The sequence below is a fragment of the Bufo bufo genome, chromosome 1, assembly GCF_905171765.1.
Source record: "Bufo bufo chromosome 1, aBufBuf1.1, whole genome shotgun sequence".
NCBI lineage: Eukaryota > Metazoa > Chordata > Amphibia > Anura > Bufonidae > Bufo > Bufo bufo.
The window spans coordinates 526,492,402-526,564,490 of record NC_053389.1 but is presented as its reverse complement, the minus strand read 5'-3'; the positions used below and the strand labels follow the sequence as shown (position 1 = coordinate 526,564,490).

The following is a 72,089-nucleotide window of genomic DNA, read 5'->3' as shown; positions in this document are numbered from 1 at the left end:
AACCTTCTTTCCTCCAGACGCAGAGGATGTCCCCTCATCACAGTCACAGTCCTGGGGATAAATAGATGATGGGAGAGATCTCTGTACTGACCCCTGATATATTTATACATAGTAATTAAATCTCCCCTCAGTCTTTTTTCTAAAGTGAATAACCCTAATTTTGATAATCTTTCAGGGTACTGTAGTTGCCCCATTCCAGTTATTACTTTAGTTGCCCTCCTCTGGACCCTCTCCAGCTCTGCTATGTCTGCCTTGTTTACAGGAGCCCAGAACTGTACACAGTACTCCATGTGTGGTCTGACTAGTGATTTGTAAAGTGGTAGGACTATGTTCTTATCACGGGCATCTATGCCCCTTTTGATGCAACCCATTATCTTATTGGCCTTGGCAGCAGCTGCCTGACATTGGTTTCTACAGCTTAGTTTGCTGTTCACTAAAATTCCTAGATCCTTTTCCATGTCAGTGTTACCGAGTGTTTTACCATTTAGTATGTACGGGTGACTTGCATTATTCCTTCTCATGTGCATAACTTTACATTTGTCAGTGTTAAACCTCATCTGCCACTTCTCTGCCCAAGCCTCCAATCTATCCAGATCCCTCTGTAGTAGTATACTGTCCTCTTCAGTGTTAATTACTTTACACAGTTTAGTGTCATCTGCAAAAATTGATATTTTACTGTGCAAGCCTTCTACAAGATTATTAATACATATATTGAAGAGAATAGGGCCCAATATTGACCCCTGAGGTACCCCACTAGTGACAGTGACCCAATCTGAGTGTGTACCGTTAATAACCACCCTCTGTTTCAAAGGAATATGTTTTTTAATCATAAATGCATAGCTTAATAAAAATGAGGTACTTGATAATAATATCTCGTTTGGTCCTTGCCACTAATATTTGTAAAATTTGCATTAAAAGGGTTTTCTGTGATTTTCTTACTGATTGCCTATCCTCAGGATCTGATTGGTGGGGGTCTGACACCTGGGACCGCGCTGATCAGCTATTAGGCTACTTTCACACTAGCGTTCGGAGCGGATTCGTCTGATGTTTCATCAGACGGATCCGCTCCGATAATGCAGACGTTTGCATCCGTTCAGAACGGATCCATCTGCATTATTACTTAGAAAATTTTCTAAGTCTGAAAGTAGCCTGAACGGATCCGTTCAGACTTTACATTGAAAGTCAATAGGGGACGGATCCGCTTGAAGATTGAGCCATATAGTGTCATCTTCAAGCGGATCCGCCCCCATTGACTTCCATTATAAGTCTGGACGGATCCGCTCGCCTCCGCACGGCCAGGCGGACACCCGATTGCTGCAAGCAGCGTTCAGGTGTCCGCTCACTGAGCGGAGCGGAGGCTGAGCGCTGGCAGGCGGATGCATTCTCAGTGGATCCGCCTCCACTGAGAATGCATTGGGGCCGGACGGCTGCGTTCAGGACCGCTCGTGAGCCCCTTCAAACGGAGCTCACGAGCGGACACCTGAACGCAGGTGTGAAAGTAGCCTTAGAGAGGCAGCTGCACTCCTGTGAGCACCGCAGTCTTCTCTTTGCTTTTCCTAGGCCAGTGACATAACTTTCATGTGTCATGTGGCCTAGGAGCAGCTCAGCCCCAGTCAAGTGAATGGGCTAAGTGCCATACCAAGCATACAATGTACGTCGCTGTGCTTGGTAAACTGCGCAAAGGCAGCCGCACTCACAGGAGCACCCGTGCCTTCTCAGAACAGCTGATTGGTGGGGGTTCCAGGTGTCGGATCCCCACCGATCAGATACTGATGACCTATGCAGAGGACAGGTCATCAGTAAAAAATAAATCCTGGAAAACCCTTTTAACTGGTGAATGCACAGTACACTTTACATTTGGTAGTCCTGGACACTCATTGCTGCCCTCTGATTGGTCAGCACTGCTCACGTGAAAAGTGCTGGCCAATCTGAAAGCAGGGCTGGACAAGTAGGAAGTGTCTTGGGCTACTGAAGCACAGTGTGCATCAGATAACCTGAGCAGTGTTGCATCCATCTTGGATGGCAGAAGAGGAGCCCGGGAATAAGTGGATCTGCAACTAAAATAGAGGGTCACCAGGTAAGTGTTCTGTTCGTTCCTCAGTTAGTGATTTTTTTTCTCTTGAACCTGAGAGTCGCTTTTAACAATGTGGTTGTAGATGACAATTTTTTTTAAATAATTTTTTTGCAGTGCGGATGGATCACGGGCCCTTTCAAGTTGACCCATCTGTCTGCGGAAACCGCACGGCAGTTGCTTGCGCATTTGGGACCGAAAATTGCTGGGCAACGGCCGTGTGCATGAACCCTTAGATGGAGATACAGCTTATAGCCGAACAGAAAAATAAATACATTAGGACGAGAAAAACAACTGATTTTTAAAAAATGTGCTTTATTGTGCAAAAGGAGTGAAATGTATTAAATAATAAAAAAAAAGCTATAAAAAGCATTTTACAAAATTATACCACATTTATACCACACAGTGAATGCTGCAAAAATGAAATCCAAAAAACAGTTCCTGAATTGCTTTTTCTTTATTTTATTATTTTACTTGTTTATATAGAGCTGACATATTCTGCAGTGTTGCTTGCTGTCTCCAGTGGGAGCTCACAATCTAAGGGCTCATGCACATGACTGTATGTATTTTGCAGTCTGCAAAAAATACGGATGACATCCGTGTGCATTCCGTATTTAGCTGAACGGAACAGCTGGCCCTTCATAGAACAGTACTATCCTTGTCCATAATGCAGACAATAATAGGACATGTTCTTTTTTTTGTGGAACGGAAACGGAATGCACACGGAGTAACTTCCGTTATTTTTTGCAGACCCATTGAAGTGAATAGTTCCGCATACGGTCCGCAAAAAAACGGAACGGCCACGGAAAGAAAATACGTTCATGTGCATGAGCCCTAAGTTCCCTATCAGTATGTCTTCTATACCCACTCAAAAAATAAAAAGCATACAACTCATTCCACATATGTCCGTGGAAAAAATGTGGATTTCAGAACACAGTGAAGAAAAAAAAAGTTGCTGTGACCTCAAAACCCCAAATTACTATGCCCTCAAGGGGTTAGTAGGAGCACACAATACTCAGAAACACAGCCCATTCTACAGTGGCTCCACAGTGCCGCTCACGATTAATGGTAAAATTGCAGTATTGCCTATGGGAACAAAAATTACAAAGGGGTATTTTGATTACAAAAAAAATTCCCACCATATAGTTTTGGTGATTTATGAAAGGTTACTCACAACTTTCTTTCCCATAGGGTAGGATTTCCCATAAACAGCAGAGAAGTCCGTGATACCCTGGGACCCTAGCAGAAATACTCTGTATATAGCTTGTGATGTACATTTAGGATATGTTCACACTGAGAATTTATTGGCGTAGATTTTTGTGTGGATTCCACGCCATGCAGATCTTCCCCATTTAATGTCAATTGGGAATCCCAATGTAAATTCAAACTGCACTATTACTTCCTGTTTGCAGTTTTAAAAACCACACCGCAGAAAAAAAGAAGTGACCTGTTAATTTTTTAGGTGTAATCTGACTCCAGAATTACCATTGAAATGGGCAAAAATGAAAATCCACATTGAAACCGTAAAAAAAAAAGTGTGAAAAGGTGACAGGAAAAAAAACACATAAAAAAAAATTTAAGATTACTTACCGGTAATGACTTTTCCATGAGATCATGACAGCACCCTTGAGAGACCACCTGGAGAGCACTTAAGGAGGGATACCTCCCCCATACCACCAGTTAATTGCGAGAACTAAAACACATCCACTCTTGTCCTCTTTTTTTTTTGTAAATTATATATATATATATATATATATAACATCAAAAGGATGAGGCAGCACTCCAAGCATAAAGTGAAAAAATGGTGGATCTTTTATTCCCCTCTGCAAGCTTGAGAAAGACCGCATTGAGCGGTTGAAACGTTGCGGAGGGGAATAAAAGATCCACCATTTTTTCACTTTATGCTTGGAGTGCTGCCTCATGCTTTTGATGTTATGCTTACCTATAGCCGTTTGAGCCTGCGGCTGTGAGGATTACTTGCACCCACATTATCGGTCTTGTGCTGCTGTGACTTTTTTTACTTTTTTTGTTTATATATATATATATATATATATATATATATATATATATAGGTCCATAGAAAAGGTCAGGCAGCACTCCTAAATAAACAGCTGTAGCTGTGCAGGTGCCCGCGGTGGTCCCCCGATACAGGACAGGATAAACAACACAGAAAATCCGCAGCACTCCTTGAAGTAAAAAATGTGCAGTTTATTCACACATGTCAGAAAAAGACAACGTTTCGGTTCTCTTACAGAACCTTTCTCAAGTCAAGTGAACATAAAGTGCATACGTGCATATATAAATACATCTTCACATCGTGACCAATTAGTTCATCAACCAATGCAGTCATAGTGCACTCCCCTGCCAGGGTAAGCTACAATTCATATAATTAACTCCACATGTTAACATACGCACCAGTTAATCTCAGTGCATATCAGTGATATTCTCAATAGTGATTAATCATCGTAGGTGTGCAAAGGTGCAGATAAAAATAAACAGTGCAATTAAAAACCTAGCTATAATACCTTGCCGGGAATTTATGAGGAGAAGTACACGGAGAAGGTGTCTTTTACTTGTGTGGAGCCGCACCACTCATCCGCGTCTGCTGCTCCTTAGTGCGCATGTGTCAGTCCCTCTTCCCTTGTGACGCAGTACATAACCATTTTACGTCACCCCTGGGCGGAGACCCAACGTGATCACGCCCGATCGACCGTACCAGCGTCCATCGCGCACATCAAACATGCGCCAGTGCGCTGCACTAGTCGTCCGCGCCCCATCGCTGGTCTAAATCCGCCATTTTTAGTTAGGGCAATCATTTGGGCAATGCTTTACACCTCTATTTCTCTTAGTAATTCCTCTTCATACTTACTACCTGGCATAGGCAAAAGTCTAGATAGCAATTTAAACAATATGTACCTATAGAAATATATTTCTGTTATATATTTAACATGAACATATCCCTGTAGCTTCTATTAAATCCACCATATACAATATACAGAATACGTCAGATCACACGCCCTATGGACAGGATATTAGCTAACCATTCCTCCTGTAACCCTAAATTCGACATTTAGCCCTTTGGGTTTCAGTGTATCTAACCGGAAAATCCACCTAAGCTCAATTTTCTTTAATATATTTAATCAATCTCCTCCTCTATCTAAAGGTTTAACATGATATATGATCATAAATCTCAGATCACTTTCCTTATGATTTTTTTCCACAAAGTGTTTCAACACGGGCAAATCCCTTCTTTTATTCCTAATAGATTGTCTATGGTTATTCAACCTAGTCTTTAGATCACACGTGGTTTCACCAACGTAGAGCTGTTTGCAGGGGCACCATAATACATATATCACCCATGACGAATCACAGGTGAGATAATGCCTTATATTAAAGATCTCTCCCGTGTCTGGATGTGCGAACACTGATCCCTTCACCATCAGTTTACAGTTTACACATCCCAGACACGGGAAAGAGCCCGTGCGCCTTGTCTTAAGAAACGTCTGTCTTAATTGACCCTTTTCAGGCACTCTGGAGTGTACAACCTTGTCCCTGATATTCCCTGCTCTTTTGTATGCCATCATAGGCGGTTTTTTAAACGCAGCGATATTGGGGTGACCACTGCTTAGTAGTCCCCAATGTCGCCTCACTATCCTTTTGATGCTTGGACTCAACTCACTATCTGATGATACAAAAGGCAATCTATCATTCGCCTGTCTTTGTTTAGAGGTCAGCAACTCCTCCCTGGGGGTTGCTTTTGCTCTATCAGCATGTTTTTTCACTAACCTTCTAGGATACCCCCTGTCTATGAAGGATTGTTCCATATTATTCATCGCTACATTCATATTCTCATCTTTATCAACTATTCTCCGTACTCAAAACATTAGACTTTGCAGCAGGAAGTTGCCAGGGCCCACTCCAAGGGCTTGCTGAACAGAATATCCCCTAAAGCAGAGACAGAACCCTCCATACGGAGGAACGAATATGAAATGGGGGAAGACAGGCACAATACAAGATAGGCAAGACAAATAAGGGCAGAGGCATAAAGACATAATAATACACACACAGGGGAACTCAAACATAACTGGAAACCCTGATAACAGAAACACAGGAGAAAGGACGACAACGAACAAGAAGGCGAACTCACAGAACACAGACAGACACGGATGCCATGGGTCAGCAGCATGGGAGACAAAATACAAACCAAGAGAAGGACAGGACAAACACATACTAGAAGAGCTGACCCAGAACTAAGGGAAAATCAGCCAAATATACAGATTCCGTGAGTGCAGCAGAGAGGCCACACCCATGGAGCAGACAGAGAGGATTAACTCCTAATAGGCACACTGTTGTGCATTTTCATAAGTGTAAAATGTATCTGATGATATTATATTCAATATGGATGATCATTGCCTTTAACAACATGTGATCAGCATGAACCTAAAGAAAACCAAGATGGGTTCATGGCAAGTTCAATGTGTTAAAAGTAAATATATAGGGAGCATTATACTTCGTATTATTGTTTAGAGACATAGATTTATCTACACTGGTTTCTCTAAACTTGTCTGTCTGAGGAACAATGGGTGTTTCATGGCTAAACCATGATCTGATAAGAGACGTCCATAAAACACATCTGGTGTGGAACAGATATCTATTCATATATTCACATACATATATATAATATATATTCCTATGTGCATTTATTTAGCGTTTGAACTTGTTAATGATTCATATATACTATGTGATATTGATGTATTATAACCAAATATTATTAATGTATCTTTATATATCTGTATCTCACTGAGAGGATATATTCTAGGGGATATAGAGAGTGTTTAAGTTGAATTTTCTTAAATAGGGTCTATTTTAGAGGAGCTGATGTTATTTCAAACATCATTACTCAATAGCTGAGACAGTTAAGATACACAAACCAGGAGAAAACTTTCTAAGAATCATTATACCCTTATCTGCCCCATAAATTCAGGGATTAGGGAAACTTCTGATACCGCCAGTCAGTCTGAGCAAAGTGTCAGAAAGAATCCCTCCTAATTGATTTAAGGTGGAAGAGATCAAAGATTAAGTGGTAATAAAGCAATATATATATATGTTAATTCTTAAAATATTTAAAATTGTTATATGATACAACAGTGCCATCAAGTGGTAGATGGGCAGAAGTTTCTAAGGAATGTCAATTAAATGATATCATCCCCATGTTTAACATACGTCACACCCACCTTATCTAATTGGAAATCCCTAATCCAAGAGGGGATGGGCATAGATAAGGATTGGAATATCTGATCCAGTTTTGGGAGATCAGGACACTTCACAAACACTTCACAAGAACTTCACAAAGGGGAACACTTCACAAAAAGAAAAACTTCACAAAGATTCACTCATCAGCATCACTTCACACGTCAGGAACGTACCACAGGACTGGACATATCTAAATCTTGGAAAGCTGGGTCCATTCTAAAAGCTCTTTATCCCAAAGCCAGGGGTAATGTATAATCTATTTCATTTGCAGTAATTACAAATCGCTCCAATTGGCATATAGTTGAGACCCCATTATTAGTGGGTCAATAGTGTTAAAACAATAATTTTATGGGAAATTTTAATGAACGTGCACATCATTAGAATTCCTGTAATATTGCTATCAGAGTGGGATCTCTGATCGGATTTTATTATCCGTAGTTAGGCCAACGGGCGTATTTATAAGGTGTCTCTTACTGCCATATTCTTTGATTGAGCATAAGGGATTTTCCACAGATTCATTTCTATTGTTTTACTGTTGTTGTTACATTATAATATTTTTATAACCAGTATACTAATCGGTAATAATTTGATAAAAGAAAAGAGTAGTATTGTATTGTATTTGGTGTACTAAATTAAGTGAGCCCGGCGTAAACGGTGGAGCATCATCTTGTGGTCAATTTTGATATTATCCTTGTATTTATTTGTATGGCATTTTTACTGCATGTATTTATTTGTAATAAATTATATTTTATATACAGGGAGTGCAGAATTATTAGGCAAGTTGTATTTTTGAGGATTAATTTTATTATTGAACAACAACCATGTTCTCAATGAACCCAAAAAACTCATTAATATCAAAGCTGAATATTTTTGGAAGTAGTTTTTAGTTTGTTTTTAGTTTTAGCTATTTTAGGGGGATATCTGTGTGTGCAGGTGACTATTACTGTGCATAATTATTAGGCAACTTAACAAAAAACAAATATATACCCATTTCAATTATTTATTTTTACCAGTGAAACCAATATAACATCTCAACATTCACAAATATCCATTTCTGACATTCAAAAACAAAACAAAAACAAATCAGTGACCAATATAGCCACCTTTCTTTGCAAGGACACTCAAAAGCCTGCCATCCATGGATTCTGTCAGTGTTTTGATCTGTTCACCATCAACATTGCGTGCAGCAGCAACCACAGCCTCCCAGACACTGTTCAGAGAGGTGTACTGTTTTCCCTCCTTGTAAATCTCACATTTGATGATGGACCACAGGTTCTCAATGGGGTTCAGATCAGGTGAACAAGGAGGCCATGTCATTGGATTTTCTTCTTTTATACCCTTTCTTGCCAGCCACGCTGTGGAGTACTTGGACGCGTGTGATGGAGCATTGTCCTGCATGAAAATCATGTTTTTCTTGAAGGATGCAGACTTCTTCCTGTACCACTGCTTGAAGAAGGTGTCTTCCAGAAACTGGCAGTAGGACTGGGAGTTGAGCTTGACTCCATCCTCAACCCGAAAAGGCCCCACAAGCTCATCTTTGATGATACCAGCCCAAACCAGTACTCCACCTCCACCTTGCTGGCGTCTGAGTCGGACTGGAGCTCTCTGCCCTTTACCAATCCAGCCACGGGCCCATCCATCTGGCCCATCAAGACTCACTCTCATTTCATCAGTCCATAAAACCTTAGAAAAATCAGTCTTGACGTTTCAGCTTGTGTGTCTTGTTCAGTGGTGGTCGTCTTTCAGCCTTTCTTACCTTGGCAATGTCTCTGAGTATTGCACACCTTGTGCTTTTGGGCACTCCAGTGATGTTGCAGCTCTGAAATATGGCCAAACTGGTGGCAAGTGGCATCTTGGCAGCTGCACGCTTGACTTTTCTCAGTTCATGGGCAGTTATTTTGCGCCTTGGTTTTTCCACACGCTTCTTGCGACCCTGTTGACTATTTTGAATGAAACGCTTGATTGTTCGATGATCACGCTTCAGAAGCTTTGCAATTTTAAGAGTGCTGCATCCCTCTGCAAGATATCTCACTATTTTTGACTTTTCTGAGCCTGTCAAGTCCTTCTTTTGACCCATTTTGCCAAAGGAAAGGAAGTTGCCTAATAATTATGCACACCTAATATAGGGTGTTGATGTCATTAGACCACACCCCTTCTCATTACAGAGATGCACATCACCTAATATGCTTAATTGGTAGTAGGCTTTCAAGCCTATACAGCTTGGAGTAAGACAACATGCATAAAGAGGATGATGTGGTCAAAATACTCATTTGCCTAATAATTCTGCACGCAGTGTAATTAATTGCACCCTGTTTCATTATCTGCACAAATTAACTTTAGATCTCATCAATAAAAGAACTGGCGTTTATATGTCAGCCAATTAAATAAAAAAAAAAAACATATTTCATAAAAATATGAAATCATAATTTTATGATTTCATATCTTATATGAAATAAATACCCTACAACACAGGGGAGTTAACCCATAAAGAACCACAAACAACACACAGGAACGGAGCTGCAGCGAGAGCATAGACAGAAGGTCACAGCCAGAGGTAACGACTGTGACAAGTATGTTCTATATTGTGCGTTTTTCACGCAACGGAGGCCCCATAGAAGTGAATGGGGCTGCGTGAAAATCGTAAGCATCCGCAAGCAAGTGCGGATGCGGTACGATTTTTACGCACGGTTTCTAGGTTACGATCGGGATGGGGACCCGATCATTATTATTTTCCCTTATAACATGGTTATAAGGGAAAATAATGGCATTTTTAATACAGAATGCTAAGTAAATTAGGGATGGAGTGGTTAAAAAAAAAATAATTATTAGACTCGCCTCATCCACTTGTTCGCGCTGCCCGGCTCGTCTTCTTTCTTCTTCTTTGATGACCTGGGAGGAAAAGGACCTTTGGTGATGTCACTGCGCTCATCACATAGTCCGTCACATGGTCCATCACCATGGTGATAGACCATGTGATGAGCGCAGTGACGTCACCAAAGGCCCTTTTCTCCCAGGTCCTCAAAGAAGAAGAAAGAAGACAAGCTGGGCTGCGCGAACAAGTGGATGAGGTGAGTTTAATTTTTTAACCCCTCCATCCCTAATTTACTTAGCATTCTGTATTAAGAATGCTATTATTTTCCCTTATAACCATGTTATAAGGGAAAATATTAAAATCTACAGAATACCTTACCCAAACCCGAACTTCAGTGAAGAAGTCCGGGTTCGGTTCTGGGTACCACATTAAAGAGGACCTTTCACCGATCCTGACATTGTGAACTAAGTATCATGACATATACAGCGGCGCTCAGAGATCTCACTGCACTTACTATTATGCCTGGGCGCCGCTCCGTTCTCCCATTAAGTCCTCCGGTATGTTCGGGGACTTGGTTATAGTAGGCGGAGTCTGCCCTTGTTCTGCGGGCGTCTCCTTCTCCTAGGCTGTAGCGCTGGCCAATCGCAGAGCTCACAGCCTGGGAGTTTTTTTTCTCCCAGGCTGTGAGCTCTGCACTGCGATTGGCCAGAGCTACAGCCTAGGAGAAGGAGACGCCCACAGAACAAGGGCAGACTCCGCCTACTATAACCAAGTCCCCGAACATACCGGAGGACATAACGGGAGAACGGAGCGGCGCCCAGGGATAATAGTAAGTGTAGTGAGATCCCTGGGCGCCGCTGTATATGTCATGATACTTAGTTCACAATGTCAGGATCGGTGAAAGGTGCTCTTTAAGTTTTTTTTCTCACGCGCGTGCAAAAGGCATTGGACTCGCGTGGAAAAAACTGAAGAACGCAACGCAATCGCATACAAAACTCGCCCCACTCGCAGGCAAAATCGCACGATTTTCCCACGTTGCAACCGCATCCTATCCGGCCCTCACATGCGACGCCTGTGTGAAAGAGGCCTTAAACTAATACTTTGTTGAAGCACCTTTTGATTTTATTACAGCACTCAGTCTTTTTGGGTATGAGTCTATCAGATGGCAAATTTTGACTTGGCAAGATTTGCCCACTTTTCTTTATAAAAACCCTCCAAATCTGTCAGATTGCGAGGGCATCTCCTGTGCACAGCCCTCTTCAGATCACCCCACAGATTTTCAATCGGATTCAGGTCTGGGCTCTGGCTGGGCCATTCCAAAACTTTAATCTTCTGGTGATTTGGATGTATGCTTTGGGTCGTCATGCTAAAAGATGAAGTTCCTCTTCATGTTCAGCTTTCTAGCAGAAGCCTGAAGGTTTTGTGCCAATACTGACTGGTATTTGAAACTGTTCATAATTCCCTCTAGCTTAACTAAGACCCCAGTTCCAGCTGAAGAAAAACAGCCCCAAAGCATGATGCTTCCACCACCATGCTTCACTTTGGGTATGGTGTTCTATTGGTGATGTGCAGTGTTGTTTTCGCACCAAACATATCTTTTGGAATTATGGCCAAAAAGTTCAACCTTGGTTCCATCAGACTATAACACCTTTTCCCACATGCTTTTGGGAGACTTCAGATGTGTTTTTGCAAAATGTAGCCTGGCTTGGATGTTTTTCTACATAACAAAAGGCTTTCGTCTTGCCACTCTACCCCATAGCCCAGACATATAAAGAATACGGGAGATTGTTTTTACATGTTTTTACATGTACCACACAGCCAGTACTTGCCAGATATTCCTGCAGCTCCTTTAATGTTGCTGTAGGCATCTTGGTAGCCTCCCAGACCAGTTTTCTTCTCGTCTTTCCATCAATTTTGGAGGGACGTCCAGTTCTTGGTAATGTCACTGTTGTGCCATATTTTCTCCACTTGATGATGACTGTCTTCATTGTGTTCCATGGTATATCTAATGCCTTTGGAAATTCTTTTGTACCCTTCTCCTGACTGATACCTTTTAACAATGAGATCCCTCTGATGCTTTGGAAGCTCTTTGTGGACCATGGCTTTTGTTGTGGGATGTGACTAAGAAAATTTCAGGAAAGATCAACTAGAGGTGTATGCTGACTCCTATTTAACGTGATTTTTAATGTGTTTACTTAATTCTGAACACAGCTACATCCCCAGTTACAAGAGGGTGTGCACACTTATGCAACCACATTATTTTAGTTTTTTTTGTTTTCTTCCCTCCACCTATAAGATTTCAGTTTATTTTCCAATTGAGTGGTACAGTTTATAGGTCACATTAAAGGTGGAAAAAGTTCTGAAATGATTTATCTTTGTCTCATTTTTTTAAATCACAGAAACCTGACATTTTAACAGGGGTGTGTAGAGTCTTTATATCCATTGTATATATATATATATATATATATATATATATATATAAAAATGTAATAAATGGCAGCACCAACCTTTGAGAATACAAAATAGGGTGCAAGCTCCAATGGGAAAAGCATCCCTGGATAATATGGAATAAAAAGTAGAGCAGCACTCCAGTGTGGTGAAAAAAAGAAAACGATTTATTCACCCAGTAGTGACGTAACGTTTCGGCTCCAACATGAAGCCTTTCTCAAGGCTTCATGTTGGAGCCGAAACGTCGCGTCACTACTAGGTGAATAAATTGTTTTCTTTTTTTCACCACACTTGAGTGCTGCTCTACTTTTTATTCCATATATATATATATTGGGGGGGTAATACCGGGTGCTGTCATGGGCTCATGGAAAAGTGATTACCGGTAAGTAATCTTAAATTTCCCACTGCCTGCAGAACTTTTCTGCCAAAGGATAACTGCTCCATAGATTCTAAGGCCTCTTTCACACGGGCGTCGCGTGTGAGGGCCGGATGTGATGCGGGTGCGTCACGGGAAAATTGTGCAATTTTGCCTGCGAGTTGTAAGGGAGTCTGCGGTTTTGGTTCCCTTGCAGGCAGATACGGTGGGGCGTCCGCATGGGCGACGGAGGGGAACTCTGAGGCAGAATTGCCGGGCTGATGGCAATGCGTCGCGGTCGGTCCTGCCTCCGGGGTCTCCTGCGGGTTCCGTTTCGGCGTCCGTGCTGGCACAATCCTGTGCCTGTGCCGAGTCTGTTGGGCGTCCGCGTGCACTCCCGAAGGGGGGTTCGCAAAGGAATGCGTGGCCGAGTGTGCATGCATCTTATGCGCTATGTCAGGCACTGGCAGGTAAAGCATCTGTGCACAAATTCAAAGTTGATTAGGGATTTGCTGCACAGGTGCTAATGAGTAGGATCATCGCATGACCTATGAGGTTCTGACAAGCAGCACTCTGTGATTGGCCAGCAGGTGTTTAAAAGGTGATCTCCCTGGCTCATCAGTGCTCACTGTTGTCTCTACAACCTGGGAGTATGCTGGTTCAGATTCACTAAGTTTGTTCCATGCATTAACTCTGTATGTCTCCATCTAGTGAATGCCTCTGGAAAAGTCGTCTCTACTCTACAGTTGCACCGTGTGTGGCCTCGGATGGGACCTTGGATACTTCACCGTCTCATCCTTAGGTATTTGGTTTCACGGACTCTTCTGTATGAACTTTAGCCTGGCCTGGCTTTTCTCTGACGTTTTCCCACAGAGGTTATTATTTGCACTACGTTATTTCTGTATGATTTCTGGCTTGGACTTTACTGCTGTGTTTTCAATAAATCCACGTTTGTTCAGATCTTTGCCTGGTTGCTTGGGGTTCTGCAGCATTACACGAGTGGGGTGAGTTTTGTATGCGATTGTGTTGCGTTCTTCAGTTTTTTCCGCGAGTGCAATGCATTTTGCACGCGCGTGAGAAAAAAAACGTGGTACCCGGACCCAAACCCGGACTTCTTCACTGAAGTTCGGGTTTGGGTTAGGTATTCTGTAGATTTAAATATTTTCCCTTATAACATGGGGCCTGCGTTGCATGAAAAATGCACAATATAGAGCATGCTGCGATTTTCACGCACCGCACAAGTGATGCGTGAAAATCACCCCTCATGTGCACAGCCCCATAGAAATGAATGGGTCCGGATTCAGTGCGGGTGCAATGCGTTCACCTCACGCATTGCACCCACGCGGAAAACTCGCCCGTGTGAAAGGGGCCTAAATCTAATCTGTAGTGGCAAAAGAAAGTATACGGAGACTTCCAGGTAGCAGCTCTACAAATTTGCTCTAGAAATGCATCAGCCCTCTCTGCCCAAGTAGTAGAAATGGATCTGGTAGAGTGAGCACCAAATCTGAAAGGAAGGGATTCCGCTGCTGAAGAATAGGCTAAGGCGATGGCCCCTACTATCCATCTAGACAGTGTTCTAGAAGAAATTTTATCACCCCTGTTTATATCACAAAACTGTATAAAAAGCCTAGAGGATTTTCTTCATTGACTAGTGACCCTCAAATATTCTGATAGGCATCTTTTGACATCTAGACAGTGGGGCCTCCTCTCTTTCTCATTCTTTGGGTCCTGTCACAAGGAGGGAAGAACAATGTCTTGGGTCCTATGAAACATAGAGACCACTTTAGGTAAAAAAGAGGGATCTGGCTTAACCCCTTAAGGACACAGCCTTTTTACACCTTAGGACCAGGCCATTTTTTGCAAATCTGACCAGAGTCCCTTTAAGTGCTGATAACTTTAAAACGCTTTGACTTATCCAGGCCGTTCTGAGATTGTTTTTTCGTCACATATTGTACTTCATGACACTGGTAAAATGAAGTCAAAAAATTATTTTTTTTTGCACCAAAAAATACCTAATTTAACAAAAATTTGGAAAAATTTAGCAAATTTCAAAGTTTCAGTTTCTCTACTTCTGTAATACATAGTAATACCCCCAAAAATTGTGATGACTTTACATTCCCCATATGTCTACTTCATGTGTGAATTGTTTTGGGAATGATATTTTATTTTTTGGGGATGTTATAAGGCTTAGAAGTTTAGAAGCAAATCTTGAAATTTTTCAGAAATTTACAAAAACTAAATTTTTAGGGACCAGTTCAGGTCTGAAGTCACTTTGCGAGGCTTACATAATAGAAACGACCCAAAAATGACCCCATCTAAGAAACTACACCCCTCAAGGTATTCAAAACTGATTTTACATACGTCGTTAACCCTTTAGGTGTTGCACAAGTTATTGGCAAATGGGCATGAAATTTGTGAATTTCATTTTTTTGTCTAATTTTGCATTTTAACCCATTTTTTCCACTAACAAAGCAAGGGTTAACAGCCAAACAAGACTGTATCTTTATTGCCCTGACTCTGCCGTTTACAGAAACACCCAATATGTGGCCGTAAACTACTGTACGGCCACACAGCGGGGCGTAGAGTGAAAGGTGCGCCGTTTGGTTTTTGGAGGGCTGATTTTTATGGACTGGTTTATTTACACCATGTCCCATTTGAAGCCCCCTGATGCACCCCTAGAGTAGAAACTCCCTAAAAGTGACCCCATCTAAGAAACTACACCCCTCAAGGTATTCAAAACTGATTTTACATATGTCGTTAACCCTTTAGGTGTTGCACAAGAGTTATTGGCAAATGGGGATGAAATTTGAGAATTTCATTTTTTTGTCTAATTTTCCATTTTAACCCATTTTTTCCACTAACAAAGCAAGGGTTAACAGCCAAACAAGACTGTATCTTTATTGCCCTGACTCTGCCGTTTACAGAAACACCCAATATGTGGCCGTAAACTACTGTACGGCCACACAGCGGGGCGTAGAGTGAAAGGTGCGCCGTTTGGTTTTTGGAGGGCTGATTTTTATGGACCGGTTTATTTACACCATGTCCCATTTGAAGCCCCCTGATGCACCCCTAGAGTAGAAACTCCCTAAAAGTGACCCCATCTAAGAAACTACACCCCTCAAGGTATTCAAAACTGATTTTACATACGTCGTTAACCCTTTAGGTGTTGCACAAGAGTTATTGGCAAATGGGGATGAAATTTGAGAATTTCATTTTTTTGTCTAATTTTCCATTTTAACCCATTTTTTCCACTAACAAAGCAAGGGTTAACAGCCAAACAAGACTGTATCTTTATTGCCCTGACTCTGCCGTTTACAGAAACACCCAATATGTGGCCGTAAACTACTGTACGGCCACACAGCGGGGCGTAGAGTGAAAGGTGCGCCGTTTGGTTTTTGGAGGGCTGATTTTTATGGACCGGTTTATTTACACCATGTCCCATTTGAAAGCCCCCTGATGCACCCCTAGAGTAGAAACTCCCTAAAAGTGACCCCATCTAAGAAACTACACCCCTCAAGGTATTCAAAACTGATTTTACATACGTCGTTAACCCTTTAGGTGTTGCACAAGAGTTATTGGCAAATGGGGATGAAATTTGAGAATTTCATTTTTTTGTCTAATTTTCCATTTTAACCCATTTTTTCCACTAACAAAGCAAGGGTTAACAGCCAAACAAGACTGTATCTTTATTGCCCTGACTCTGCCGTTTACAGAAACACCCAATATGTGGCCGTAAACTACTGTACGGCCACACAGCGGGGCGTAGAGTGAAAGGTGCGCCGTTTGGTTTTTGGAGGGCTGATTTTTATGGACCGGTTTATTTACACCGTGTCCTGTTTCAACCCCCCTGATGCCCCCCTGGAGTAGAAACTCCCTAAAAGTGACCCCATTTTGGAAACTAGGGGATAAGGTGGCATTTTTTGGGGGACTATTTTTAGGGTACATATGATTTTTGGTTGCTCTATATTACATTTTTGTGAGGCAAGGTTACCAAAAATTGAAATTCTGAAATTTCATCTCTATTTGCCATTAACTGTTGAGAAACACCTAAAGGGTTAATAAAGTTTGTATAATCAGTTTTGAATACCTTGAGGGGTGTAGTTTCTTAGATGGGGTCACTTTTAGGGAGTTTTTACTCTAGGGGGGCATCAGGGGGGCTTCAAAAGGGACATGGTGTCAATAAAAAAGGCCATCAAAATCGGCCTTCCAGAAACCATGTCGGTCCTTTCCTTTTGCGGCCTCCCTTTTACTGATACAGCAGTTTACGACCACAAATGTGGCATTTCTGTAAACTGCAGTATCAGGGTAATAAATTTTAACTTTTGTTTGGTTGTTAACCCTCGTTTTGTTACCGGAAAAAACGGATTGAAATGGAAAAGTGCCAAAAATTGCGTTTTTGGCACCGTTTTTTTTATTTTTTTTAACCGTGTTAATCTGGGGGGTTAGGTCATGGGATATTTTTATAGAGGAGATTCTTACGGACGCGGCGATACCTAATAAGTCTACTTTTTTTTTACAATTATTTAGGTTTTTGACTATATTATCCTTTTTGATACAAAAAGAAAATTTTTGGATCTCTAAAGTCTAGGTGTCATTTTTTTATTTATTTTTTATCCGATTATCTTATGTGGGGGCTCATTTTTTGCAGGACGAGCGGACGGTTTTATTGGCACTATTTTGGGGGCTATATGACTTTTTTATCGCTTGCTATTAAATTTTTTGTTATGTTTGGTGACAAAAAATAATCGTTTTTTGCACTTTTTTTTTTTGACCGTGTTAATCTGGGTGGTTGGATCATGGGGTATTTTTATCGAGGAGATTCTTACGAACGCGGCGATACCTAATAAGTCTACTTTTTTTACATTTATTTAGGTTTTAGACTATATTATCCTTATTGATACAAAAAAAAAAAATTTGTATCTCTAAAGTCTAGGTGTCATTTTTTTTAAGTTTTTTTATCTGATTATCTTATGTGGGGGCTCATTTTTTGCGGGACGAGCGGACGGTTTTATTGGCACTATTTTGGGGGCTATATGACTTTATGATCGCTTGCTATTAAACTTTTTGTTATGTAAGGTGACAAAAAAAAATCTTTTTTTGCACCTTTTTTTTTTTTTTTTCTTGACCGTGTTAATCTGGGGGGTTAGGTCATGCGGTATTTTTATAGAGGAGATTATTACCGACGCGGCAATACCTAACATGTCTACTTTTAATAAATTATTTTCATTTTTTTGGGTGTCTCAAGTCTGAGAACCAGTTTTTTTTTCCGATGTCAGTGCTAAATTGGGATATAAATTTAGTACTCCATGGAAGTGTGATACTCCCTGAAGCAACCAATAATGCAGAGGCCCGGATGATCGGGGCACGTGTCACATTGAGTAGTGGTGTCCTTCCGTATCCCCCTCCTGTGACACACTCTGCACCTTTTTTGGGTTCGTCCCTTCTTTCCAGTATGGGGGACCACACCTGGAAAGTGTTGGCCAGGGACGATCCGGGCACCTACAGTTCCCGAGGTACTCCGGCCTGCTCTTTCCCGGTCCGAAAAGATCAGGGCCATGAGGACTGCCTCATAGAACTGCAGGAATGTCCCTGTGCTGCCAGCGCTTCGGGATAGTACAAAAGAGTTGTACATGGCAACCTGCACCAAGTAGACCGCAACTTTTTTGTACCATGTCCGGGTTTTGCGCATGGCGTTATATGGCTTGAGGACTTGATCCGAGAGATCAACTCCTCCCATATACCGATTGTAGGCGACGATACAATCGGGCTTGAGGACCGTTGCCGCGGTACCTCGCACAGGGACAGGGGTGATGCCGTTACCATGAATTGTGGACAGCATAAGGACATCCCTCTTGTCCTTATACCTGACCAGCAACAGGTTTCCAGTGGTAAGGGCACGGGTCTCACCCCTGGGGATAGGTACCTGGAGGGGGAGGGCAGGGAGGCCGCGTTGATTTTTCCGCACGGTCCCACAAGCGAACGTGGATCTGGCGGCAAGGGACTGGAACAAGGGGATACTGGTATAAAAGTTATCCACGTACAGGTGGTAACCCTTATCCAGCAGTGGGTACATAAGGTCCCACACAAGTTTCCCGGTAACACCCAGAGTGGGGGGACATTCTGGTGGTTGAATCCGGGAATCTCGCCCCTCGTATATACGAAATTTGTAAGTGTACCCTGAGGTACTCTCACAAATTTTGTATAGCTTTACGCCATACCTCGCCCGCTTGGAGGGCACATACTGGCGGAAAATGAGTTGAACGCAATGAGAGACTCATCAACTGCGACCTCCCTTCCAGGTACATAGGCCTCCATGAATTTGGCCCCAAAGTGATCGATGACCGGCCGTATCTTATACAGACGGTCATGGGCAGGATCACCTCGGGGTGGACATGCTGCATTATCGGAATAATGCAGACATTTCCGGATGGCCTCAAACCGGGAGCGTGTCATGGCTGTACTGTAAAGTGGGGTCTGGTATAGGACGTCCCCACTCCAGTACAGCCTGACACTGGGTTTCTTGACCAGGCCCATATGCAGCACGAGGCCCCAAAATGTCCTCATTTCGGCTGCACTGACCGGCGTCCAGCCACCGGGCCTGGCCAAAAAGGAGCCCGGGTGTTGAGCGACGAACTGTTGGGCGTACAGATTCGTCTGCTCCACCATCAGATTTACCAGTGGGTCACTGAAAAAATGACAAAAAAAGTCATATTCAGTGTAGCCCACTGTGGAAATCTGGATTCCTGATTGGCCTACAAAATCAGGAATCACAGGCTCGTATCGCTCTGGGCTACACCAGACAAGTTCACCGGCAGGGGGCTCCGGTGGATTTAACTGGTGGGCCGGGAAACCAGTACGAGCCCCAGAGCTGCTCGTACCAGGCTGGGCCACAGGGTCCCTAACATGGCGGTCCCTTTGCTCCGCCTGGCGGCGTCTCCGCCGCCTTGGGGGCTCATCATCATCGCTAGATGATGAGGAGGACGCGGATGACAACAGGAATGTGGGGTCATCCTCATCCTCACTGGGACTCTCGGAGTCAGAGGCAAGCTGGGCGTATGCCTCCTCGGCCGAGAACGTCCGGCGGGCCATAGGGGAGTGTGTGTCTGCGTGTATATGTGCGTGTGTGTAACTCTTTATTTTGTGTGCGTGTGTGTGGGGGCACGGGTGTTCGCGGACTTAACCCTAAAACTAACAGAAAAAAGAAAAAAACAACTAACTAAAAAAAGGCCAAAAAATGTGAAAAAAAAAATTCAAAACCGCTGATCAACCGTCCGAAGTTGATCAGCGGTGAGGTGTGCGATGCGCTAACAGCGGCCGGACACTAAGTGCCGGCCACAGTCAGCGTACACCAAAAAAGAAAAAAAAAAAGAAAAAAATGCACCCCAAAAAAGGTGGGGGGGGGGGGCAGGGAGCGGGGGGGGGGGGGAAGTGGCAGCACCCCTGGGGGGGTCTAGGGTCACACAGCTGTGCTGTGGACCCCAGACACCCTAACTTAGGGTGATGCAATAAAAGTTCACAAACTAACTTTCCCTTTTTTTTCCCTGCCTAAACCAAACTTTCCCTGTGCTGTCCCTATGTACCTGATGGGGGGTGCTGGGGCACAGATCGGGTCCTGGGGGCACAGATCGGGTCCTGGGGTGCTGGCAGAGACACGTGCAGGCAGCTCCTCTCTCCTCCGGCTCCGGAACACAAAAGGAGGAGGAGAGGAGCGCCTGCCTCTTTTGAATTTGCCGCCGGACCGCCCACAGACCAATCAGAAAGCGATCCTGAGTGGTGATGTCACCATCACCACTCAGGATCGCTGGATGGTGATTGGTGGAGTGAAATCACACCACCATCACCATCCTGTTCCGGGTTATCGGGTCTTCAGAGACCCGAATATCCCGGAAACGCAGAAAACCGCAGGTCTGAATTGACCTGCGGTTTTCTGCGATCGCCGACATGGGGGGGTCACAGGACCCCCCGACGCATTTGCCCCAGGTGCCTGCTCGATGATTTGAGCAGGCACCGGGTTCCGATCACCGCCGGCCGAGCGGCAGTGATCGGAACCATTCATGACGTACCGGTACGTCATGTGTCCTTAAGTACCAGGACATCATGACGTACCGGTACGTCATGTGTCCTTAAGAGGTTAATGAGTACTCTGTCTTCCAGGATGTTGTCATAAGGAGGAATGGCAGAGAAGGCCGAAATCTCATCAACACGCCTGGCCGAGGTAATCGCTACCAAAAAGGCAGTTTTGAAAGATAACATTTTAATAGGTAAATCCTACAAGGGCTCAAAAGAAGGCTCCACCAATCTAGATAAAACAAGATTAAGGTCCCAAGGGGGGACTGAGGATCTAATCACAGGCTTAATCCTACTAGAGGCTCCTTATCCATGGATGATTGGCAATAGGGGAAACAAAGTAGGCACTAAGGGCAGAGACTTGCACCTTAAGAGTACTCGGTCTTAAGTTTTTATCCAGACCCTTTTGCAAAAAAATTTAACATTTTCAGGCATGGGAGGAGAACTTAAGGGATCAACTGGGATTTTACAGAAGTTTAGTAAAGTCTTCCATATTCTGAGATAAATGGTAGAGATTACTTCTTTCCTGCATGATAAAAGGGTAGATATAACTTCTTTAGACAATCCTCTGTGTTCTAAGATTTCCCCCTCAAATACCATGCTGCTAGATGAAAACTTCTCACTTCTGAATAGAGGTTAGGGTCTTGAAACAACAGATCCTGCCTGTCCGGCGGAATCCAGGGATCTGTCAGGGAAAGCTTCCTCAACCAAGTGAACCGGGTCCTCCTTGGGCAAAATGGGGCGATTAGAATAAGCTTCGTCCGTTCCTGCTTGAGCTTCTGTAGTACTTTCGGAAGGAGCCTTAGAGAAGCTGATTCGGCCACGGAAGAGAGAACACATCTATCCCTGCCGGAGAATCTTCTGGATTTAGAGAAAAGAAAAGGTTGCATTTCTTGTTCTGTCTGGTCGCAAAAAGATCTATTTGAGGAGGACCCCAAAGTTGAATTATCTGGCTGAAGACTTCTTGGTTTAAGCACCACTCTTCTTGATCTAACTGGTTTCTGCTTAAAAAATCTGCCACCTTGTTTTCTGCTCCCTTTAAATGTACAGCCTTGATGAAGGGAACATAAGGAAGAACCAGGGAAAAAATGTCTGCGGTTAAGGACATAAGGTTTTTTAATTTAGTTCCTCCCTGCTTGTTTAAATAAGAAACGACTGTGGTGTTTGAAAAGATTTTTATTCCTTTCCCTTGTATTTTGGGCAGTAATTCTCTTAGTGCTACAAGGACTGCTCTGAGTTCCCTCATATTCTGCAGCTCCTGACTTTCTATCTATCCATATCCCCTGACGGACCTCCCGCTGACAATAAGAGCCCCACCCTGACGGACTGTCATCTCTAGTGATGGATATCTGTTCCTGGGGATCCCAATGTAGTTCCTGGGATAGATTTGCAGGTTCTAGCCACCATGTTAAAGACTGTATTACCCGAGGGGTAAGTGGGGTGTCTAATGAGGATAGTGATCACTGCCATTCTACCAGAATCTGCCACTGAAGAGACCTGAAATGAAAAAGGGCCCAATTGACCGCAGGTATTGTGGAGGCCATTCTGCCCAATACTGTCATCCTGTGTCTGATGGTTTGATTCTTTGAGGTTACAAGGGACCACACATCTTCTCTTATTTGTGATACTTTGTGTTGAGAAAGGATACAACACTGGTTCACTGAATCCAGGATTAGACCTAGAAACATACATCTTTGGGAAGGTAACAGATTTGATTTCCCCCAGTTTATCTGCCATCCTAGTTTTGTTAAGATTCTTATTACTTCCAGAATATGAGCGGTTAGGAGATCTTCGGATTCTGCCACTAAGAGGAGGTCGTCCAAATAAGGGATCACCAGGATGTCTCTGTCTCTTATGTGGACCATAACCTCGGCCATTAATTTTGTAAACAGTCTGGGGGCCTGAGATATTCCAAACGGAAGCGCTCTGTAGTGGAAGTAATGGACTTGACCTTCCATGGATACCGCCACTCTGAGATATTTTTTGGAAATCTGCATGAATGGGAATGTGATAATAGGCGTCTTTTATGTCTAAGGTGGCCATGACGCAGTCTTTATAGAGATGCTTTATTGTGGACTGGACAGACTCCATTCTAAATTTTTGGTATTTCAGGAAATGATTTAGATCCCTTAGATTTATGATCATCCTGCATGACCCATCCAGTTTGGGTACCAGAAAAAGGGATGAATAAAACCCCCTGCCCCTTTCCAAATCTGGAACAGGAACCAGGACACTTTTTTCTATTAGAGAAAATATTTCTTGTCTTAAAGCCAGGTTTCTTGCAGAATTGTGAGTGAGATTTGTAATTCTTGATCTTTCCGGTGGGGGGGGGGAGGCAAACTCCAGACGAAACCCATCTTTTATGATGCCTAAAATCCACGGGCTTAACGAGATCTCTTTCCATGCCCGAAAAAATACAGAAAGTCTTTCCCCCACTGGTCAGAAACCGTCATTGCTGACTGTCCTTGGGTCTAGAGGCAGACTGTGAGTTAAAGAGGAATGCTTTATTTCTTCTATTTCTGTTTTTTGTCAAAAATTCTGCCTTCTGTCTGTATTGTAAGATTTTTTTTTTTGTTCCCGCAAGAAAACTGCTGTCTTTTTGGAGGTCTGGAAACAGGGAAACGCTTTTTGTTATCAGAAGCCTTTTCTAAAAGGTCCTCCAACCCAGGCCCAAAGAGATAATCTCCTTGACATGGGATAGAGCACAGTTTATTCTTTGAACCGGAGTCACCCGACCATCCTTTAAGCCAAACAGCTCTTCTCGCCGAATTGGATAGGGCAGCTGACCTGGCACTTAACTTTAAAGGGGTATTCTCATCTTCCCTTTTCATACTTACCTTCCTTGAGCGCGACATTCACTTCCTGGATTCTTCTCCCGGCCTGGCTGCGCTTGTGCAGAAGACTGAAGATTTTCTCCCGGCCGGGCAATGTCCTGAACGCGCACGCCACCGCGCATGCGCAATGGTGACTTATTCCTGGCCTGTATAGTACAGAGCCGGCGTGCACGTTCGCGGCTCTGTACTATACTGGCCAGGAAGAAGTCATCATGGCGCATGCGCGGCGGCGTGCGCATTCAGGACATTGCGCGGCCCTGCCGGGAGAGAATCTTCAGTCTTCTGCGCAAGCGCGGCCCGGCGGGATTCGACAGGAGAGGTGTCCGTAACCAGGGGAGACCAAAGACAACATCAGGGAAGAGGGGACTTATTTCCTAAAAAAGGGTGGGAATTGGGTAATAACATGTATTTAGAAAAATTATCACTGTCAAATCATTAACAGATTTAACAGTGATCGTTAAGATGAGAATACCCTTTTAAAGCATCCGCCTAAGCATCGGAAATAAAGTCCACTGCTTTAATGATGGTAGGAAACAATTCTAGTAATTGGTCCCTAGGGGTTTTATCTTGGATATGGGACTCCAGCTCTTGTAGCCATGATTTTAATGATCTGACAGTAGAGGTAGTAGCAATATTTGGTTTAAATGCTTGGGTTGAGGCTTCCCATGCTTTTTTAGGGTATAGCTCTGCACGCCTGTCCATAGGATCCTATAGAGTACGAAGATCCTCAAAAGGTAAGGCCGACTTTTTTGACATTTTGGGAATAGGGGCGTCTAGTTTAGGAGGCCTATCCCAACAGGAGGACTCACTCTCATCCCCTGGGGTATTTTCTTTTGACATAGGAATAAAGAATTTCTTGTCAGGCTTATTCCATTCCCTCTGAATTAAGTATTTTATGTTTTCATTTAACGGAAACACTCTTGATTTTTTTGTGCCCCAGGTCACAAAACATTATATCCTGGACAGACTTTGGTTCTCTAGGTACATCTACTTTCATAGTAGCTCTAATGGCTTTCAGCAGGGATTCCGTGTCCTCAGGGGAAAATAGAGGGCTACTCGCGCCGTCTTCATCAGAAGATGAGCTTGAATTTTCCAGGATTTCTCCCTGCTCAGTCTCATCTGAAGAATCTGAATCAGATATTATACTAGCATGACCCTGTTTGCCCGAGGCAGAGGAAGGGATACTTTTTTTTAAACATTTTCATTGATTCAGAAACTTCAGATTTGACAATATATTTGATACTCTGAAGTAAAGATGGGGATTCCTCTTCTAAGACTTTGTTCACACAACAGCTTTCCTGGGGCCCTTTTTGATATTCTACAAATAAAATAAGATAATAACTCCCATTAAATCTGGTCAGATAACAAAAAAGTTGGGGATTGACCCCCTTACCCCACCAGGAATACCGGTCTAGGATAATGACTCTCCTGGACTTCAGTGCACTGGGTGCTCTCATTATCCATGTTAGTGGACCATGATTGAGAGTTTCACAAAAAGAATCCACTGAGGATCGTAGGCTGGCTGGGCTCCTTCTGACCGGCGCTGAAGGGTTTAAATACCCAGAGGTCGGGTCCCTGCCGATGCACCCATGCGGCCTCAGGAGATTCTCTTCCTACTTCTGGGACGCACACCGCGTGCGTTCCAAATACCGGAAGTTGCGGGTTACAACTTCCGGTTCACGTGCAGGGCACGCAAATAACTAAAACCCCGCCCTCCCTGCCTCTGTAAGCTTCGAGACAGGGAGGAAGGCAAAGTAAAGCCCCCGGAACTCCTGAACACCGCCAGGAGTATCTGGCGTGTCAACATCTCCTCCCGGTTATGCTGGAACTGCCCGGAAACACCGGCCCGATGAAAATCCAGGACCCAGAGGGATGAACCCCAGACTTAGCAGGCAGCTCCTGGAGGAGAGTTACGCCGCACCAGGTAACCCCTGAAACAAAGTGCCTGCGGGGCTCCTGCAGCCAAATTCAGCTCTCCATAAAATGTCCTATCCATAGGACAGGAAACTGGTGGTATGGGGGAGGTATCCCTCCTTAAGTGCTCTCCACAAAAGTTTCCTGTCCTGGAAGGAGGCGGTCTCTGAAGGGTGCTGTCATCGGCGTAAGGGAAAACCTGATGCTGAATTTGAATCAGGTTTTTTTGCAGCACAGAAAAGCTCTTGACGTACGTATTCAGTGTCCATAGGGAGACATTAGCCAGACACCAATACAGTGCGCTTTTGTCCTTCACCTAGTTTATATATGATAACATGACAAACAAAAAGTAGTAAACTATGCTATTCCATACAGCGGTATCCAGTAGAAAGAAATAGCGGGACCCTATGGGTGATGGATGCCACTATATGACGTATGTCTATGACTGGTAATAGGGAGAATCATGCTGACAGAAGTGCTCTAATGAGCAGACATGATTTTGCACCAATGGTGGTTTACAAAGAATAATTTTTTTTTTACAATTTACATTAAATTATTAAAACAGGTCAGCTTCCGGTCTGTAGCCGCTGCAGTGGTCAAGCGTCACCCATGCATCATATGTGATCCCTGGCGCCAGGCATTGGCTGCAGCGGTCACATGGACCACCTCAAACCAAATGCTGAAGAGGGGAGACAGGGGGCCTACAAAGCTGGCAGGGCCGTCCTACTCATTTTCACAGTTTGCAAATTCAAATAAGAAACCAAAATGGACTATATGAGGGTCACAGGAGTAATCAGGAGACAGAGCCCGGAAGCTTGTTACCATAGTAACAGCACTTGACGACACCAGCTCTAGGTCAGGGATCAGCACCCTTCTGCACTCCAGCTGCTGTGAAACTACAACTCCCAGCATACAAACATGCTTGGCTGGCATTCTGGGAGTTGTAGTTTCTGAACAGCTGGAGTGCAGGAGGTTGCTGATCCCTGCTCTAGGTCCTGGGAATAAAACCCCTACTACTCCGTGTCCACGCCTCAGAACGCTGCTTCGCAAACACTAGGATCAGGTGACTACGGAAGCTTCCAAGGGTGAAATCCAGCTTGGCGTTTCTGTGACGTAGCCCGTGAGCGCCGCCTCAGGCATCCCCGCGGAAGGCAGCAGTGCGCCACACGATAGCCGAGGCGTTCTACGTGTTTATGCGGCGCGCGCACAGCAGCCAGGCCCCCTATTACCACGCGTCGGGAGCCCCGCCCACCACAGGCCTGTTCAGCTTGCTAGGGAGGAAGCGGCAGGAGCGGATCCGCCCACAACACGACGACAAGCGCCCGGGACATGGAGCGGCCCTGATCCCCCCTCAGACCACCGGGCTAGAGCTGCCTCCTCAGGGAGGACACTGACGTGCAGACATGAGTAACAACAACAACCGGCAGTCCAAGCGGGTCACCAACTCCGGCTCCATCCTGCTGACTGCCCAGGAGAATGACACCCTGTACGGCTACCTGGGCAAGAAGTGTGTGGTGAGTGTGTAGGGGCTGACAGCTGGGCACCTGTATGGGGGAGGGGAGGTGGGTATTTGTCTTCTACCCCCAGTAGGTTCTGACTTCCGGCTTGTGGCCAGGTAGATCTGGTGTCACCACATGTCCAAGGGTCATGTTGACCCTCTTGTCACCTGCTCTGCTCAGAGAAGTCCACCCTATAATATAATATTGGGACTCTATGAGCGAATCTGCTACCTTATCACTTCCTCCTAATGGATTCAGGCATATGTTGTGCTGCCCCTGTGCCCAGCCCCCGGACAGAGCAGAAAGCAGTGCTGATGGGCATCACACAGAGCAGGTGACAGGAGAGCCGCCGTGGGCATTATCGCTCCCCAGCGGAAGTGGAACGTCAGGTAGAGCCACCAAATATTCCTGAATTTAGAAATAGTCCCAGTTTCACAAACCAAAATCTGAGCGATGGGCTGTACGGGCGATGTGTGACACCTCGGTAATGCTGTGACTCACTGGTACCAGTTACGTAACTGCCTCCCTGCTTGTATCATTAGGTATCGGCATTGCCATCTGCTGATGCCAGACATACCTGTGGGCACTGCCAACTATCATACATGTGAGATGTCGCCAGGGCGTTCTTACATGCAGCCATGTTTGTCTTCTGCAGCTAACCCTATCGTTCCTTTCCAGGATAGCCACGCGGCCTCCTGCCGTCCATATGTGACCTCAGGTCTACTCTCCGTTTTCTGTATTGTCAGCAGCCATTACAGGCCCGGAGTAACATTAGGTCCTGTTCACATCACGTTAAAGGGGTTTTCCGAGACTTTATACTGATGACTTGTTCTCAGGATAGGTCATCAGTATCTGATCGGTGGGCTGTGACACCCGGGACCCCCACTTCAGCACCGTGGCCTTATCCCTGCTCGCCAAGCACATTGTATAGCGGCTGTTCTTGGAATTCACTTCAGTGGGGCTGTGCTTCTCCTAGGTCATCACTCGGACTAGGAAAAGCAGAGAGAAGGCCACGGTGCCTTCTCAAACAGCTGATCGGCGGTGGTCCCGGGTGTCTGACCCCCACCGATCAGATACTGATGGACTATCCAGAGGATAATCCATTCGCATAAAAGTCATGGAAAACCCCTTTATACATGTTACAGGGGTTGTCTAAGATATTGATGGCCTTCCCAACAGGGTAGGCCATCAGTAGAAGATTGGTGGGGGGTCTGATTCCTGGCACCCCCACTGATCAGCTGTCTGAAGAGGCCACATCGCTGTAGTCTCTTCCTAGGCCTGTGACTTCATGGTCATTGGTCACATGGTGTAGGGGCAGCTCATCCCCATTCAGGGAAATACCAAGCACAGCCGCTATCCAATGGTAAGCGGTGAGGAGGCCTCTGATCAGTGTCAGACCCCCGCCGATCTAATATTGATGGCCCAACCTGACGATAGGTCATCAATATTAAACCCAGTTAAGCTCCCATCCACTCGATGGCAGCCTCTGCCAGACCAGTATACCGTAAGAGAAAGGTTAGGAATAGTGTATTAGACCACTGTATACAGTAAAAATACATTCTGTGCAGTATAGTTTTTCCCTGTGGATGACGTATGTCTGTACATTGCAGCCGTTAGACATAGTCAGGTCCATAAATATTGGGACATTGACACAATTCTAACATTTTTGGCTCTTTACACCACCACAATGGATTTAATGAAATGAGCAAGATGTGCTTTACCTGCAGACTGTCAGCTTTAATTTGAGGGTATTTACATCCAAATCAGGTGAACGGTGTAGGAATTACAACAGTTTGCATATGTGCCTCCCACTTAAGGGACCAAAAGTAATGGGACAATTGGCTTCTCAGCTGTTCCATGGCCAAGTGTGTGGTGTTCCCTCATTATCCCAATTACAATGAGCAGATAAAAGGTCCAGAGTTCATTTCAGTGTGCTATAAGCATTTGGAATCTGTTGCTGTCAACTCTCAAGATGAGATCCAAAGAGCTGTCACTATCAGTGAAGCAAGCCATCATTAGGCTGAAAAAACAAAAAAAAACATCAGAGAGATAGCAAAAACATTAGGCGTGGCCAAAACAACTGTTTGTAACATTCTTAAATGGAATCTGTTACCTATTTTGACCATATAATACCGTTAACATAGCAATGTGCAATAAAGTACCTTCATTCCAGCATGTGTCCTCTTTCTTTTATTCAACTTTTCATTCAGATGAAAAAGCGATTTTTCTGATATGCAAATGAAGTTTTAAGGTGCCCAGAGGGGCGTTATTACTCTGCTCTAGTGCCCAGTAACGCCCCCCTGCAGTGCCCAGTAACGCCCCCCTGCAGTGCCCAGCACGCCTCCTAAGAAATAAATGTACTCCTACATCCTTGCCGAACGGCGCCTCCCCCTCCACTACGTCATTTAATTTATTCACTGCACCGTCCTTGCCTCCGAAATCCCGCGCAGGCGCAGTATCGCTGAGTGCCTGCGCCTGTACGATACTCCTGAGGGCAACAGCACTCTGATTACGTCACTGGGCTCGGGCATGCCCAGTGACACTATTGAGGCTGTTGCCCTCTGGAGCAGGAGTATCGTACAGGCGTAGGCACTCAGCGATCCTGCGCGGGATTTCGGAGGCCAAGAGAGGAGGAAGCAAGAACGGTCTAGTGAATAAATTAAATGACGTAGTGGAGGGGGTGGCGCCGTTCGGCAAGTATGTGGGAGTACATTTATTTCTTAGGAGGCGTGCTGGGCTTGGAAGAAAGGTGGGCTGGGCATGGCAGGGGGCGTTACTGGGCACTAGAGCAGAGTAATAACGCCCCTCTGGGCACCTTGAGACTTCATTTGCATATCAGAAAAATCACTTTTTCATCTGAATGAAAAGTTGAATAAAAGAAAGAGGACACATGCTGGAATGAAGGTACTTTATTGCACATTGCTATGTTAATGGTTTTATATGGTCAAAATAGGTGACAGATTCCCTTTAAAAAGAAGGAACGCCCCGGTGAGCTTAGCAAAACCAAAAGACCCGGAAGACCACACAAAACCGCTGTGGTAGATAACCGAAGAATTCTTTCCCTGGTGAAGAAAACACCCTTCACAACAGTTGGCCAGATACAGAACACTCTCCAGGAGGTAGGTGTATGTGGGTCAAAGTCAACAATCAAGAGAAGACTTCACCAGAGTGAATACAGAGGGTTTACCACAAGATGTAAACCATTGGTGAGCCTCAAAAACAGGAAGGCCAGATTAGAGTTTGTCAAACGACATCTAAAAAAGCCATTCACAGTTTTGGAACAACATCCCATGGACAGAGGAGACCAAGATCAACTTGTACCAGAGTGATGGGAAGTGAAGAGTATGGATAAGGAAAGGAACTGCTCATGATCCTAAGCATACCACCTCCTCAATGAAGCATGGGGGTGGTAGTGTCATGGCGTGGGCATGTATGGCTGCCAATGGAACTGGTTCTCTTGTATTTATTGATGATGTGACTGCTGACAAAAGCAGCAGGAGGAATTCTGAAGTGTTCCGGGCAATATTATCTGCTCATATTCAGCCAAATGCTTCAGAACACTTCACAGTGCAGATGGACAATGACCCAAAGCATACTGCAAAAGCAACCAAAGAGTTTTTTAAGGGAAAGAAGTGGAATGTTATGCAATGGCCAAGTCAATCACCTGACCTGAATCCGATTGAGCATGCATTTCACTTGCTGAAGACAAAACTGAAGGGAAAATGCCCCAAGAACAAGCAGGAACTGAAGACAGTTGCAGTAGAAGCCTGGCAGAGCATCACCAGGGATGAAACCCAGCGTTTGGTGATGTCTATGCGTTCCAGACTTCAGGCTGCAATTGACTGCAAAGGATTTGCAACCAAGTATTAAAAAGTGAAAGTTTGATTTATGATTATTATTCTGTCCCATTACTTTTGGTCCCTTAACCCCTTAAGGACTCGGCCCTATTTCACCTTAAGGACTTGGCCATTTTTTGAAAATCTGACCACTGTCACTTTAAGTGCTGATAACTTTAAAACGCTTTGACTTACCCAGGCCGTTCTGAGATTGTTTTTTCGTCACATATTGTACTTCATGACACTGCTAAAATTGGGTCAAAAAAGTTAATTTTTTTGCATAAAAAAATAAAATTTTTACCAAAAATTTTGAAAAATTAGCAAATTTCAAACTTTCAGTTTCTCTACTTCTGTAATACATAGTAATACCCCCAAAAATTGTGATGATTTTACATTCCCCATATGTCTACTTCATGTTTGTAGCATTTTGGGAATGATATTTTATTTTTTGGGGATGTTACAAGGCTTAGAAGTTTAGAAGCAAATTTTGAAATTTTCAGAAATCTTCAAAATCCCACTTTTTATGGACCAGTTCAGGTTTGAAGTCATATTGTGAGGCTTAGATAATAGAAACCTCCCAAAAATGACCCCATTCTAGAAACTACACCCCTCAAGGTATTCAAAACAGTTTTTTCAAACTTTATTAACCCTTTAGGTCTTCCACAAGAGTTAATGGCAGATGGAGAAACAATTTTGAAATTTATATTTTTTGGAAAATTTTCCAATATAATCAATTTTTTCCAGTAGTAAAACAAGGGTTAACTGCCTAACAAAACTCAAAATGGGTTGCCCCGATTCTGTAGTTTGCAGAAACACCCCATATGTGGTCGTAAACTACTGTTTGGCCGAACGGGAGCACATAGAAGGAGGGGAACACCATATGGGTTTTGGAAGGCAGATTTTGCAGGACTGGTTTTGTTTATACCATGTCCCATTTGAAGCCCCCTGTTGCACCCCTAGAATAGAAATTTCAAAAAAGTGACTCCATCTAAGAAAGTACACCCCTCAAGGTATTCAAAACTGGGTTTACAAACTTTGTTAACCCTTTAGGTGTTCCACAAGAGTTGATGGCAGATGGAGAAACAATTTTGAAATTTCTATTTTTTGGAAAATTTTCCAATATAATCAATTTTTTCCAGGAGTAAAACAAGGGTTAACTGCCAAACAAAACTCAAAATGGGTTGCCCCGATTCTGTAGTTTGCAGAAACACCCCATATGTGGTCGTAAACTACTGTTTGGCCGAACGGGAGCACATAGAAGGAGGGGAACACCATATGGGTTTTGGAAGGCAGATTTTGCAGGACTGGTTTTGTTTATACCATGTCCCATTTGAAGCCCCCTGTTGCACCCCTAGAATAGAAATTTCAAAAAAGTGACTCCATCTAAGAAAGTACACCCCTCAAGGTATTCAAAACTGGGTTTACAAACTTTGTTAACCCTTTAGGTGTTCCACAAGAGTTGATGGCAGATGGAGAAACAATTTTGAAATTTCTATTTTTTGGAAAATTTTCCAATATAATCAATTTTTTCCAGGAGTAAAACAAGGGTTAACTGCCAAACAAAACTCAAAATGGGTTGCCCCGATTCTGTAGTTTGCAGAAACACCCCATATGTGGTCGTAAACTACTGTTTGGCCGAACGGGAGCACATAGAAGGAGGGGAACACCATATGGGTTTTGGAAGGCAGATTTTGCAGGACTGGTTTTGTTTATACCATGTCCCATTTGAAGCCCCCTGTTGCACCCCTAGAATAGAAATTTCAAAAAAGTGACTCCATCTAAGAAAGTACACCCCTCAAGGTATTCAAAACTGGGTTTACAAACTTTGTTAACCCTTTAGGTGTTCCACAAGAGTTGATGGCAGATGGAGAAACAATTTTGAAATTTCTATTTTTTGGAAAATTTTCCAATATAATCAATTTTTTCCAGGAGTAAAACAAGGGTTAACTGCCAAACAAAACTCAAAATGGGTTGCCCCGATTCTGTAGTTTGCAGAAACACCCCATATGTGGTCGTAAACTACTGTTTGGCCGAACGGGAGCACATAGAAGGAGGGGAACACCATATGGGTTTTGGAAGGCAGATTTTGCAGGACTGGTTTTGTTTATACCATGTCCCATTTGAAGCCCCCTGTTGCACCCCTAGAATAGAAATTTCAAAAAAGTGACTCCATCTAAGAAAGTACACCCCTCAAGGTATTCAAAACTGGGTTTACAAACTTTGTTAACCCTTTAGGTGTTCCACAAGAGTTGATGGCAGATGGAGAAACAATTTTGAAATTTCTATTTTTTGGAAAATTTTCCAATATAATCAATTTTTTCCAGGAGTAAAACAAGGGTTAACTGCCAAACAAAACTCAAAATGGGTTGCCCCGATTCTGTAGTTTGCAGAAACACCCCATATGTGGTCGTAAACTACTGTTTGGCCGAACGGGAGCACATAGAAGGAGGGGAACACCATATGGGTTTTGGAAGGCAGATTTTGCAGGACTGGTTTTGTTTATACCATGTCCCATTTGAAGCCCCCTGTTGCACCCCTAGAATAGAAATTTCAAAAAAGTGACTCCATCTAAGAAAGTACACCCCTCAAGGTATTCAAAACTGGGTTTACAAACTTTGTTAACCCTTTAGGTGTTCCACAAGAGTTGATGGCAGATGGAGAAACAATTTTGAAATTTCTATTTTTTGGAAAATTTTCCAAAATAATCAATTTTTTCCAGGAGTAAAACAAGGGTTAACTGCCAAACAAAACTCAAAATGGGTTGCCCCGATTCTGTAGTTTGCAGAAACACCCCATATGTGGTCGTAAACTACTATTTGGCTAAACGGCAGGACATAGAAGAAGGGGAACGTCATATGGTTTTTGGAAGGCAGATTTTGCTGGACTGGTTTATTTACACCATGTACCCTTTCAAGCCCCCTGATGCACCCCTAGAGTAGAAACTCCACAAAAGTGACCCCATCTAGGAAACTACGGGATAAGGTGGTTGTTGTTTTGGGACTATTTTAGGGGTAAATATGATTTTTGGTTGCTCTATATTACTCTTTTTTGAGGCAATGTAACAAAAAAAAAATTCTAAAATTGTTTCTACATTCGCTATTTAGTTTTGTGGAACACCTAAAGGGTTAACATAGTTTGTAAAGTAACTTTTGAATACCTTGAGGGGTGTAGTTTCTTAGATGGGGTCACTTTTTTGGAGTTTCTAGTCTAGGCTACATCAGGGGGGGCTTCTAATGGGACATGGTGTCAAAAAAAAACCTGTCCTTCAAAATCTGCCTTCCAGAAACCATATGGAGTTCCCTTCGTTCTATGCCCTGCCGTGCGGCTATATAGCCATTTACGACCACATATGGGGTGTTTCTGCAAACTACAGAATCAGGGCCATAAATATTGAGTTTTGTTTGGCTGTTAACCCTTGCTTTATTACCGGCAAAAAGGATTCAAATGGAAATTTTGCCCAAAAATGAGTGTTTTGGCACCGTTTTTATTTTATATTTTTAACACCGTTCATCCGAGGCGTTTGGGCAAAAGTTATTTTTATAGCGACGACTTTTACGCACGCGACGATGCCCAATATGTATGGTTCTCAGACTTTGGAGACACTAAGCAGGCATCCTAAAAACTGCGGCCCTCCAGATGTTGTAAAACTACAATTCCCACCATGCCCTGCTGATGGCTGTAGGTTGTCTGGGCATGCTGGGAGTTATAGTTTTACAACATCTGGAGGGCCGCAGTTTGAGGATGCCTGCACTAAAACTAATATTTTTTTGGGAAAAAAAAAATGTTTCCGTGTCTCCAAAGTCTGAGAGCCATAGTTTTTTATGTTCTCTAGTGGACTGTTGGGGATTATAAAAATTTAGTACTCCATGGAAGTGTGATACTCCCTGAAGCAATCGATAATGCAGAGGCCCGGATGATCGGGGCAAGTGTCGCACTGAGTGGTGGTGTCCTTCCGTATCCCCCTCCTGCGACACACTCTGCACTTTTTTTGGGTTCGTCCCTTCTTTCCAGTATGGGGGACCACACCTGGAAAGTGTTGGCCAGGGACGATCCGGGCGCCTCCAATTCCCGAGGTACTCCGGCCTGCTCTTTCCCGGTCCGAAAAGATCAGGTCCTTGAGGACTGCCTCATAGAATTGGAGGAATGACCCTGTGCTGCCAGCGCTTCGGGATAGTACAAAAGAGTTGTACATGGCAACCTGCACCAAGTAGACCGCAACTTTTTTGTACCATGCCCGGGTTTTGCGCATGGCGTTATATGGCTTGAGGACTTGATCCGAGAGATCAACTCCTCCCATATACCGATTGTAGGCGACGATACAATCGGGCTTGAGGACCGTTGCCGCGGTACCTCGCACAGGGACTGGGGTGGTGCTGTTACCGTGGATTGTGGACAGCATAAGGACATCCCTCTTGTCCTTATACCTGACCAGCAACAGGTTTCCACTGGTAAGTGCACGGGTCTCACCCCTGGGGATAGGTACCTGGAGGGGGTAGGCAGGGAGGCCGCGTTGATTTTTCCGCACGGTCCCACAAGCGAACGTGGATCTGGCGGCAAGGGACCTGAACAAGGGAATGCTGGTATAAAAGTTGTCCACGTACAAGTGGTAACCCTTATCCAGCAGTGGGTACATAAGGTCCCACACGAGTTTCCCGGTAACACCCAGAGTGGGGGGACATTCTGGGGGTTGAATCCGGGAATCTCGCCCCTCGTACACACGAAATTTGTAAGTGTACCCTGAGGTACTCTCACAAATTTTGTATAGCTTCACGCCATACCTCGCCCGCTTTGTGGGAATATATTGGCGGAAACTGAGTCTCCCCTTGAACGCAACGAGAGACTCATCAACCGCGACCTCCCTTCCAGGTACGTAGGCCTGCTGAAATGTGGCCCCAAAGTGATCGATGACCGGCCGTATCTTGTACAGCCGGTCATAGGCAGGATCACTTCGGGGGGGACATGCTGCATTATCGGAATAATGCAGACATTTCCGGATGGCCTCAAACCGGGGACGTGTCATGACCATACTGTACAGTGGGGTCTGGTATAGGACGTCCCCACTCCAGTATTGCCTGACACTGGGTTTTTGGACTAGACCCATATGCAGCACGAGGCCCCAAAATGTCCTCATCTCGGCTGCACTGACCGGCGTCCAGCCACCGGGTCTAGCCAAAAATGAGCCTGGGTTTTGAGCGACGAACTGTTGGGCGTACAGATTCGTCTGCTCCACCATCAGATTCACCAGTGGGTTACTGAAAAAAAAACTAAAATAGTCTATTTCAGTAAACCCCACTGTGGGAATCTGGATTCCAGGATTGCCAGCAAAATCCGGAATCTCAGGCTCAAAGTCCACTGGGGGACACCAGCTAAGTTCATCGGCAGGGGGCTCCGGTGGACTTATTTGGTGGGCCGGGAAACCAGTACGAACCCCAGGGCGGCTCGTACTAGGGTGGGCCACAGGATCCCTAGCATGTGGGGCCCCTGGCTCCGCCTGGCGGCGTCTCCGCCGCCTTGGTGGCTCATCGTCATCAGATGATGATGAGGAGGATGCGGATGACAAAAGGAACGTGGGGTCATCCTCATCCTCACTGGGGCTCTCAGAGTCGGAGGCAATCTGGGCGTATGCCTCCTCGGCCGAGAACATCCGGCGGGCCATGGGTGTGTGTGCGTGTATGTGTGCGTGTGTGGAAACCTTTATTATATGTGCGTGTGTGTGGGGGCAACGGGTGTTCGCGTACTAAAAAAGGCAAAAAAAGAAAGGGCAAGTGTTAGGAAAAAAAAAGTTCAAACTTGCTGATCAGCGGTACAACGCTGATCAGCGGTCGGTGGGGTGGTGGGGCGGGCGATGCGCTAACACTGGACGGACGCTAAAAAGTGCCGGCCAGTCAGCGCACACAAAAAAAAAAAAAAGTGGTGGTAAGGGGGCTGGTGGTCAGGGGAGACGGGGGGCTGGTGGTGGGGGAGGGGGTGGGGTGGGGTGGGGTGGGGTGGGGGACTGGTGGTGGGGGGGTCTGGTGGGGGGGGGGCAAGTGGCAGGGGGGGATCTGGGGTCTGATGGATGGATCAAAGAAAGTTTGGAAATAAAAGTTTTTTTTTTTTTTTCTAACTAACTTTTCCCTTCTTTCCCTGCCTAACGGTGCCTCTCCCTCACTGACCCTAACCTACCTGGGTGGCGATGGGTGCAGGAGGGTGATGGATGCCGATTGTGGGGACACAGGAGCTCGTTCTGGACGGTGCTGCACGGTCAGGGTGCTGGACAGGAAGAGGAGGGGAGAGAGGAGCGCAGGAAGTTTGAATCTCGCGCCTCTCTCCCCTGCTCCAATCAGCACCCTGGACAGCGGCGTTCAGCACCAGGGCCAGCACCGCCTCTCCAAATCCTCGGACTGCGATAGGTGGTGTAAAATTACGCCACCGATCGCAGTCTTTTTCCGGTTCATCGGGTCACAGGACACCCGAATGGACCGGAAACGCAGAAAACCGCAGGTCTGAATTGACCTGCGGTTTTCTGCGATCGTCGATGCGGGGGGGTCAAATGACCCCCCCCTGCATTGTTACGGGATGCCGGCTGAATGATTTCAGCCGAAATCCCGTTCCGATTAACCCCTGGGGCGCCGGAATGCCGATTTCAAGTTAGGACGTACCGGTACGCCCTGAGTCCTTAAGGACTCGGGAAATAGGGCGTACCGATACGCCCTGCGTCCTTAAGGGGTTAACAAGTGGGAGGCACATATGCAAACTGTTGTAATTCCTACACTGTTCACCTGATTTGGATGTAAATACCCTCAAATTAAAGCTGACAGTCTGCAGTTAAAGCACATCTTGTTCGTTTCATTTCAAATCCATTGTGGTGGTGTAAAGAGCCAAAAATGTTAGAATTGTGTCGCTGTCCCAATATTTATGGACCTGTGTCAGGAGCTTCTCCCAGCGTTTCTCAGGTGCATGTAAATGGGGCTTATCTGCTCTTTTTACAGGAGGTGGTATGGCATGTAATTGCCAGCCTCTCTGTAATGCCACTTTTAGGCCTTATTCACACACCAGTGACTCACAGATGTACTGAATTTGATGGGTATATTCACCCCCATTTTACACAAACTGTTGGAAGGAATTGATCTCGAAACATGGACATTGTCATGGATGAAAAGCACAACTGTTTTTCACAGAGGGGAAAACTGACACGGGCATGTGAATATGGCCTAGGTTTGTGTGCATTGGGCATGTATTAAAGGGGTTTTCTTTCTCCCCCCCTGATGATCTGTCCTCTGGATAGGTCACCAGTATCTGATCAGTGGTGGTCTGACACCCAGGATCCCCACTGATCAGCTGTTTGAGAAGGCTCTAGCGTTCCTGTGAGCGCTCTGGGCTTCTCACAGCTTACCAAGCACAGCGCCGTACATTGTATAGTGGCTGTGCTTGGTATCGCACTCAGCCCTATTGAAGTGAATGCTATACCGAGCACAGCCGCTATACAATGTACGGCGCTGTGAGAAGCCTAGAGCGCTCACAGGAACACTAGTGCCTTCTCAAACAGCTGATCAGTGGGGATCCTGGGTGTCAGACACTGATGACCTACTGAAAACCCTGCCTATATATATATTTATATATATATATATATATATATAACGTGTATGTTCTGCGATCACTCAAAAACGCAACCATTGATTTCAACGAACCTTGGTATACACATCCATTGCTACCTGGAAAGAAATCTTGTGGGGATCACAGCTCTTTAGGACATACCGTTCCTGAGATATTCCCAAAAGATTACCTGCATTAGCCAATACAAGCCTGCCAGTCTTTTTCTTCATATCCCAACTGCCATACACACAGTCACATGTCCCTCATCAGCCAGTAGAAGCTCACAGGCCCTTAGTCTCCACATACACACAGTTTTACTCCAGGTTTCCATAACAACCCAGCCATTTTTCTTCACTGCTGTAGGTCAGCTTAAGGCTAGGGCTACATGACGACGCACCAATGTCGCGCAATTTTTTTTATAATGATAGTCTATAGTGTCGCACTGCGACATATGACATGCTGCGACAGTCGCAGAAAAACCCATCTTGGATGGATTTTTTTGCGACTGTCGTGTCGCAGCATGTCACATGTCGCAGTGCGACACCATAGACTATCATTATAAAAATTGTTGAGACAAAATGTCGTGCAACACAGGTCGTCATGTAACCCTAGCATTAAACGGGCAGGGCACTGTGGAGGTCATTGTTAAGGGAGTGGGGTGCTTTGAAACTCCCTGTTAAAGGGGCGGGCTGTTGTGAAGTTCAAAGTTAAGGGCATGGGCTGCTGTTGAGGTCCCATTTTTAAAGTGGCGTAGCACTTTGGGGGGGTGAGGGGCTGTGGAGGTCACTGTTAAGGGGGCAGGGTGCTGTGGATATCTTTTAACGACACACAGAAACATTAAATAGATGAAATACACCCGTGCGAAGCCGGGTCCTTCTGGTAGTTTATGATAATAAACATGTCACCTTTTACCTCTGTCCGTGTGCCAGAACTGAAATCGTCTCCAGCCAGGAGATTTCTGGTGTAATGTGCACCAGCTTCTGCCTGCCTCCTCCGAGGGGGTTGGAAAATGCTAAAAAAAAAAAAAAAAAAAAAAAAAAAAGAAAAGATGAAAATAGCATTTGCAACGAAATTATGACTTTTCTTTGTCAAAAAAATGGAAAAGAGCTAGAGTAAATGATGCCGGATGTGTTTGTCTGGTTTTTCAATGTACTTAGAAGATATCGGTAGGGTGGTCAGCGCGGCACCCAAATGACCAAAAACTGTTTAGCGCTGTAGGCATGAATTATACAGGGCAATTTACCAATCCATATTAAGTTCTATGTGAGAGAAAAACACTCATCAAAAACCTTTTGATACGTGGATGGGATTTTTATGTGCTCCTCTACACTAGCATCGCCCATCTGACGGCTGGTGGGAAAGTGCAGCATAACTGCAGTGTGAAGGCGATCCTGTGTGGGCCATTCTGCGTTACTGTAACCTGTGTGTAAGGCCTCGTTCACATTTCCGTGTCTGTTTCACATCATTGACAAAAATCAGTCCGTGTTACATCCGTGTTTGGTCTGTGTGTCCGTTTTTACCCTCCGTGTCGTAGATATTACACAGATGCTCTTCAGCTGAAAATGAATTTCCAGAGCATCTCCTACCAGTGGTCAGGGAAAAACTGATGCCATACGTGTTGTCCGTGATTTTCAACAGACTTTACTGGGCACGTTTGGTCCACATCAGACCAAAGGAGTGCAATTCTCAGATTTAATTTTTTTTCACCGACCCCCGCGGTCATTAAAAAGAAAATTTTAATAAATGGGTACGTGTGCTGTCCGTGGAAAATGCGCACAGCACGCAGTGAAAAACAGAAAAGTGAACAAGGCCTAAATATGTCCACCTCCCTCCCCCAAAAAAATACCTTTCCTGCCTTGTAGAATAGATAGGGGGGCAGTCGTACCCATGTCACTGGCACTGCTGTTAGAAGTGTGTACAGATTGACTGTGGCCTGCTTCCTGCTGTGCCGTCATTCCCATGAACTTTTCCATGTTCTCTCTGCTGTTTCTCATGTACTGCATGCCGCCATCCACGTTACAGGGGGCATGTGGTGGCACATGAATACCTGCTGACCAGTAACCTTTCTGCCTTCACGTATTTCCCTGACGTAATGACGTAGGTTTCCCGGCATTGGAAGATTAACTGTAATAATCCTAATTCACATATTCGGGGGACGTCCACATCAAACGGATACGCGTGGATTTTCTGCCATGGATTGCAGGAGGCAGCGCTAAATCTTCTCCACGCTGTGAGAAGCTGACCAGCAGAGCAGACTTTTTTTTTACCTGGGTCCCGGCACTGGTCATGCTGTAATTTCTCGGTATTGTGGTTTGTCCCATTCAAGTGGGTGAACTGGACCCATGATTATCTGTTTAAGGGCCCTTTTACATGAGTGGGTTTCCCGTGTGGGTGCAATGGGTGATGTAAAGGCATAGCACCCGCACTGAATCGTGACCCATTAATTTCTATGGGTCTGTGCAGATGAGCGTTGTTTTTCACGCATCAGTTCTGCGTTGTGTGAGAATTGCAGCATGTTCTTTAATCTGCGTTTTTCACCCAGCCCTGGCCCCATAGAAGTGCATGCGTTTTTCACTGATGGTTGCTAGGAGATGTTGTTTGTAATTCTTCAGGTTTTTTTCACGCACATGAAAAACGCATCAAACAGCTGATCAGCGGGGGTCCCTACTGATACGATACTGATGACGTATCTTGAAGTTAGGTCATAAGTATCAAAATCTCCTGTTCTGTGTTTTTGACCTGCACCTGGTTTTGGCTCACAATAACTGATGGAACTGACTGATCAAATAACTGAAGTGTGAACTCACCCTAAGGCTACATTCACACGTCCGTGGTGTGTTGCGGACCCGCAAATTGCGGGTCCGCAACACACCAGCCCATCACTCCCATAGAAATGCCTATTCTTGTCCACAAGCTGCGGACAAGAATAGGACATGCTCTATCTTTTTGCGGAGCTGCGGACCCATAATCGGGGCCGTGCTCCGCAATTGCGGCTGCAGACAGCACACTGTGTGCTGTCCGCATCCATTCCGTCCCCATAGAGAATGAATGGGTCCGCACCTTAGGCTCCATTCACACGTCCGCAAAATGTTCCACATCCGTTCAGCAATTTTGCTGGGGCCTGCTGATGGTTTCCAGGCCTGTGATGGTAATCTGCCTGCAAAGCCATGCACTAGGTACAGCTCAGCAGGGAGCGCCGCAGAATCCCATTCACCATAATAAGTCTCTATTATGGTGTATGGGACAAAACATCAGAAGATCCCAATAAACCATAAAAATAGAAAAAAAATTCAAATCGCCCTGTTTCCTAATTTTACGAATAAAAATAAACAATCAAAAATGGTATTGCCGTGCCTGAAAATGTCAATGCCATTTTTTTTTAGTCACTGTGGGCCCCCCCCCCCCAAAAAAAAGAATAACAGTGATGAAAAAGTCATATGTACCACAAAAATGGTACTAATACAAATTTGTTCTTTCCACATAAAACAAGTCCTCATACAACAGAACTGTAAAGTTATGGCTGTCAGAAAATGGCGATGCAAAAATTTATATATATATATATATATATATATATATATATATATATATATATATATATATTTTTAAAGGTTTTTATTTTTGTTAAAGTAGTAAAATAAAAACAATACAAATCTGGTATCGCTGTAATCGTATTGACCTGCAGAATAAGGATATCATGTCATTCTTAGCGCACACTGAGCGTCATAATGTCAGAACCCCAAAACCTTGGCAGGAATGTGGATTTTCTTTCCATTTTCACCCCAGAAAGAATTTTTCTTTCGGTTTTCCAATACAAGGCATGGTAAATTAAATGGTGCCGTTAAAAAATGCTTCTTGACGTGCAAAAAAAATAAGCCATTATGGCTATCTGAACGGAAAATAAAAAAGTGATGGCTTTTGGAATGCTGAAGAAAAAATAAAAATGCAAAAAAACAAAAATGGAGGGGTTAAATACCACTGTAAGGGCCAGCTGATGTATATCTCATTGTGAGTCCTGACAACTAAACTTCAGCTTTATCCCTCCAGTACAGTCCCTTTAACCATGTGGACACCAACACACATTTTTAGCATTTTTACATATTTAACATGATTGTGCTGAAGGGCTTGTTCATACTACTAGATAGAAACCAGTTTAGCCACATACCTTGCCCTCATGACCAATCACAGGACTGCTTGGGACCAGACAACTGCCTTGCTCTTGCGGGAACTGGAAGAGCAAAGAATGAGACTGCGGGGGATACATTTGGAGCATTGGGGTTGTCGGCATCTAGGCCAGTAAACAAATGTAAAACATTAGAGGTTGTCCTAGAGTTTCTGAAAAGGACATTTTGTGTTGGAAAAACAAAATCCAGCCATCATTCACCCGCCTCTCCAGCATCAGTGCTCTATAGGTCCCCGCTGGGCAGTATTTGGAACGGTTCAACTCTTGAATAACCTCTTAAATGAATGCATTTAGGGCAGGGATGCCAACCTGTGGCCCTCCAGCTGTTCTAAAACTACAACTCCCAGCATGCCCCAATAGCTGTAGGCTGTCCAAGCATGCTGGGAGTTGTAGTTTTGCAATAGCTGGAGGGCTGCAGGTTGGGCATCCCTGATTTAGGGTATTATTTAAAATGTTGCAGCATTTGTAAGACAGTACATAGCAGCTGCAGACTGCCGCTCACTGTGAGATCCATCAGAGAGGTCTCCAGCACCTCTCTCCTAACCTCAACCCAACCAAAGCTCATCTTAGGCTGCATTCACACAACAGTGGGAAAAAAGCCATTTGTTACCATTTTTGAATCCGTTTTCATGGCCGTTAAATACAGATGAATACTGATACCAATGTGATATTATTATTGATTACCTATCCTGAGGAAGCCCGGAGAACCCCTTTAAAGAGGACCTTTCATCTATTTAACCCTAGTCTAATTAGGGTCTTGCCTTATAGGGCGGCCCCCACTGATGTCATCGCACTTTAAAAAAAAAAAAAATAGACCCCTGTTGTCCCCCGTTGATTTTGGCGCCTTATATTCTAATTAGTCGACTTGGTTATACTAGGCGGAGACTGGGCGGTTGTCTTCTCTCTGGCTGGGAGCGCATCCAATCAGAGCGCACTGCTCATAGCCAGGGAGGAGGAGCTAATTAAGCATTTTTTTTTTTTTCATTGCTTCACCTCCTCCAAAAAAGTAGTAAATGATCAAAAAGTTGAACATATCTCACAATAGTATCAATAAAAACTACAGATTACACAGCTGGCGAGGACTCTTTTTGCATGGAAAACGTAGGGGGCAGAATATGGCATTGCAGAGCAGTTTTTTTGTTTCCAAAATGTTAAAACACTAAGAAAACTATACTAATGTGATAGCGCTATAATCGTGCTGACCCGCAGAATGAAGGGAACAGTTTTACTGCATAGAGAATGCCATCAAATGAAATCCATAAAACTATGGCTGAATTGCACCCAATTTCAAAAATGTTCCCAGCTTCCCCCTACATTGGATGAAATATTAAAAGGTGCCATTAGAAACCAGCCTCCTACCGCAATGTGAGTGGGAAAGTAAGGCAGGGAATGAAATGGAAAATCCCTGGGTCTTGAGAGGTATAATAGCTGCAAAGTATTGTGTATTAATACGCATGACTTTTTTTTTTCTAGAGTAAGATTGCCTGTATTGGCGTTATTGCGACCTTGGATTCTAAGAATAAATGACTTTTCTACTATAACGGCGCTGGATTTGCCAGCCCTTTCCGAGTGTGTCGTCTGCCTGGTCCTGTGCTTGTATTTCTGAGCATCTCTGCAAGATCTGCAAAGGGATCTTTATATAACTAAACGAATGGCTTCATAGAGTCTGAAGGAATGTACTCCCTACTCCCTAGTCAGCATTTGCAACAGGAAATATTGGTCTGTTTCTTCCTTGGGGAGAGGAGATTGGAATTTAGATCCCTTTGCAGCGTTTAGAGTTCATACATGTAAGGCTACTTTCACATTAGCGTTTTTTGCGGCTCCGCCCCGGATCTGCAAATAACGCTTCCGTCACAATAATACAACCGCATGTATCCTTCATGAACGGATCCGGTTGTATTATGTCTTCTATAGCCATGACTGATCCGTCCTGAACACCATTTGAAAGTCAATGGGGGACAGATCTGTTTTCTATTGTGTCAGAGAAAACGCATCTGTCCCCATTGACTTACATTGTGTGTCAGGACGGATCCGTCTTGCTCCGCACCACATGGCGGACAGAAAAAAACGCTGCTTGCAGCGATGGGGACGCGACCAAACGGAACGGAATGCATTTTGGTGCACTCCGTTTCGTTCAGTTACATTTTGTCCCCATTTATTGTTACAATAAATGGGGACAAAACTGAAGTGTTTTCTTCCGCTATTGAGATCCTATGGCGGATCTCAATAGCGGGATTGAAAACGCAGATGTGAAAGTAGCCTATGTGTGCGGACCCATTCACTTCATTCACTACGTGGGCTGTCGGCATCCGTTGTATCGTTCTGTGGCCCTGAAAAAATTATGAGGCATGTCCTAAGAATAGGTATTTCTATAATGGGCCTCCTGTTCCGTTCCGCAAATTGCGGATGGCACACAGGCGGTATCCATGTTTTGCGGACCGCCAAACACGGCACGGTTGTGTGAACAAGCCCTAAGTCACATTCAGATTTACAGACCTACAGAAAGATTATTTGCATGCAAACAACTCCTGCCTAGTCACATCCCTACTTAGCAACTCGGCTTCCTTTAAATTAAAGGGTCCGTGTAGTCAAGCCTTTTCATACACGTTACAGAAGACTACCCAACTCTTGCTGGGACTTGGCTAGTGTAATATTAGTATAAGGGGGGATTCCACAGTTTTTGTTTTTTTGTGGCCTTTTTGCTGTATGCGTTGATGTTATGAAATACTACAAAATATTTTTCCATGGTGTGTTTTCTGTTGCGTTTTTGGTGTGTTTTTTTATTTTATTTTTTAATATACAAAACACAGCAGACTCAAGGTTTTACAATGGAAAAAAAAAATATCTATATAAGGCTGGGTTCACACGGGCGAGATTTCCGCGCGGGTGCAATGCGTGAGTTGAACGCATTGCACCCGCACTGAATTCGGACCCATTCATTTCTATGGGGCTGTGCACATGAGCGGTGATTTTCACGCATCACTTGTACGTTGTGTGAAAATCGCAGCATGCTCTATATTGTGCGTTTTACACGCAACGCAGGCCCCATAGAAGTGAATGGGGCTGCGTGAAAATTGCAAGCAAGTGCGGGTGCGGTGTGATTTTCACGCACGGTTGCTAGGAGACTATCGGGATGGGGACCCGATCATTATTATTTTCCCTTATAACATGGTTATAAGGGAAAATAATAGCATTCTAAATACTGAATGCTAAGTACAATAGGGCTGGAGAGGTTAAAAAAATTTAATAATGTAACTCGCCTTATTCGCGCAGCCGGTATTGCGCAGCCCGGCATCTCTTCTGTCTTCATCTGTGAGGTAAAGGACCTGTGGTGACGTCACTGCGCTCATCACATGGTCCGTCACATGATCCATCACCATGGAGATGGATCATGTGACGGACCGTGTGATGAGCGCAGTGATGTCATCAAAGGTCCTTTTCCTACTGCACAGCAAAGATGAAGACAGAATAGAAGCCGGGCTGCGCGAACAAGTGGATTAAGGTGAGTTACATTATTTATTTATTTATTTATTTATTTTAGCCCCTCCAGCCCTATTTTACTTAGCATTCTGTATTCAGAATGCTATTATTTTCCCTTATAACCATGTTATAAGGGAAAATAATACAATCTACACAACACCAAACCCGAACTTCAGTGAAGAAGTTCGGGTCGGGGTAGCACATTCATTTTTTTAATCACGCGCGTGCAAAACACATTGCACCCGCGCTATAAAAACTGAACAATGGGCGCAATCGCAGTCAAAACTGACTGCAATTGTGTACCTACTCGCGCAGGTTTGCCGCAATACACCCGGGACGCATCCTGAACAAATCCGTCACGCCCGTGTGAACCCAGCCTAACAGTCATATAAATTGCATGGTTGTCAAAGTTCTTAAAGAGGTTATCCGAGCCTGGAAGTGCCCCCCCATATTCCCGGGCTCCTCACACTGATTCTACTTACCTGGATCCTTGCGCTGCTCCTGTTCCCCGCACTGCCGCAGCTGCTTCTCTCCGTGCGCAGATGAAAACCTCTGGTGCTGGGGTGGGGATCTAGCCAATGGCAGGCGGTGACGGGGACGAGCCTCCCTAGCATCGCGGGTGATGCTAAGGAGGCTCGTCCCTGCCACCGCCTGCAATTAGCTGAGCATGTGTGGGGGTGCAGGGTGTCGAACCCCCTCCAATTAGATATTCGTGGTATACCCTGAGGGCACAGACCATTGTTGGACAATACGTTTCTGGCAGTGAATTTCTACTCTCTCCCCATTTAAAACACACATTCAGCAGAACGAAGTGTGTATGGGGGAGTCTTCTTGATTAGCCGACGGCTATTGAGGAAAAAGGCCCCATTCTCATGACCGTGGGACCGCCATGCCCGTGTTGTGAACACAGGCCATGTGAACTCTGTATCGGCGTGTGGACCCACTGACTTCAATGGGTCCGCGATCCACAAGATTCATTAATAGAGCATGTGCTATCTTTTGCAACGTGGTGGCACGGTCCCGGAAACGCACAGAAGCCCTTCCGTGTCCATGCCACAAAAGATTGCACATCGTTAATTGCATTTTGCAGATCCATTGAAGTGAGTGGATGCACGATGCGGTGTTCACACGGGCAGTTTGCAGTCCGCAACACAGGCACGGTGGTCTCACGATTGTGTGAATGGGGCCTAAATAGAAGGGTACCTTTAGAACAGTGTCTCATGATCTGGGAACTGCTGGTGTCTTTTTAGTACATAGATGCCCTTGAATTTGTGCGCAGTGCATGGTTTCGTTGGAGCAAATAAAAGTTGTGTATGGACTGGGAAGTCCCTTGCGACATTGTTTCATAGGGACGCATGGAGATTTAGGTTGCTGTAGGTTTCCTGATACTTTGCAGCAGGTGTATGACGAGCACTTTGTGGCTAGATAAACTGAAAACGGTGCAGCCCCTGTGTGTAGGGGTGTTAAAGAACAGTGCATCACTTCTTTTCTGCCCTAGCTGGAATTGTTCTGAACTTTTCTTTTCGGCATTTGCTTGTAATGCGCTGGTGTGGACATTGTAAAGGTTAGAATGAATGGACTGTTTATGTGAGGCACCCTTCCAACTAGACAAAACACCGCCTGGTATGTTCACTGTGGGCTGCGTGTAATGCCGTGCTAGAAGTGGGGGGAGCTTCCTACACCGTTACTGCTTCCTCTGCTGGCGCTTTACATTACAAGTGTCCGTCAACATACAGTTACAGGCATGGTGGCTGCAAACATTGTGTATTTAAAGGGAATTTCTAGTTATTTAGCTTGATTACATTTAAAATGGTTATGCAGCTAATATGTATTGATGACCTATCCTCAGGATAGACCATCAGTATCTGATCAGTGGGCGTCTGACCCCCAGCATCCCCGCCAATTAGCTGTATGAAGAGGAGGTGGCGCTAGTACGAGTGCTACTTCCTCTTCAAGATTACACTGCACATCGTCTCGCCAACGCATTGTACAAGCGCTTGTTCCATTCACAAGCACTTGTAGTTACACTGCATCAGCGAGAAGATGTGCAGTGTTGATATGAGCACCGGCTCCTCTTCAAACAGCTGATCGGCATAGGGGAAGGTCTGACTCCTAACTCCTATCTGATATTGATGACCTGTCCTGAAGATAGGTCATCAATATGTACTCCCTGCACAAACCCTTTTAATTATGTACATGAGTGATAAGTGTGTTCTTAGAATATTTCAAAATTTATTTCTATGTGGAGTCACATAAAAATAAATGAAAAAATGGTATTGAAAACTTTGAAGAAACTGTCACCATTAAATTTTATGCAGTCTGCAGGCAGCATGTTAAAGAGCAGAACGAGCTGAGCAGATTGTTACGTAGTTTTGTGGACAAAGATTCAGCAAACCTTGCAATGTATGCATCTAAATCTCAGTTCGTACTGTACTTAAGGCGTACCGGAGTTTTAAAAAAATGGGCTTCCATTCGGCAGAGCCATTATGCGAACAAACATAAGGCCCCTTGCAGACGAACGTGTCCGAATGCGTCTCGGTGCATTGCGGCAAACCCATGCGAGTAGGTACCCAATTGCAGTCAGTTTTTACTGCGATTACGTTCCGATGTTCAATTTTTATCGCGCGGGTGCAATGTGTTTTGCACGCGCGTGATAAAAAACTGACTGTGGTACCCAGACCCGAACTTCTTCACAGAAGTTCAGGTTTGGGTTAGTTGTAGTGTAGATTGTATTATTTCCCCTTTATAACATGGTTATAAGGGAAAATAATAGCATTCTGAATACAGAATGCATAGTACAATAGGGCTGGAGGGGTTAAAAAAATAAAAATAATAATAATTTAACTCACCTTTAATCCACTTGTTTGCAAAGCCGGCATCTCTTCTGTCTTGTTCTGTGAGGAATAGGACCTTTGATGACGTCACTACGATCAACACATGGTCCGTCACATGATCCATCACTATGGCGCTGGTACTAGCACTCTAAAAGGAACAGGAAGCGCAGCTTTGTTCTAAGTGTAGTGGCCATGCTTGGTTACGTCAGCTCAGCTGTCATTAACCTGAATGGGAGCCCTGCTACAGTGCTAGTTCCAGCACCGGAGGCCTCAGGGAATAGCTAATCGGTGGGGTGTCAGATCCTCACCAATCAGATAATAAAGGGGTTCTGCAGTTCTTTTAAACTGATGATCTATCCTCTGGATAGATCATTAGCATTTGATCAGCAGTTTGAAAAGGCAGTGGCGCTGGCAGTAGCGCCGCGGCCTTCTCGCTGTTTACCGCAGGCCCAGTAACGGCATGACTAGTATCACTGGCCTGGGTGCTGCTAAGCTCCATTCTTAAACAGCAGATTGGCGGGGGTCCCCTGCCGATCAGATGCTGATGCTCTATCCAGAGGATAGCACGGTTGCTAGGAGACGATCAGGATGGAGACCCGATCATTATTATTTTCCCTTATGACATGGTTATAAGGGAAAATAATAGCATTCTGAATACAGAATGCAAAGTAAAATAGGGCTGGAGGGGTTAAAAATTTTTTTTTTTTTTTTTTTTTTAACTCGCCTTAATCCATTTGATCGCGTAGCCGGCATCTCCTTGTGTCTCCTCTGTTGAATAGGACCTGTGGTGAGCATTAAATACAGTTACAGGACCTTTGATGACGTCACTCCGGTCATCACATGGTACGTCACATGATCTTTTACCATGGTGATGGATCATGTGATGACCGGAGTGACATCATCAAAGGTCCTGTAACTGTATTTAATGCTCACCACAGGTCCTATTCAACAAAGGAGACAGAAGTAGATGCTGGGCCGCGATCAAGTGGACTAAGGTGAGTTAAAAAAAAATTATTTTTTTTAACCCCTCCAGCGCTGTTTTACTTTGCATTCTGTATTCAGAATGCTATTATTTTCCCTTATAACCATGTTATAAGGGAAAATAATACAATCTACAGAACACCGATCCCAAGCCCGAACTTCTGTGAAGAATTTTAGGTACCAAACATGCGCGATTTTTCTCACGCGCGTGCAAAACGCATTACAATGTTTTGCACTCGCGCGGAAAAATCGCGGGTGTTCCCGCAACGCACCCGCACATTTTCCCGCAACGCCCGTGTGAAACCAGCCTAAATCCCAGGCTGATTTTTGCTAATCTGACGTGCCACTTTGTGGTAATAACTTTGGAACGCTTTTACTAATCCCAGCCATTCTGAGATTGTTTTTTCGTGACACATTATACTTCATGACAGTGGTAAATTTCAGTCAACATATTTCACCCTATTTATAAAATAATCCAAAATTTACCAAAAATTTTGAAAAATTCACAATTTTCCTAAATTTGAATTTCTCTACTTTTAAGACAGATAGTAATACCTCATAAAATGGTTATCAACATTCCCCATGTGTCTACTTTATGTTGGCATCATTTTGTAAATGTCATTTTTTTTTTTTTTTTAGGAAGTTAGAAGTTTAGAAGCTATTTTTCAAACTTTTAACAAAATTTCCAAAACCATTTTTTTTAAGCACCAATTCAGTTATAAAGTGATTTTCAGGGGCTTATGTAATGGAAACCATCCATGAATGACCGCATTTTAGAAACTGCACCCCTCAAATTATTCAAAACTGATGTTACAAACTTTGTTAACCCTTGAGGTGTTCCACAGGATTTAAAGGAAAATGGAGGTAAAATTTCAAAATTTCCCTTTTTTGGTAGATTTTTTTTGTGTTAATAAATTTTCTTGCAACACAGCAAGGGTTAACAGCAAAATAAATCTCAATATATTTTACTCTGATTCTGCATTTTACAGAAATACCCCATATGTGGCGGTAAACTGCTCTATGGGCACGTGGCAGTAGTCAGAAGGAAAGGAGCCCCATAAGGATTTTGGAGGCAGGTTTCGCTAGAATGGTTTTTAGGCACCATTTTGTATTTGAAGAGACCCTGACGTACCCCTACAGTGGAAACCCTCAAAAAGTGACCCCATTTTGGAAACTACACCTCTTAAAGAATACTGTTTATTTAGGGGTGATACTGAGCACTTTTTACCCCCTAAGCATTTTACGTAATTTGGAAACACTTGGCTGTAAAAATGAAAAGTTTCGTTTCTTCCAATAAAATGTTGCTTTAGCCCCAAATTTTTCATTGTCACAAGAGGTAACAGGGGGAAAAGCAGCCCATAATTTGTTACCCATTTTCTCCTGAATACGGCAACACCCCATATGTGGTGGTAAACTGCAGTGGGGGCTCATGGCAGGATTCAGAATGGAAGGAGCGCCATATGGCTTTTGCAGCCAGATTTTGATGGATTGGTTTATGGGTGCCATTGGTTTTTATTTTTTAAGTGATTGTTTTATGTGGGTGCTCATTTTTTGCGGGATGAGGTGATGGTTTGGTACCATTTTGGGGTACGTAAGACTTTTTGATCACTTGGTATTACACTTTTTGTGAGGCAAGGTAAAAAAAAAAAGGCTGTTTTGGCATAGTTTTTAAAAATTTATTTTACAGCATTCACCTGAGGGGGCATATAATGTGATATTTTTATAGAGCAGGTTGTTACGGATGCGGCGATGCCTAATATGTCTATCTTTTTTTTTTTTTTTAAGTTTTACACAGTTAAATCGTTTTTGAACAGAATAAAATATTGTTTTTGTGTTGTTCTCTTAGAGACTTTTTTTTTTGTTTGGGTGATTGTCTTAGGTAATGGCTCATTTTTTGCTGGATGAGATGACTGTTTGGTACCATTTTGGGGTACAAGACTTTTTGATCACTTGGTGACCAGAAAATGTTTTTTTTACGGCATTCACCTGGCGGAGTGGATCATGTGATATTTTTATAGAGCCGGTGGACACGACGATAACTTATGTCTACTTTTCTTTTTTTTCCAATTTTTTTATTTTTACTTTTATTTAATGCGCCGGCATCAGTGTTTTCACAGCAGGGATCTGGCTATCTGTGACCCTATCAGAGCTCTAGCTGTACAGCGCTGGGATTTGTGACCCAGATACCAGCGCCGTACATATACGGTGCTGGTATCCTATGGGTTAAAATAACTGCAGAACCCGTTTAACTTGTCCTGAGGATAGATCATCAGTTTTAGGAGCCTGGGAAGCTACTGATGAATGCTTCTGACACTTCTCTATACATGTCAGACATTTTACAAGAGATACACCCTACGATCATGCACCAAATTAGGCTTTTTTCACTGATTTGTTCCTTAGGAACTCCTGTGGCAGATTCCACAGCATTCGCGTGTATTTAGTGCTATTTTTTTTCTGGTAAAATGATGGAAGCCATTATCAGTCAGTGGGATCTGTTGGTGCCCACCATGTTAATCCCTTGCAGCTCCTATGAAGATCACCGATGTGGACTGTGCAGTGTGGATTATAGTCCATTGTGTCTATGGATTGTGTTGTCTGATGTTGACGTAAACAGTGGTTAATAATTACATATATCCGAAGAAGTACACGTGACCTAATCTTAGCTGACTTTGTCTCTGTAGCATATAGAATTCTTGGCCCAGCTAGCAGCAATCTTTTTGTGGTGCATTTATGAAAACCTCTAGAGTCTGCTGGCCACCATGTAATACAAGGATGACTCCAGTCTGCCAGGATTGGAGCCAATCCCTTGAATGGTGCCTAGCCCAGTTGTCCTGGTAGAGACTGCACTTGTATGTGTTTCCGCTACCTTAAAATATGTAAGCATATTTGGCAATATTGGGTGTCTATGTTAGTAAAAGTAAAGAAAATGTAAGCCATTTGTTTAGGCCGCTTTGTAATTGTGCTGTTTTTTCTGTTCCCACCTCCATCCACAGACTATTAATTCTGCAGTTGTCCAGCTATATGCTTCAGACCGTAATTCCATGTGGGTAAAGAAATGCTGTGGAGTAATATGCTTAGTGAAGGACAATCCACAACGATCCTATTTCATTAGAGTGTATGATATCAAGGTAAGACCTATTTGCATGTCTAGCATCCATTGAAACAGGAGATGCCATCTATTAAATCATGTCTCCAGGTTATAAAGGGCTTGGCCTGCACACATTTATCACCTATCCACAGAATTGGTGACGAGCTGGGTTCTCTGAGCCCCCTGTGTGAATGGAGCAGTAGTGTGCATGCTTGATCACCACTACAGTGGCTTCTATGGGACTGACAGGTTGCCGAATTCTGTTTGACAGCCCTGTAGACAGGGAATGAAGCTGCCCCCTTCTCGCAGGGGACTAAGGGCACTTGTTCCTATGATCGGAAGACTCAGGTCCCTAAGTCAGAACTCGAATTCTACCATGTTGGTCCAGAGGAAGGCAGAAACCCCCATGAGGCAGTTGCCTGTTGCCCCGCATTAGTGGCAGAGCACAGGGCTAGCGCTATATAGAACATGTCCTATTCTTGTCCGCAGAACGGAACTACTGATGCGGACAGCACAAAGTGTGCTGTCTGCATCTTTTGAGGCCCCATTGAAATGAATGAGTCCGCACTGTTCCGCAAAATTGCAGAACAGATGCAGACCCATTTATACGGATCAAGGTCCAGTCTCCAGGGGTCTAGTAACTATACCTTGTTAAATTATGCTTTTTATTTTTTCTTGAACTTCTTCAAAACCTTTTCGGGCAGAGAGTTCCATATTCTCTCTGCTCTTGCCCCAGCTTTCCTCTAGGATAACTAGACCGGTCTCTGTATTTCCCATTCATATGTTTGTACATTAGATTGCTCCTAAACTGTGTTTTTTTTTGTTTGTTTTTTTTGTGTGTCTTCCCCTCCCCCCCCTCAAGCTGAATAACTCCAGGCTGGATAGTAATTTTTTTTAGTCTGCAGTATGGTCATTCTCTTGATTACTTTGTTTGCACAAATGGCCAAAACTGTCCACAATATTCCATGTGCGGTCTATCTATAGACCTTTTGATACATCCCTTGACCTTAGCACTGGTTGCTAAAATGGTATACCCATCTGAAACATTTATGGCAGATCCACAGGATATGCCTTAAATGCCCAATAGGTACGGGTTCCACCTTCGGGACCCTTAACTGTCCAGAGAATGGTATGTAGCTTTACATTTATCCAGAATAAGCATCATTTGCCACTTCTCTGCCCACTTTACAGAGCTTAGTATGACCCACAAACATTGGAATTCTACACTGTAAGCCCTCTACAAGAAGAGGAGAGGGCCCAACACTGCCAATTGTGGTACCCCACTGGTACTTGTAGCACACTCTTAGGATGCACCATTAAAAACAAGTGTATTTCTAGTATATTTTTTCCACTTCAGTCAACTAGTAAAGTGTCTTTTCTGGCATTACTCAAATGCCTAAAAACCCAGTATTTGTTGTGTGCATAGGCTATAAACAATATTTTCTACTTTGATTACTCTTTGTTCTTCCTCAGGATGGTCGGCAACTCTATGAACAGGAACTATATTATAATTTTGTATATAATAGCCCAAGATCATATTTTCACACATTTGGTGGTGATGTAAGTATTAATATGTTGTTTAATGGATGTTTAAAGGACCTCTTCATTACCTTCATGGTGGAATCATTGCTATGATGGCACAGCACTGCAAACATATTGTACCTCACACAGGACAGAAAAGTAAAAGGGGCTAATATATCAATGAGAGTCTCTCATCTAATTTTGGTTGAGTGCTGGACAGACAGACAGGGAGGGCGAAGATAGGGAGGCAGGGGCTGAGGTAATGAGATAAGAGGCAGGCTGTAGCTGTTTCTAGTTGCAGTAAGTCATGACCTATTATGTATGTCCTTGACAGTGAATGGGTTATTGTTTAACTATTATACAGGCTTCTCTTATTAAATGTGTGAAATATTATTTTTATTCATTTTATGTGCTGCTGCAGTCATGTCAACTTGGCCTAAACTTTGCAAGTGAAGAGGAAGCGAAAAGATTCCGAAAAGCTATAACTGAATTGCTCGGAAGAAGACCTAAAAAACCTGGTAAAATTTAATATTGTTTTAAAGTGAGGAGGGTTACATACATGCAGAATTTGTATGTTTATTGCTACATGGTGCCGTGGATGAGATTTTACTAAATCTCATCCACATGTTGTGGTTGTGGAGAAATATCAGTTCTCAATTCTTTCTGCAAATTTTGACCATAAATTTCACCCATTGCAATGCATATAGGGAAATCCAAATTTTTTCCTTCCTATATAAACCTACCCTAGTAATCTGTACCAGAAATGGCAGTTAATTTTGCTGCATAGAATTATGCCTATAGAGCTTTAAAATGAGCTTTTGTTTCTCTTCCAGATAAAAAACGAGAACCACCAAATGGTAAGCTTTTTCTTTTTTCTTTTTGTAACTCTATTAGGTAGCACGGACCAGTTTGGCTGTGCACTGTACTTACATTTCATGACCGAAGTGCCATCACTGCACCTTCATCATTTCTAAAACTCTTATAATTCTGCAGCGCAGAATATGAATGTGCTCTATTGAGAACCAAGGTCGGCGGGTCTGTCAGATGAGGCAAGAATTAAGATACCTCAAAATAGACCCCTTTTAGGCCCCTTGCAGACGAGTGTTCCTCACACAGCATTATATTAATTTATGATGTTCTGTAACCCTTACAGTTCTGCAATGTATTGGATAACACTGACCTAATGCTGCCAGTGTTATCCAATACATTCCAGAACTGTAAGGGTTACATAGCATCATAAATCAATATAATGCGATGGGAGGTCAGGCCGGGTGCTGCGATGCGGACTCGCTGCGGGAGGAACGCTCGTCTGCAAGGGGCCTTATAAGTCAGTGGTGGTGTTACTGTGTCCATTTATAATAGAAACCAGGACTGTAGTGTGAACAAAGCCGTAAAGGCTCTGGACACATTTGGGTGCTTTTTTAAATAATTGTGTTCTACTAATTTTGGGTTTTTAGTCATTTATTTTCAATTATTTTGTATAAAAATTTAGCAGCAGGGTTTATCTACAGCTTTCCCTTTTAGTGAGTCTGCAGACTGTTGCTTTCTGCTTCACAGTGAATCGGCCAGAGAACTGCTCTGAGGGCTTGATCTGGAACCATTATCTCTACTTACCTCCGATAACAATTTAGCTTCATGCACACAACCAAATTGAGGATCCGCAAAATATGCATACTGTCCGTGTTGCAGCCACATTTTTTGCAGACCTATTGACTTCAATGGGTCCGTGGTCCTCATTTTGCAGCCAAGTATAGGACGTGTTCCATGTTTTTGCGGAAGAGGCATACAGATGTGGAAAGCACACGTATCATCCATGTGCTTTCCGTATCCTGATGTCTGTTCCGAAAAAATTTAGAATATGCCTGCAAAATGTGCACCATGGACCCATTGAAGTCGGGTATGGTCATGTGCATGAGGCCTGAGTGTGTATGCTCTGTCAGGAGTTCAGAGATGACGAATACAGATCGAGCCCTCAGAGCTGCTCTCTGACAGATTCACGGAGAAGGGGGAAGCTATAGTCTGCAGATACACAAAGTGAAACTTGTAAGGGAAAAACAGTTGACATTTTTCTTTATATAAAAAAAAAATATTGAAAAAATTATTTTAGCCCAACGTGATACAAAAAACTTTTAAAGCACCTCTATATGGGCCGATGACACGAGTTAAACGTTCCCTATAACTTTCTGATTGTTGCGATGAGGTGATAGCTGCATTTACATGCAACGATCATCCCCTCTGTATAAAGATGGATGATTGCCACTGCAGTCGCCCGTCCCCATGCAGCTTCATTGTTTGTCAGCAGCACATTCCTCTGTACCCAGGGTGATTTGCTGCTGGCAAGTGATTTTATTTGCCGCATAAATTATATAATCGCCCCACAAATGAGCATTTGCGTGTTCATTGGGCGATCTACTTCACCTTTACACTCACCAATTATTGGGAAACGAAGCATTCTTATGGGCGCTCATTCGACTGCAGCTTAAATTGTTTGTCCACAAGGACAACCTGTTTTATCTGAAAAGACAAAAATGGTTGAAATTGACAGTTTATTGTATTACATTGTCTTTTTTTCAGGGCCCAGTCTCCCCATGGCAACGGTTGACATCATACATCCTGAAATTGCCACCCCAAGATACACTACACAAGTGAATAACATTCCTTATAACAAAGATAAGAAAAAAGGCAAAAACAAGAAGAAAAAACTCACCAAGGCAGACATTGGGACACCTAGTAACTTCCAGTACGTACATTTCCTGGCTAGTGGTGACGTCTACAGTAGAGATGAGCGAAGTTATGAAAAATTTGATTCGGCTGCTTCGCTGAATTTACAAAGAAATTTGATTTGTGACAAATTACTTTGTCATGAAGCACATTTCTTTTGTATGTTGCGGGCGCAATGATGGGGAAAGTCTATCACGGTGCCCCTCTATATTGACATGGCAGATGCCTCGTTGATCGTGACATCTGAGGATACAATTTAGGCCTTTCAGGGGTTAATCGGGGTAAAAAAAAATCAAATACATACCTTATCCATTTGCTCTCGAAGAGGCCATTGGGACCATCTTGATTGCAGACACTGCGCAAAATCTCGCGTGATGTCACGCTGGCCAGACATGGTTTCTGCAATCAAGATGGTCGCGTCAGATTCTTCATGCGCAAATGGATGAGGTGAGTGTTTGTGTGTTTTTTGTTTTTTTTAGGAAAAAAATAGATTTGTTACCACGAAGCATGATGAAATTCAGCTGCACAATGATTTAAATTTTTTCGGGAAATTTGTATCAAAGTCAATTTGTTTGGCATCAATTCCCTCAACGCCAGTCTACAGCTTTAAACAGTGTGATGATGTGGAAACACCCTTGTCTACAAACCACTATTGTATGTTTAAACATATTTATTCCTTCATAATCTGTGTGTGGGGGCATTAAAAGGCACCTATAGCCTTAACGGGGTCATTCAGTAGGTGGCCCCTTTGTTCCAGAAACAGCGCCACACTTGCCTGCAGATAGTGCATCGTATTGCAGCTCTGCTCCATTTACTTCAGTAGGCCTGAGCTGCAGTACTAGACGCAAGCTGTCCACAGATGTGGTGCTGATTACAGATTTTAGGTAGCAGGCATATTATGTTGCAATTGTGCCATGAATTTGATCCACAGATTTCACCCTTTGTAAGTTGGCAGCAAAATCCATATGTAACACATTGCCAAATTCAATGTGTAAAATATATGCCACTGCATCTGAACACCTATGGGAGCAGTATGGCGTGGCTGTGTTGCTTCATTACAGCTTATTGCAATTTTTTTTTTCAAAATGCCTTTAAATACATGCATTTTTGCCAACCGTGCACGTGGATTGCCTCCGTGTGGGAATGTTGCAGCTCCCTGCTGCACTATTAACATCACATGTGACTCTACCCTAGCTCAAATGATTTTGAAAGGGTTGTCTCATCAAAGACGACCCCCAGATACTCCCCACAATCAGCTGATTGTGCCAGGAGATGCCACATCCAGCCAGGCATTTCCCTTGGTGCGTCCTCTGCAGGGGAAATGGAGTATTATATGGCAGCCATTCAGATGAATAGCCGCCCGTGTATTACAAGGGCAGAATAGGAGCCTCTTGAGAATGCTCTATGTTCTGACTCATAGGATCCCAGCTTGGCCCACCTTTATAATGCGTATATACCATTATAAGGCGTATGGTTATGGTTGTCCTCCTGAGCAAACCTGTTTCAGTTGACGCCACAGTTGGGGTGAGCTGCCACCTCTGGAAGGTGATATTTGGCACTATCGTGTATAAAAGTGGCTTATTTTGCAGGAGGCCTTTGTCATCCACTGAACATGCCTCCCATGGGGTAACTTTTGTCCTGCCTAGCTGTACTGGCTAACACATCATTTTGTGTAGATGCACAAATTCAGTTGTTTCTTATGATTTCTCTGTGTAACCCTGATTTTGTTCTGTTTAGACACATTGGACACGTGGGATGGGATCCAAACACTGGCTTTGATGTAAGTATGTGGAATAAGAAAGCTATGTAAAACACTATGCAGAAAGTGGTGCATATTAGTAAACCTATGGCCTACATTATGTCAAGTAACTAAGAATTAAATAATGGCCCTTTTTTTTTTATTTTTTATATCCATAACATTTCACCTGGTTTCTAGTAGTGATACATCCAGCTCATCTTGTTTTCATATACTGTTATTACATGAGGCATTTCAGTATAGTATGCCAAAATGGCATCTTCATGGATATATATTTTTAAGTATAGGCAATGATGCAACTGATTTAAAATTGAGTACAGAATATTATGCGGCACACCTGGAAAACGTAAAGCAAGTGAGCCGAGATTGCCAAAGTAATAAACTGCTAGTGGTGCTCTGTCAGTGATCACACAGCCAAAGTGGTGCACCCTTTTTATTTTGGGGTCTGCATTATGTTAAGGCAGGGTCTCATTAATACTGGGTGCCATTTCCCCTTGTCGTGATACAGGCTGCTACTCTCGCATGATGCTGGCTATCCTCCTGTGATATGTCATTCCAACCTCTTTCAACTTGGACCCGTAGTTCAGCCAAGGTGGTTGTTGGCTGCTCAATGGGGAGAGATCTGGTGACCAATCTGGCGCTGGGAGCTGCTGGATACGTGTTACTTGGTTGGAACACCACATCTCCTAACTGAGTCAGAAAAGGCAGTAGGACTGGTTCCACGTTCTTCCTGGACATAACAAAGGTTGGTCAATGTTCCCTCCACGTATATAAGGCCTCTTTCACACTTGCGTTGCCCGGATCCGGCGTGTACTCCACTTGCCGGAATTACACGCCGGATCCGGAAAAACGCAAGTGTACTGAAAGCATTTGAAGACGGAACCGTCTTCCAAATGCGTTCAGTGTTACTATGGCACCCAGGACGCTATTAAAGTCCTGGTTGCCATAGTAGGAGCGGGGAGCGGTATACTTACAGTCCGTGCGGCTCCCGGGGCGCTCCAGAATGACGTCAGAGCGCCCCATGCGCATGGATGACGTGATCCATGTGATCACATGATCCATGCGCTTGGGGCGCCCTGACGTCACTCTGGAGCGCCCGGGGAGCCGCACGGACGGTAAGTATGCTGCTTCCCCGCTCCCCGCTACACTTTACCATGGCTGCCAGGACTTTAGCGTCCCGGCAGCCATGGTAACCACTCTGAAAAAGCTAAATGTCGGCTCCGGCAATGCGCCGAAACGACGTTTAGCTTAAGGCCGGATCCGGATCAATGCCTTTCAATGGGCATTAATTCCGGATCCGGCCTTGCAGCAAGTGTTCCGGATTTTTGGCCGGAGCAAAAAGCGCAGCATGCTGCCGTATTTTCTCCGGCCAAAAAACGTTCCGTTCCGGAACTGAAGACATCCTGATGCATCCTGAACGGATTTCTCTCCATTCAGAATGCATTAGGATAATCCTGATCAGGATTCTTCCGGCATAGAGCCCCGACGACGGAACTCTATGCCGGAAGACAAGAACGCAAGTGTGAAAGAGCCCTTAGACAGGCAAGGCCATGGTAATTATTGGCTCTCCACACCATGACATCAGGTGTTGGCCTGGGTGTATTTGCATTGTGCACTAGGCACTCTCCAGCCCTCCTGTGAACTCTGATGCGGCCATCAATAGCAAACAATAATGTTCAGCGATGAAAGCAGGTTCTGTCTTGGTACTAATGATAGCCTTATCAGCGTTCACAGAAGGGCTGGACATCGCCTACTGTCATCATGCATAGTGTGGAGACACGCAGGAACAACACCAGGTGTCATGGTGTAGGGTGCAATTAGCTATCATGGCCGCTCCCATCTGGTATTCGTGGAGGGAACATTGAGCAGCCTTCATTATGTCCAGGACATTGTAGAACATGGTATTCCAAGAAGATAATGTCCGATTTCACACTGTCCACTATACACAATGTGCTCTTCAGGGTGTCCAGCAGCTCCTCTGGCCAGCTCCTTCTCCAGATCTCTGCCCCAATAAGAATGTTTGGGACTGGATGGGGTGATGTATCTCCCATACACAGCAGCCAACAACCACCTTGTCTAAACTATGGATTCAAGTTGGGTGAGCTTTGAATGACACAGGAGGATTTCCAGTGTCTGTATGACTGTTACCATGCCTGAGTGGCAGCAAGGGGAGACGCCAAACAATATTAATGTGGCCGTCTCAACATTTAACATACTGCAGAACCCAAAATAAAGGGGGCACCACTTGGTTGTGTGATCATTGACCAAGCACCACTAGCAGTTTATACTTTTGTCTCATCCAATCACTTTTGTTTATCAGGTAGTCTTTTTTTTTTTTCTTTCCTGCTAGTGTGTGTATGTACATACGTGTGTGTGTGTGTATATATATATATATATATATATATATATGTACTGTATTCAGACCTTTTTCACTTTTTTCACAATTTATGTTGCAACCTTGAACTAAAATAAAATAAAAGTTTTTCCCATCATTCTCCACTCAATACCCTATAATGAGAAAGTGAAAACAGATTTTTAGAAATCTCTGCAAATTTTTTAAAAGGGAAAAACTAAGATTTTGCATAGACTTAAGTATTCAGACCCTTTGTTATGACACTTGAAATTTAGCTCTAGCGCCTCCCGTTTCTGTCCGCCCCACCAAACTAAGGGTACTTTTACACTATCGGTAAAGTTTTCCGGTATTGAGTTCCGTCCTAGGGGCTCAATACCGGGAAAAAACGCTTCAGTTTTATCCTAATGCATTCTGAATGGAAAGCATTCTGTTCAGTATGCATCAGGATGTCTTCAGTTCAGTCCCTCTTATGGTATTTGGCCGGAGAAAATACCGCAGCATGCTGTGGTATTCTCTCCGGCCAAAATTCCAGAACACTTGCTGGAATGCCGTCTCTAGCATTAATTTCCATTGAAATGTATTAATGCCGGATCCGGTTTCCCGGTCTGCGCATACCTTTAAAAATGTGAAAAAATAAATACCGAATCCGTTTTTCCGGATGGCACCGGAGAGACGGGTCCGGTATTTCAATGCTTTTGTCAGACTGATCCACATCCGTTTTCACACGGATTTCCGGATCCGGAACTGCCTGCCGGATTCCTCTAACACTAGTGTGAAAGTACCCTAAGTAATCAGGTGAGAAGGGACTTGGTAAGACAGTTGACCAAGAACCCAATGGTCCCTCTCGCTGAACTCCAAAGATACTGTGTGTAGATGGGAGAAACATCCAGAAGGTCATCCATCATCTAGGCTTTTGGCAGAGTGGCCAGATAGAAGCATTTCCTCAGTAAGACACATGAAAGCCAGACTGTAGTTTGCAAAGAAAGTCACCTGATGGACTCTGACTGTGAGAAACAACATTCTCTGGCCTGATGATACAAAGATTGAACTTTTTGGCCTTAAATGGGTTGGCCTCCTTCTGGTTATTGTTAACAAAGGGGTTTGTAAGATTTTCAAAGTATATTGTGCTGTCCAAACAGAGGTCCTGTCCAAAAAATGCCTGCTGATGGAGGGGCATGTGACCAGGCAAATCACCTCCATTCAAATACACCACATTTGCCATCTGCACTTCTACTGTTAGGAGTGTAGTGCAGGTGATGTGTATTTGAAATGAGAAGACATTACATGGAGGGGATTTGCCTGGTCATGTGATACTCCATCACCAGCCATTTTATTGACAGGACCTCTGTGTGGGCAGCACAAAAGACTTTGTCAACAAGGGAAATATACCTTATGAAACATAGAAAATACCACAGATTTTCAACAAAGACTATATATTAGCAAGTGTCATATACATTGGTCAACAGTAGCCAGAAAGTGGCCAATCCCTTTAATACAAAGTGTCATGTCTAGAGATAACCAGGCACTGCTCATCATCTGCCCAATTCAATCCCTGCAGTGAAGCATGGTGATGGCCGCATCATTCTAGGAGTGTGTTTTTCAGTGGCTGGGACAGGGCGACTGGTTAGGGTTGAGGGAAAGCTGAATGGAGCAAATCACAGAGCATATTCTTAATGAAAATTTGATCGAGAGTGCGTTGGGCCTGAGCCGAAGGTGCACCTTCCAAGAAGACCATAAGACAATGACCCTAAGCACACAGCCAAGACAACACAGGGGTGGCTTAAGAACAACTCCAATGTCCTTCAGTGGCCCTGGAGAGACCTGAAAATGGCTGTCCACAGACAGTCCCCATCCAGCCTGACAGAGCTTGAGAGGATCTGCAGAAAAGAATGGCAGCAAATTGCTAAATCCAGATGTGTAAGCCTTGTGGCATCATAACCAAGAAGACTGGAGGCTGTAATCACTGACTAAGGTGCTTCAACTAAGTCCAGAGTAAAGGGTCTGAATACTTATGTCAATGCAAGATTTTAGCGGTCTGGCTCCTTCACTCCCCTGCTGCCATTCGCCAGTCTCCCCATGTCAACATCCAGTCCAGTGACATGATGCATGGAGGGCACGTCACGACTGCAGCCAGTCATTGTGTCAAACCAGATGTTGACAAATGGGAGACCGGCAGGCGGCAGCAGGGGAGCAAAGGAGCTGGATCTCAAAGGTCTTGCCACGTTGGCCACTCTGTCTCAAAAAGTACCCGGGGAGGTGAACAACACGTTTTAATGTTTCCTATTGAAACAGGAATCAGAATTTGTCCCTGCATGCCAGTCAACCATAATTGTTATACTTTGCAGGTTGTAAATTAGACCTGGTGTTTGTTCTTTTAGTATGTGTGTGGGTTTGTCACCTTTTTAACTATATATATTTACATTTTTTTTTTTTTTTTTTTTTGGTGAATAATTTGGACCCAGAACTGAAAAAATTGTTTGATTTGTGTGGGATCTCTGAAGCTCAGCTTAAAGATAAGGAAACCTCAAAGGTTATTTATGACTTCATTGAAAAAACAGGAGGTGTTGAAGCTGTAAAAAATGAATTACGAAGGCAAGGTGAGTTCCATGTAGTAATTATTCTGTGGTTCTAGTGGATGGGTTGGTTGTAATGTGGTGGTCTTTCTTAGGATATAATGTGCTTTGTTTTTTCCCCCCTCAATTTTGGATTAATGTTCTTCATACAGTTTTGTTACCATACGGAAGCCGCCAAAGTCTGAAGAGCTTATTTCACACAATAAATAAAAGGCTAGGTCCACATCTATGTTCACATTTCCATTTTTCTGGAAAAACAAAAAGGACAGCAGTGTCGGATAATCACCTGACACCTGCGCCTGATTGACCCCATTTACTATATTGGGGCCTACTGGGTTATTTTACCAGAATGATGTGCTATTTTTTCCGGCAAATGGAGGCTCCTGAGTGCCCAATGCTAATATTTTTGTTTTTATCTTCATACCATGTCAAGCTTTGATGAAATAAGCATTTTCATATTGGGCTTAAGATATGCTAGTTCCGTGCCGTAATGTAGCATTATTCTTTGGATGTGCCAGTATTAATAAATGCCAAGACTTGGGCCTCTTTCACACTACCGGTTTTTTATTTTTTTTCCGTTTTGCAGGCCGTTTTTTGCGTTCCGCATATGGTCCATATAAGGAACCATTCATTTCAATGGTTCTGCAAAAAAAAGGAATGTGTTCCGTATGCATTCTGTTTCCGTAGTTCCGTTTTTCCGTTCCGTTGAAAGATAGAACATGTCCTATATTTGGCCGCAAATCACGTTCCGTGGCTCCATTCAAGTCAATGGGTCCGCAAAAAAAACGGAACACATACGAAAATGCATCCGTATGTCTTCCGTTTTTTCTGAACCATCTATTGAAAATGTTATGCCCAGCCCAATTTTCTCTATGTAATTACTGTATACTGTATATGCCATACGGAAAAACGGAAACAAAAAAACGGAACAACGGATCCGTGAAAAACAGAACGCAAAACACTGAAATCGACATACTGTAGTGTGAAAGAGGCCTTAACCAGGAAACCCCTGTGATGCCGTGACCTTTTTGTGCTTTTGAAGTTTTCATATTGGCCACTAGATGTCAGTACAAGACTACTGACTTAAAGGGTTGTTCCAAAAACGACTTTTCATCGATTACTCTAGCTTCCATTTCCTGAATCTTACTTCCTTGTTTGTCATGTGTCTGCTGTCTCATCATGGACAGTGAGATGTGTCCTGAAAGGACAGGTGACACTAACCACACACCTATGATGCTTGTACTTGTCCTACATTAGAAGGCTCCAATGCAGAACGTAACCTACAGCAACTGAATATTAAATCAGATTTTCCACAGGGTGCTATGGTAGGCTAATAACTGTAGAGTAAGGCAGTTTTGATGGTGGTATTTGGGGATGGGATATAACAACAATATCTGTTGGGCAGGATTATTCATATTAGTAGCACAACCCCTTTAATTTTCCAGCTCCTATTGTTAGACCGTGGGGCTACACGGTGATCTTGGCCATGGTGACCAAGGATACCTTTGTGGCAGTGCAGCCATAGAAATGATTGGGGTAGCAGCGCAACCTAAACTCGCATAAAAATCCAGCAGGGTTGGATTGTTTTGCTATTCAGCTTATGAGTTGTGTGCTGCAATTCCTTTCATTTCTTTGCCTGCATTGCTACACAACAGTCCTTGGTCACGTGACAGGTGTTGCAACCAAGTGGTGGTTGGACATAACCTCTTTGCCCAATTACCATGTATGAGTGGAGGATTTCTTGCTTTTTCTTTACTACCGGTATCGGGCTTCACATGGGTATGCTAGGTGGAGACTTCTGCCTAGCAGTGAGCCCGGTGACGTCACTGGCACCTAGCATACTGAGAAAAGGCCGGGTATGTCCTGACGGTAAACAAACAGCCCTTGTCCTGTTAGATACAGTTCAGAGCAAAGGGTAGTATCAGAGCAAGAAATGCTGATTCTCCACCCATACAGGCTAAGGCCTATTGCACACGACCGTATGGCTTTTTCAGTGTTTTGCGGTCCGTTTTTCACGGATCCATTGTTCCGTTTTTTGTTTCCGTTGTGTTTCCGTTTCTGTTCCGTTTTTCCGTTCCGTTTTTCCGTATGGCATATACAGTATACAGTAATTACATAGATAAAATTGGGCTGGGCATAACATTTTCAATAGATGGTTCAGCAAAAAACGGAATGGAAACGGAAGACATACGGATGCATTTCCGTATGTGTTCCGTTTTTTTGCGGACCCATTGACTTGAATGGAGCCACGGACTGTGATTTGCGGGCAATAATAGGACATGTTCTATGTTAAAACGGAACGGAAAAAACGGAAATACGGAAACGGAATGCATACGGAGTACATTCCGTTTTTTTTGCGGACCCATTGAAATGAATGATTCCGTATACGGACCGTATACGGAACGCAAAAAACGTCCAGTAAACGGGAAAAAAAAACGTCCGTGTGCAATAGGCCTAAATGTGTGAAGAAGAGGTTATGTCCGGGTTCTGCTCTGAACCCAGACAACCCCTTCAAATTTACCCTGTACAGTGGTGCTCCCATTCACCCAGTATACAGGGTGCTAAGGTATTGCTGTGACTCCCTTTCCAGAGGTTGGACCCCCACTGATTGTAAAATGATGGGAAATCCTAGTGATATACGTATAATAGGGGAATAACCTTTTTAGCTATTGTTTTTTTTCTTTTTCATAAGGCTGCCGTTTAGGTCTAGCGACATTGAGCATTGTGACTTTGAGCCTGTTTTCAATATTCTTTGTTCTCTTACTTGGAGGAAAAACCATTCCCCTTCTTGTTGCTCATTGAGAACTCCACATATTGCAGCACCCTCATTTTAAACCTATGTGCCTCCAAAATAAGAGACACTTACTCTGTGCTCCTTCCATTGCACCCATCATGACCTCATTTCTGATAGCTGCAGGGAAAACCAGTTTTGTGTAAGCAGCCCATCAGTGTGCCCATGAAGCAAAGCAAAAACACGAGACATTTACCTGGCCAATAGCCACCAGTGGCTGTGGGGGTTCCAAGCTGGAAGGACTTCAAGCCATTGGAAACACACCGGTGATCAACATAAACCAGCTGTGCTGCGATCATGCTTGGATCTGAAGCCTCATATTGATTCGTCATTATGAGTTTTCAGACTCCAGCATGGCTGAATGGACCAAAAAAAGATTCATACTTACAGTAGCTGCTCCCCACCAATTAATTCCGCCAATCACTTGAGGATATGTCTCTGCTGAAGCCAGCCATTGGCTGCAGTCACACACACAGCCACCATGTCCATGCCCCAGCCAGAACGAAACAGGACTGGGACCTGAAGATGGAGAAACAGGATCTAGCATGCAAAACTGCAGCAGCTGGCAGCAGTTAAGTGTGTATCTTTATATAGGTGATGTAAGGCTAGGAGGGGCCTTGAGTTAAAGGGGTTGTCTCATCTCACCATTCCGTAGGCCAGGAGCTGCGCTTTTTCCGTAGCTCTCATTCACTGCAATAGTTAAATTATTCCTGGAAAAACTCTGTTGGTGTCGCACACCATTTTGATCTTGGTTCCGTTGCAAAACCTCAGTATCTGCTAGCTCCGGTCATGGGCAAACGTCATGCCTTGTCTCCCTGGCATTTTACTAATGCCCAGTCAGCATGCACAGTTTTTTGTCGTGTATAATTTCTGTTGGAATAAACCCATTTTAAAGGTCTGCTCCATTCATTTCTGTAGGTCCTCCACGTTGGAATGGTATGTATGGAAGGATGCAAACAATGAGACCTGATAAGCATGGAGTGTAAAGTGTGCCTTTCTCTTTACCCTTCAAATCCTGTAGTATTGATCCCATATTAACACATTACATATAGGTTATAAGTGTGTGAATATTTAGCTTGATGTGTTCTCTACACTTTAGTATTGTACTTTATGAAGTGCATGCACACTTACATGTGGTTCTGGATTCATACACGTGTTGATATTGCAATAATCATGACCATTTATTATTTCCATTTTACAGCACCACCGCCGCCACCACCTTCAAGAGGTGGTGCTCCACCTCCTCCTTCACACAGCTCAGGTTTACCACCCCCTCCACCAGCAAGAGGTGGCTTTTCAAAACCCCCACCACCTCCTTCCAGAGCTCCTCTGGCTGCACCACCACCTCCTCCACCTTTCCGACCTGGAGCCTCAGGACCACCACCACCTCCACCCAATCGTCTGCATCCTCCACCACCACCAGGTCATTCTTCATCGGCACCTTCAAGTCCTCCTCCTCCACCACCACCTCCAATACAAGGATTTGGAGCACCTGCCCCACCTCCTCCCCCACCTCCACCAGGCCCTCCACCTCCACCTGGTCCACCACCTCTACCTGGATCGGCAGCAGACAATGATCATCAAATTGCACCTCCTATGGGCAGCAAAGCAGCACTTCTTGAGCAGATTAAGGGAGGAGCTCAGCTTAAAAAAGTAGACAGTAAGGAAAGTAGACCAGTGTCTTCCACTGGACGAGATGCTCTGCTAGACCAAATACGACAGGGAATACAGTTGAAAACTGTGAGTAACCACTGCTAATCTCAACTCTCTCAATACTCTGTCTTCATGATAGGCTTCTGGTTTTGTTTTCTGTTCTGTGATTATGGATGCATTATTTACCAGGTGACAGATGAGTCGGATGCTGTTGCACCTACAGCTGCTGCTCCTCCTGCTCCTGGAATAGTTGGAGCACTGATGGAAGTAATGCAGAAAAGGAGTAAAGCCATTCATTCTTCAGGTATGGACAGCAAATCTTTACTAATGTGTCTGCGTAAACAGCACCTGGGTGTCACCGCTTTCTTTCAAAAACTATTCATATCTGCCGGCAGGTGGTGTGGGCATGCTCTGTGATACTTGCACAGAAGGAAGTGAGCTATCCATGTTGTCACTAATGGATCCAGGATTCATTGTAATCCTGCCTGTCGTGACTAAAATAAAAAAAAATTGCCTTTATAATCCCCTTGAACCTATGTATTATTATGTCGTATTAGCCTTATTCAAAAGGTTATTCATGAGATATAGATAATACTCACTCTTTTGAAGCTTTGCTTGTATTTTTCAGTCCTTTTATTTTTCATATAAATAAATTGCTTATAATGCAAAGTAATCCTGAGCGTGCTGAAATGATTGCTACTCCATGCTGCGCTCTGCAGCTGGAGCCTGGCTTCAGGCCTAGCTCTCATGGTGATCCGGAACATTGTATTAGCGCAGGCTTCTTTTCAGTCCCTGCTGCCCCTGCCAGGAGTAATCCTGGTGCGGACTGAACAGTCCCTATAGAGGCTGCACTGATATAGTGTTCTGGACCAAAAAGTCTCAGATGTAGAAATACACTTGATATTTCTTGCAAAGCTTAAAATTATTGTCACCTGGTGGTTTGCACGCTTTACCAAGGATTTAACCCTTTGCATTGTGAAAATCCAAAAGAATCCTGCAACATAAAGAGCCATAGATTTGAAAATCTACAGCAAGCCATAAAACTGCACTGCTTTTACCACTGTACATGAATGGGCTATTGTTTTTTTACCGTATCTTATTGCAATAAGTCCGCTGTGTGTGAACTTATCAGTGACTTTTAGGATGAGCCCTCTACTCCCCTCTCATATGTTGCATTCTCTTTTAAAGAAGTGTGTGTTTTATACAGAATAGAAAGGGATGCAAATAAGCTGTTAAGTAGCTCTGCCTCTGATGCCACCTAGTTGTAAGGCAGCTATCCTATAAGTCAATGTTCAGCCCTTTAAATAGGCCTTGAGCCATGACTTGGATAATAAGTAAGCCAGCATCTCATCTGCAGACAGCTGTTTCAGGGTGATTGTCCCGCATCAGTGTAAAAGCAGAGAGTACTGGCTTACTACTTTCTTCACAGAATTCCAGAGGAACATGTATGGCCTATAAGTCTCCTTCCGCCAACTAAGGCGTTCTCTCCCCAAGGAGAGAGAGTTCCTCCCATGTCTTATACAGAATATACAGATGCAGAAATGGATGTACTCCTAGTCATACACGCAGCCAATTAGTGTATTATTAATAAAGTGTCATTTTTTAAAATTTATTTTTTACCTGTTAGACACCGATGAAGATGAGGATGATGATGAAGACTTTGAGGATGACGATGAATGGGATGATTGATCTACACGTTATATAAATATATATATAATATATATTTTTTTTAAGGTGAATGAATACTAAACACTAATTTCTGTCTATGACTTCTGTAAAATGATCATGTAAATGGTTTACCAATCTGCTGTATATTTTTGTTGCTTTTTTAAATAATCTGTGCAATACCTCATTGGAAATTTGTCATACCGCTGCGCACCAATCTTCCTCCTGCTAAGTGTGCGAACTGACATTACATAACAGATGACACTAGCGAGTCTACAGCACCTGCGCGACAAGATCTCCCTGCGGAAGTTTCCATGAGTCAGTGACAGAACAACCTTTAATGTAATTGTTATAATGAAAAAAGAAACACTATTTTCTTACCCTGATTTTTCTGTATCTAAATTTCTTATAGACAGCTAGTCTAGCACTACGTTCTTTTTTTTTTTTTAAGTCATGCTGATCTTTGCTTATTACGCCCCTCATTTTGAACTCTGAGCTACATGTATGTTTTTGTTGGGGTTTTTTTTTTTTTTTTTTGACTCTACAAGAAATTGGTTTGTATTATCGCAGCCGCTACCAACAATGCTTATAAGCCCTTCCTTTTTCTTTTTTTTTTTTTTAAAGTTCAAGCAATAGCATCTTCTATTTTCCAGCAATATTGACTGTTTAACAAAACAGTTTTATATCCAATACCTGGTAAAAGTGAAAGTAGGACTGACAAAACACCAACTCCGAATTGGTGAGATTTTAACTTATATGGTGATTAGAACTGACATAGCAATGCTACATGAGGCCAGTGGCCCTAACTGCATTAACTACATGGACACTCTTATAGCCTGTACACTACGCATTACAGCACGTTGGACTATATCCGATATAGAGCCCATTTTGCACTTCTCCTCTCGTCTCTGTGGACAGAACTGCTTGCTTCTCTACTGTAGGGTTAAGTTTCTGAATGCGTACAAGCCACATTGCAGAAGCTCCAGAATCCATTCAGTGCCGTTAATTGTGCTGCATTCCTGTGTATCAGATAGCAAACACTACAGCACAATCATACAGAAAACCTATCTTGAATGGCAAATGAATATTACAGTAGTCTATATGGTTAAAAAATAAACACTAATATGTTATGAACCTGCCTATTGCAATGCTCTATTATCTATTGTATAGTTTTGGGGAACAGAGGTTGGCATTAATAAGAAATAAAGAACACACTTTGTATACATACCTGATATTTACTTCTATTCACACACCTTCGTATATGAGAATATAGTCCGACGTCAGCGCTAATGCAGCGGACGAGGACAAGTTTCCGTTCTGTGCTGGTTGAGGAGTCGCAGTAAAAGTTCCCGTTGGTTAAGCTTTCATTGTAAATGCTACTGGCTGTTAATAACTGATATAAGGTTAAGTGCGGCAGGCTGGTCCTGTTTCATTTTATATTCTGGACAATCAATAATCATGTAATTAAAGTGATCATGTAAATGTTATAGTGTATTTTATCCATAATTAGAACTGCGTTTCTTCATCTGGGACCCGCATCATGTGTAGATGTGACAACATGGAACATGTGCCGTATCTAAGGCTCGGCTGCTGCAGTAGTGTATCACAGATCTCGTTCCCTGCTGGTATCCAATCCTAAGGTGTGCCTCTGAACAAGCCAGGGCTGCCCCTTCTAGGGTTATTTTTTTTTTCAGGCTTGTTAATATTATATCGCCATCGATTTCATTAATATCATATAACTCTATGTAGGGCCATTCCTCTATTATTCCAGCTAGAGGATTATGATGACATTTCTAGCAGGAATAATGAATGAATGCACAACATAGCTG

The 72,089-nt window shown here is 43.8% G+C and overlaps 1 protein-coding gene across 2 annotated transcripts; it reads left to right on the top strand.

Moving 5' to 3' along the window:
* Window positions 1–26,989: 26,989 nt before the first annotated feature.
* WASL (WASP like actin nucleation promoting factor) lies at window positions 26,990–71,747 on the top strand. Of its 2 annotated transcripts, XM_040411824.1 has the most exons (12): window positions 26,990–27,268; window positions 53,133–53,267; window positions 54,701–54,787; window positions 55,170–55,266; window positions 55,582–55,605; window positions 57,323–57,488; window positions 59,207–59,249; window positions 64,022–64,175; window positions 67,861–67,878; window positions 68,144–68,682; window positions 68,785–68,899; window positions 70,223–71,747. In XM_040411824.1, exons 1-12 carry the CDS (start codon window positions 27,158–27,160, stop codon window positions 70,282–70,284), a joined length of 1,551 nt encoding a protein of 516 aa, XP_040267758.1. In that variant the 5' UTR covers window positions 26,990–27,157; the 3' UTR covers window positions 70,285–71,747. The 2 variants fall into 2 exon arrangements, with proteins under 2 accessions (XP_040267758.1, XP_040267767.1); XM_040411833.1 differs by lacking the exon at window positions 67,861–67,878.
* Window positions 71,748–72,089: the final 342 nt, after the last annotated feature.

Coding starts and splice junctions, on each gene's coding strand:
- WASL (XM_040411824.1), top strand. CDS start 27,158: ATGAGTAACAACAACAACCGGCAGTCCAAGCGGGTCACCAACTCCGGC. Junction 53,268..54,700: donor TTAGAGTGTATGATATCAAG/GTAAGACCTATT, acceptor GTTCTTCCTCAG/GATGGTCGGCAACTCTATGA. Junction 55,267..55,581: donor AAGAAGACCTAAAAAACCTG/GTAAAATTTAAT, acceptor TTTCTCTTCCAG/ATAAAAAACGAGAACCACCA.